General features: G+C 42.6%; 1 protein-coding gene across 3 annotated transcripts; it reads right to left on the bottom strand.

Moving 5' to 3' along the window:
- Positions 1–14084: 14084 nt before the first annotated feature.
- Positions 14085–56638, bottom strand: pdgfba (platelet-derived growth factor beta polypeptide a). Of its 3 annotated transcripts, XM_030054961.1 has the most exons (8): positions 56598–56638; positions 35050–35829; positions 24176–24278; positions 21273–21344; positions 20892–21088; positions 18438–19614; positions 16118–16253; positions 14085–15323 (listed from the first exon to the last, which is right to left on the bottom strand). In XM_030054961.1, the coding sequence occupies exons 2-7, from the start codon at positions 35119–35121 to the stop codon at positions 16126–16128; spliced, it is 1749 nt and encodes a 582-aa protein (XP_029910821.1). In that variant the 5' UTR covers positions 35122–35829; positions 56598–56638; the 3' UTR covers positions 14085–15323; positions 16118–16125. The 3 variants fall into 3 exon arrangements, with proteins under 3 accessions (XP_029910821.1, XP_029910812.1, XP_029910830.1); XM_030054952.1 differs by lacking the exon at positions 56598–56638 and having other exon boundaries at positions 35050–35998; XM_030054970.1 differs by lacking the exon at positions 56598–56638 and having other exon boundaries at positions 21273–21341; positions 35050–35998.
- Positions 56639–72089: the final 15451 nt, after the last annotated feature.

Genomic DNA, 72089 nt, shown 5'->3' with positions numbered 1-72089 from the left:
CTCACTCTTTCTCTCTCTCTCTTGGCCATGACAGCCTGTGACAGTACGGAGGAGGACAGACACACACACACACACACACACTCACGCACACATTCCTCGACTCTTAGTCACTTGCAGACAGAAAATGCCATTGTCAACGACGAGAGGAACAGACGTGGGGGGGGGGGGTTACGGGAGGAGGAGGGCGAGAGGGGGCAATGAAAGAAAGAAAGAGGAAAAAGAAAGAGAGGATGTTGAGTGTTGACTTGTGACTCTGTGAACAGCGTGTCCTCGTGTTTCTCAGCTGTCAGCGATGGAGAGACAGAGAGATAAAAACAGAGAGAGAGAGAGAGAGAGAGAGAGAGAGAGAGAGACAGGTAGTGATAAATCAGCGGTCAGTGATACTCAGCTGCTGCTCATCAGGTTGACACAGAACAAAGCTCTTCAAAAGTTCCTCTGGAAACGAATGACAGATGCACAAATTTAACCAGTTACCACAATATGTATTACACTGATGGCTCTTTGACTTGCTCTTTTCAGGGTGGGGATGTCGCGTGTATTTTTACTAATTTTTTTTATTTATTTTTTGATTTGCAAATATTGCATTCTGCTGCATTTTCAAATTGCAAATGACACTTTGTTTTTTTTTTAACCCTTTTTTTTTCTCTGCAAACTTGTCCTTTACCTGTGAGTCTGACCGCGCTATCCCGGCCATATTCTGGTAATACTCATCCCTACTCTGCCTCTGATTGGCTCGTTCTCATTGCCTCTCTTAGGTTTAGGTTGGTCAAGATTACGGTTAGGGTTAGGGTTAGCCAATCAGAAGCAGAGTAGGAGACTGGATGAGGGCAGGGCAGTGACATTTGGGCACAGCGATAAAAAGGACGGCTCTGTTCCCAGTGTTCGCCCCCAAAGAGACGTTTAAAAGAATCGGATTGTTCATGACTTTATTAATTTTTTTAGAATTTATTACCACCGTTTTTCCTGCATGATATCGCCATGACAACACAGCTCTGGCAAACATAGCCAACAAAACCATATACAGTGCATGTGTACCTTTGACTTTTTCTACAACAAACACGTTTGCAGTGAAGCTTTATAGAGATTGAAGCTGATTTGGATGTTTTTTTTAATTGGAGTTTTAATCAACCCTGCAGGCAGAAAGTAAATTTATTAAACAATTTGTTGAAATGCAACAGACTTACTGTTATGAAACATATAAAAAATATTCTGACTTTGTTATGCACTTATATCCTTTGTTGTAACTTTATATCCTTTATTTTTTTTTCGGTAAGTGAAAATATGAGCACCAATCCTCTGGAGTCAGCAGTTATTTTTGCATTTTTTTTTTCATGCATTGAATTTCATCTTTATTTACCACCTAAAAGGTGTTTTTACTCCACAGTTTATCATTCTGCCGGTGTGATTGGTTCCTCGGCACACAGCTCCACTTCTGATTGGTCTGGAGATTTCAAGGCAGCATCAACTGAAAGATTTTTTTTTTTTTTCTCATGTGTTTCTATGTGTGATAAGTTATTTATAAAAAAAATATGAGAACGGGCTGTTTGTTATTTCTGGAGAAAACCATGACTTCATAGTTTCAAAACATTCCTAGAAGTGTGTTTGCTGGGACTTGAAGTGGACCTATGCTTAGTATCACAGGAAGTGATTGTACTGCATGACGCTCTCTTAATAGGAACTTGCTATAAAAAAACAAAAACAAAAAAAACAGTCCATTTGTGGTTATTCCTTTACTGCCACTTTGGCACCACTGACATGTTATTTTTAACAACTTCTGTAATTTCAACACAGAAAAACACCTAAACCTCCACAGTGAGTATGGTGTAAATAGAAACTTAATAGAGAGCCTATTCTATCATAACTACGATTAAAAAATAGGATTGTCAAAGCACTTATGGCAGGTTTACAATACACAAAGGTGATTTTAAACTCTATAGAAAGATGTGTTTTAGTGAAAATAATGATTAGTAATAGAAGCAATTCACAAAAAAAACATTGGCAGTCAGATGTTTTTCAGCTTTTTGAATATTTCAGTAAAGATATATTTAGAGTCTGTGTGTATTTTTATTTGTCAGTGCGTCTTTCCCATATGTGTGGGATTGTGGGGAGGTATGCTTGTGTGTGTGTGTGTGTGTGTGTGTGTGCCTGCATGAATGTGTGCGGATATCTGTTTGTGGTTATATATGTGTACGTGGGCGTGTGTGTGTGTGTGTATGTGTGTGATGATTTTTTGTGTATGTGTAAGCACGGGAGCAGGTACACTGAGGTGTTTGTGTGCAGGTGTGTACCTGGTGTGTTTGTTCATGCGTGAGTTTGTGTGTGTGTGCATGTGTATGTGCATGCATGCTTTTTTTGTGTGAGCGGTAATGTTTGCGTATATTTGTATGCATGCGCACATGTGTGTGTGTGTGTGTGTGTGTGTGATAAACAGGTACACCTGGCTTCTTACATAAGCTAAAGCCTCCAAGGCTGCGGCACACCTCCGCTGTCAGAGTTTCCACAGCAGCGGTGACCTCACACATATGATATGCAGGCAAACGCATGTTAATGTGCTCGCCACACACACACACACACACACATTAAACAAACAAACATGTATGTAAACAGTACAGGTGCATGTGATACAAACACATGCACACACATACATAAGCACACATAGATACAAATTTGCACCAACAAAAACACAAGGTATCCACACACACACACACACACACACAATATATATATTGTATATGAACACACTGTCAGTCCGTATGAAGCCGATCTCTGATTTGAACTGCCTTGTTCAATTTGCTCGTTGGTGTCTGCACTGTCATGGTCAGGGACAGGATAGTTTATGGTCTAACCAGCTACATGTGCTGAATCAGCACTTAATCGAAAAGAAAACACACACACACACACACACACACACACACACACAGGAGGCTGTGGGAAAGTAGGACACACACACACTCACACCTCCAGCCTATAAGGAAAGGCTATGACAGGGCAACACAGCTACAGCATAATGCCCAGGGAGGACAACACCGGATTAGAGGGTGAGAGAGAGGGAGAGAGAGAGAGAGAGAGAGAGAGAGAGAGAGAGAGAGAGAGGGAAATCAGAGTCATAATGAGAGCGTCAGGAGGTGAAGAGAGTCGGAGTGAACTGAAGCTAGGTGTGAGGAGGTCAAGTGGAGCGAGAGTTAAGAAAAAAAGTGTTGCCAAAGAGAGCCAAGAGGGACAGAGAGAAGAAGATGAAGAGGAAGAGAGGGGAAATGAGGCGAGGGAGTAAAACTGAGGCTCTTAGAAAGGAAGAGTTGATTAAAAACGAGGAAAGGCGAGGGAGGGGGGAAAAAAAAGGATATTAAAGCCTTTTTTTGTGTGTTTGGGTGCAGCTGATGAAGATACACCATTTAAAGCTGCACTGCACTTTTATGTGAATATGCATCGGTCCTCTCGGCCTAAAGCAAATCTTATAGCTGGAAAACAACGTGCACGCTCACATTGGAGCTGTCACACCTCTGCACCGACGCTGACGTGATGCTGGATTCCTGCAGGGTGACAGCGTTTGAAAAAACACGCCCGCTATGATCAATCAGCCGGCGTGTGCAAACTTGCGTAACCCTGATGCAAAGCCGAGATTCGATTTCAGCCCCAAATATGCATCAAACAGAGTCAGTTTACGTGCAGAGATGCAGTTTCCTTTGAAGTGTGAAACGTCCTTAAATCAAAAGGTGCGGCTGCTGCAGAGAGGAACATGCCACCCCGTCTCCGGCCCACTGATTTGCCCTGTTCGCCCAAATAATTACTGTTATTTTTATGTCATGTTATGTATTTAGATAAAATACACGACTAATTACTCTTCGATCGGCATGCAGTTGAAATTCAGTATTTTCAAACAGCTACCTCTTGCTGCCTTTTGGAACGGTTAATGTGCAAAGACGCCCAAAGCAGCTTTAATCTGTTTCCTCGCTCTCATCTCCCGTTCCCCGTCACGACTAAATGGAATTAAATATGAGGTGAAAATCAACAGGGGGAGCGTCGCTTTGGCCTGCGTTCTCCTGGAAAGTGTAGCGACTGTGGATCCGTCGGGCAGGCCTGATATTTTCAAGACGTGGCGGCGAATCGAGCCGCTTCCTCGTCAGCAGATGCCAAGTGAAGCCTCTGAACTGCTCATCTGACTGTGCAGAATGTTGTGTGGAATGTGTGAAGTCCTATTTTGAACAGGAAACATGTTCTGGCACTTCAGTTTGTTTCAGTGAACCAAACATTTCAACCGGTCGGAACGCCCTCATTTCCCCAAAGGATCGTCTCAGCCAGATTATTAGGTGTGTGTGTTTTCTTGCGTGTTTTAGCATCGTTCTTTGCATTTTTCGGACCTCATGAAACGCGCCCGGCACACAAACATGTTCCACCTCTGATATCGACACGACGTTGGAGGTTATTTGCAGTTACATCCTCAAAGGCACTTGTCAATGGCGAGACTTTTGCACAACAGGGTTTCAGGAAAAGTGTATGCGTGTAAGTTTTGGGGATGTGAGCACATGCACAGTGTCGCAACACCGGTGCCACATTACACCACATCCCCCCAGAAACCAGAGACAAATATCCTTCTGGTTAGAAAGACGGTTCCTCTTTCTTGCGTTGCTTCCCTCCTGCATTCATGTGAAAGACGTGCGGAGAACAGCATGATGAAAAAGAGAGGGAATCAGGGAGGGAAAGAGCACGGGTGTAAGCACTTCTCCACAAACAGGAGGATGGGGACAAGAAACAGAGGAATATCTACTTCTCCTTTCATTTCTGTAAAGTTATCCGGAGAGCTAGAAATGATATAACACCTAGTTACAGTAACCAAGGGCCCCGGGACAAATAAAACACGTCTTGAAATCACTTTGAGCAGTCATGGGGATCTGCCAAAATGAAATTAGCATGACACCCTGCACCTTTGTGGCCATGATATTATGGGATGAAAGGGAAAGTACTACTAATAATAATAATGATTAAAGAAAAAAAAGAAAAAAAAAGAAAGAAAAAAGAAAGTTTTGGGGTAATTTTTGCAGGAGTTTGAAATGTTTTAATGAAAGGATTATGCTTGCATTTACATAATCCCATTTTGCTGCATATTCACATCTCCATATTGGAAAACAGCTTTTAAACTGCTTAATGTCCTAATGATGGCCCAAGAGGACAGACAGAAATAAAGTGAAACTCATCAAAGGAAAAGTCCTCCCAAAAACAATTTAACTTTGTTAGAAAAAAAATTACCTGTGGTGAATATTATATTTCTGGGTCAATGTTTTTGTTTGGTGGTGTTTTTTTTCTTTCTCCTGTGGATAACTGGCCAAACACCGTCATGTCACATCGAGGTACTTCCAGCACAATTTCAGTGGAGTTCAATGGAAGTTTCAAGGCATATTGAAACTGAAAACCATTATCCTGCAGTCAGCGGTTCACCAAGCTGTACCACTGAGGTGAACCGTATGTTTTTCTTTCTCACCACAGCTCTTACAAATGTTTTTTTTTTCTTTTGGAGCATGATGCTTATAGCAAATATATTCATTCAGCATCGCTGTTATTGATAATAATATTCGGCCTAATAGCTGATTTTTCTACCGACCACATTGTTGCACAGAGTTGCACAACCTTAACACCGGCAAAAGGCCCATTCAACTTTTGGTGTGTTTTAAAATGGTCAAACTTTAAACCCATTATCTAAAATATGTCACATTTTGGTGTCAGTCTCGCAAAATCTTGTTTGGTAATCCCGCACAGGGGCGCTGCCAGGAATTTTGGGCCCCATGAAAAAAAAAAAATGTATTTACTCGATGGTGGTTTATAATTTTATATTAGTTTTAACCTTTTTTTGGGGCCCCTGTCAGGCAAGGGCCCTTGGGATTGTCCTAACTTTTCCCCCATAAACGGCACCCCTGATCACGCAGACAGAAATCCATCGCAGAAGAGGCTGTGATACCAGCTTCTCTGGTGTAAAAATCCCTAACTGTGTTATCACTGTCATTTTTGCTCTGTCCACCTACAGCTGAATGCACCAAAGTCACATCCAGCCTCTGGAGGTTACTGAAGGTCACTGCAGAAGTAGAGGAGACAGTTTGAAAGTGGGCACACCAAAAAACTAGCAGTGCTCATCTCTGCAAAGGCATACCTGCCGCTCTCCGGTGCGAGGAAAACCAGGAGTTTGCACCATTTTCAAAGGTTTTGAATCACTGCAGCCATGAGAGGCCCTCCAGGCTGCCATCATCACAGCTCACCAGACGTCACAGATTGATGATAACACTGTAAGAATGTCTGAGATTGGAGTTTTCATTACATAAAATGCCATAACGGTCCTTTATCCTGCAGAGTTTTCCAAACATTTTCCATTGGGGGTGAACAGCAGACATGAAGCCAGAAAGTGCAACTTCTGTGTCCGAGGAATGTAAAAATAGCTGTTAGAGTGACAGACAGAAGAAAGAAAAAAAAAAAAAAGATTGTTCTGTGTATTGATTTTCTGCGTCTCACACTCATACAGAAATTATGACTTCAGTTCCCTGTAAGATAATAACAGGAAATAGTGCTGGGAGCCGAGAGGGACGACCGAGCACCGAGCTATTGTGTGTGGAAGTAAAACGCTGACAAATGTGGAGCTAAAGAGCGGCTTTGTGTGTGTGTGTGTGTGTGTGTGTGACTGTATGTGTGAGTATATGTCTGTAGATTTGAAATGAACGGCTTTGAAAGACTTGATACAGTCAAACACAGATTCTTGGTTTGTGACCAAATCCCCTAAAACTGCCAACAACTTCTTCTTCACCTCTTCCTCGTCCCCTCGAGACATTTAGGCTCATATTCTGTGTAAAAATCTTGTTTTTCCGAAAGCTGTGCTAAAGCAGTTTCTGTCCATTAGAGGGTGTTGAGAGCTCAAACTCATAAATGAAAAGAAGTCAGTCCTGCTTCACGGCAGCTTGGTTGTATAAAAGTTACCAAAGTTAAGGTGAAAATATGTTTTTGGGATGAAAACGAGGGATACATTAAACTCTCGCAAGGCTCATGTTGGATTATTTGGATTATTTTGTCTCTGACCCCAAATTTGAAAAAGGTAAGCTGCTTTGAATGAACTTTTTGTCACTGGCAAATAATCTGAAATATGAATAAATTTATCTGCATCATGTGTGGATTCAGAGACGCTCTGAATGAAGCTGGAGTCAAGAGGCTTCAGAGAGTCGCTGTAAACTGTGTGGTGGAAAGAAAACCTAGTGATGACGCTCACATTGCAAGGGGTCATTTTATGTAACGAAACCGAATAAACGAAGAAAATGCATGTAATATTGCTTAAGTGAAAAAACTTGGATGAGATAGTGGCACTTGTTTCCAGTGCTGTTTCCTGAATTTTCTCGGCTTAAATGTCATTTTCCCGATCCTGATGGGCTGATCTGCCTTATTCTGCCTTGATTCAACATATTTATACTTGTTCCCAGAGAAAAATCTTAAAACAGTTGGAACTAAATTGGAAACAAGTGGGATTATCTCATCCCACTGGCAGATTTTTTCTCTTGTTTTAAGGGAAAAAAAAGGTTTTAAGACAAAATGGAAGACTAATAGGAGATTGGAACATTTTTGCAGTAAAGGCCAAGTGTGTTTTGTCCCAGTGCTTCAGAAGCACAGTTGTGTGTGTTACAGTTATGTGCGTGTGGGCGTGCACGTGGGCATCCCGAGACAGAGGCTGGCATGAAGACAAAGAGCGGGGAGACGGAGACACACGAGGAGCCACAGCAAACAAGATGGAGACCAAACTAGCAGCCCAGCCCATACAAACACACTCTCACTACATGACAACACTATTGTGGCAGAAGGAGACTGTGTGTGTGTGTGTGTGTGTGTGTGTGTGTGTGTGTGTGCGTGTGTGTGTGTGTTCTCAGTGGGGTGGGGTGGTCGTTTGGTTTTCCTCCGGAGAGCGAAACAAACGGTGCAAGGAAGATTCACTTCCCTCTTGGGACAGACAGATAATATTGACACAGTCTGTCACAATGAGACTTAAAGGGCGAGAGGGAGAGAGAGAGAGAGAGAGAGAGAGAGAGAGAGAGGAGAGGAGAGGTATGAGACAGTGAATTTCAGAGTCAGGTATTGAAACCAACCCATTCACCGTTTTATATTTCTGCAATCCAACAAATACACTGAAATGTCAACATCCCTGAACCAAAAAACCTGTTGCATATCAGCATTTAGACTTAAAGCCAATGTGGTGGAGTTTGCATCAACATCATGTGACTGATAATAACTGCACATGCACAAATTCTAGCTAACATTAACTCTGTACCTATTTAAGCAACTTTTGTGTCTTTTGTTTGCTTCATTAGTCACCAAAACTACTTTAGTGAGAGAAGGTTTGTCATCGTGGTTACGGTTAGGAACAGGTCATGGTTAACGTGATGAAGTGGTAAATGCTAAATTTGTTACTAATAGAACAAACGCGTCTCTCACTTGAACCAGAACTTGAACACCGGTCTGCAGAAGCAGCGTCCACCGCTCCTGCCGCCTCACAAGGCATTTTTAGCTCGCTGCATACCGGGTCACAACACCTGAACATTAACATGAGTGAGTTTTAAGTTGTTTAGTTTGGTTTATTTGGCCACACTGCAAAAATGCAAAATCTTACCAAGATTATTTGTCTTATTTCAAGTCAAAATGTCTTATTTCTAGTCAAAGTATCTCATTACACTTAAAATAAGACATGATCACCTCAAAAGTAAATTGTTTTTAGACAGTTTTCACTTGTTTCAAGTGAAAATTCACTTGAAACAAGTGAAAATTTGCTTGTTTCATTGGCAAAATTTGCCAGTGGAAAAAGTGAAAATTCACATGAAATAAGTGAAAATTAGCTAGAAACAAGAAACAAATTTTGCCAATGAAACAAGCAAATTTTCACTTGGAACAAGAGACAGTTGTCTAAAAACAAGTTACGTCTGAGGTGATCATGTTTTATTTTAAGTGTAATGAGATATTTTGACTTGAAATAAGACAAATAATCTTGGTAAGATTTTGAGTTTTTGCAGTGCAGGTACAGGGACATTTTCGAAGAAGCAAGAATCCGGGTGGTGCCAATCCCTCTTTTGCCCCAGGGGTTGAGTGTCTGATGATGGCTCCTGCAAGGGACTGCTGAGATACTGACCCACAAGTTCTTGGGAACCACTGGAGTGGAGTTTTACTCTGAAAGTAAGCAACTGTACAAATAATTAGATTGTTCTACCAAGGGGTCAGTCATCAAAAATGCCATCTCCTCTTTCTTTTTTTTTTTTTTCTAGCAACTTCAGTCTCAGCCTGCATGCTTCTCTTCTCCAAATCCAGATGCACCATCACAGCAGCAAACAAGCATCAACAAAGTGTTGACTTCTACATCTTCCTCCTCCAAAAAATCTGGGGCTTTTTTGGTGGAAAAAAAAAGAAGCAAAAAACGTAATTCAAACTCAGGTGGCATCAAATAACCGCGCTAAGATTCCTGAAAATGTGAGCCGCAGTCATCTGAGAACTGTAAGAACATAATTTGAACCAATTACAGGAGCCAGCCTCGAAACACAGGGGCTCATGGGAGGTGTGTAACGAGACAGATGTTGACATCTGCCAGCCAACAATAGTTCATGCTCGGAAAGCCGAGCATAACAGAATGAACTGAGGGACTGACGCTCATATTCAGCTGGTTCTTCATGTGTCCTTAACTGGTATGGAGGCAAATTACGGCGAAGACTTCAGATGAGCCCGTCATGCTGACCCACATTTACAGGGGCTGGAATATGATTTGTTTAAACACCCCTATCACCAAAATATACCAACACATCCAATAATCAAACTACAACTTAAAGATTGGGGCTTTACAGCTAAAATTCCTAACTTTCCACACATTGTCCCGCCATGTAATCAAATAACAGCCGAGATGGGGGGGTATCTTGTGACTTGCAAAATGAAAATGTCATTGATCGACCAGGTAACAACAGAATACAGTGTGTGTGAGTGTCTGTGGTCAAATAATCTGACAGTGAGACTTTATTGGCACCATGAATCAGGATAAGCCAAATGATACTTTGATCATTTGTCAGCGGCAGAGAGTGGAGAAAGTCTTTGTTTATATCAGTCTGTATTGTGTGTGTGTGTGTGTGTGTGTGTGTGCAAGTTCAACTCTTGCAACCTCATCGTGACTCATCTTCAAGGGAATCACGTCTGGTCTTCCCTCAGGTCAGATTGATGGTATCAACCACACAAACACACACACACACACACACACACACACACACATGAGTCATGAAGGTGTGCATATGTCTGTGTATGTGTATGACTGTGTATTCTGTCTGTGTTTAAGTACAAGCAAGTACAAGTGTGTGTGTTGGTGTTATGGCTGCCATTACTGTGACCTCTCCTGTCAGAATGTATGTGTGTGTGTTTGTGTGTGTGTGTGTTTGTGTGTGTGTGTGTGTGTGTGTGTGTGTTTGTGTGTCCTGTCAGGTGTGTGTCAGATGTGGGTGGGCCAACCACAGTGTTTACACATGACGCGGGCGTGTGACCTCGGAGACTGCCGGTGACCCTGATTGGCTGCCAGCTGCCAGCTCATTAAGCCCCCTAGCATGTGGCCACCATGCCAAAAAACACACTCTCCATTTGTTTCACACACACACGCACACCCTCGCACACACTCGTCAGAGGGACACCGCAGGCATGGCAGACAGCCATGTGCGCAGGTGCACCCACACACAGGCAATGAAATGAAAATACACACACAGGCACAAGCTGGAGTGGCCCAAAAACACACATACAGTAGTGCACTCTCTTAGACTCAATACTGTACACACACACACACACACACACACACACACACCTGTATCTCAGTGCTGGGAGTCTGTCTGGCCCCAGTGACCCGGCTGAACTTTGGCTCACCCTCATTGGCTCATTACACCACACGACCTCACACCTAGATGCCTATTGGCTGGAGAACCACAGCCTCAGGTCATGACTTCCAGAGGAGAGCAGAAGAACCAGAGAGGAAAGAGGGACCAGTTCAGAAGAGAGGAGACTGACAGTCCGTGTCATTCACATGCCGTTTGGTAATCGATTTATTCCCCTCGTGCGACAATAAGCAGATTTCTGAAGCGCCGAGCAAACGAGAAACCAGGTTTCCAAAATACGGTGAAGAGAGTAAGAGAAACCTGGTTCACACAGGTACATTTCTGCTGAAACACAATTATCGTGATATGGAAATCTTCACTGGGGTTTTTGAACAACTTTTTAGGTGAGTGCATGTGCAGGAACAGAGAGCGGATAAGGAAACTGGCACAATGACCACAATACACACAATGTGACTTCCAGCTTCTCCCCTCCAGACGGACGTATTTGGTCCCTAAATGTAAGACGAAACTTTATACGGATCAGGCCCGAGCTACATCAGAGACTCCTTGACTCCTTATGCTCCCTCACGAACCCTCAGATCATCCTCTTCAGGACTGCTCGAGAGCCATACACACTCCCAAAAGATAACTGGACATGCAGCATTTTTCAATTACGCACCCAAACTCTGGAACACCTTACCCAAAGACATTAGAGAGGCAGTCTCTCTTGAAATCTTCAAACGACGCCTAAAAACGTATCTTTTTAACCATGCCTTTTTATAGTATGATTTTACTCAATATTTTAATCCATTTTAAGGCATTTCTATTCTTATTCATGTCTGATTTTTTTTTTTTTTTTACTTCAGATTTTTAGCTGCGTTTCCTATGTTTTAATGTAACACACTACCTCTTACTTTTCTCGTTTATCCCCTTTTATTCCTGCTGTTGAGGTTCTCAATTATTTATTTGTTTATTTGTTATTTGTTGTATTTATCTATCAGTGTGTATGTATATGTATATATATGTATACATATCTTATTTTTATTCTTTTTATGTGAAGCACTTTGAGCTGCATTCTGTATGAAAAGTGCTATATAAATAAAGTTTATTATTATTATTATTATCATTATTTATAGGAACAGTTTTGTTCCTGCTGCCATCATTGAGCCGGACAAGCTATAACTACATACCGTGCACAGGCCTTATTTATTCATTATTTATTTATTTATTCATGTATTTTTAATCTTTTTTATCTGATTGTATTTTAGTATCCGGGTTTTTGAACTATTGGTATTCTTGTTTTAAACTAATTTCCCCCTCGTCATTTTGTGTTTTAGGAAATCCGTGTGTTTATTGGTGGAGCCTTCACCTATGTAGCACTTTATAACCATGGTTTCTGGTTATTGTGTTTGTATGATGCAATGTTTGGTTGTGTATGTGTGTTTGGACGACTCACTGCAGGACAAATCTACCTACGGGTACGAATAAAGTAACCTGAACCTGAACCTGAATATATAGTTTTACTTCAAGGAGCGAAGCTTGGGAACGATAACAGGCCGGGGAACATCAGGTTGTGAGGGAAACCTGACGGCTGACCGAATGCACGAGAACTGAGGTTTCTGAGTACGCAGGGTCAGGCAACACGTTAATGCTGCATCCCACTTCCTGCCTTATAGGGGGGGTATTTTCATTCATATTTTTTGGTAAAATTAGATGACGAACTGTGGCATTTAAATTAAAGATAATTAGGAGGAAATCATTAGGGTAACTTATTTTTCAGGGCTGCTCTTGTACGAGGGCACGTTTTCATTCCAACCAAAATCTCCACCAGGTGATTTCACTCACCTGGTGAAGCAGACAGAAGGATCTCATCACCTGGTGGAGTTTTTGGTTGGAGTGAGAACCTGCAGCCACCAGTTTGACACCCCGGCTATAATCTAACACGCATCATCAGTGAGCCGGGGATGGTGCCACCCAACCTGATTGGCTGGTCATATTGGTGGCCCCGCCCTCCATCCTGGCATCAGCTGCACCCACAGGGCTGCTAATGCATGTGTGGGCCGATGCAAATTAAAGTTTCTAAATAAGTGCTTGATTTGTACTGAGTCCCAGACCCAGACGAGCAGGACTGAGCCAGTGCTGGTTTTGTGGTGACATCTTTTCCCACAGAGAGCCGTCTTTTAAATATCCCAGACTGCAAAATGCACGCCAAAACCAGGAGGGACCATTTCAGTAATGCCCACTTTTAACCTGGTTACACAAACAGCCTTGTTTATAGCCTGATGTGTCGGTGACGTTATCCAGGGTTTCTCAGTCCACAGAGGAGCGTGTCACACCACAACCTGCAGCTGTGAGGTGACAACAGCAGCTTGTCTGCATCCCGTCTTCATGGCAAATATCTACCATGCTGAGGCAGCCTGTAAATGTTTGTGTGTGTGTGTGTGTGTGTGTGTGTGTACCTCAGGGCTTGGTACAGTACATGCTGACTCATCATTCTCAAAGAAGAGAATCTGCTGACCCTTTTAGCCTCGCAGGGGAAGCCCCGTTGCACAAGAGAATGACATTTTTAACTCGCTCTCAAATTCCCTCTCTCACTCTCTGCTTCCCTCTTATAGTCATATTCTTTGAGGAAGGAGAACATGTTGCCATTCTTTCTCTGTTTTTTATTATTCTTTTTTTTTTAAATTTCCTGACTCCTCCTCCTTCTTCTTCTTCTTCTTCTTCTTCTTCTCACTTTGCTGTGATGTTTTGACTCAATCTGTCCCAAATGGGCCTCCCCTCTCTTTCTCCCTTTCTCTCTCTCTCTCTCTCTCATTCATCTTCTGTCCATTCCTGGACTGTCACCCCCGCCCTATCTCTCTTTCACCATTCGATACTTCTCTGTTGACGCGCCTGGCAGCCGGTTGCTATAGTAACCAGACATATCTGACCCCAGCGTTGCCCTGAGTGACAGACTCGCAGGACATGCAGTCATAGGCAAAGATTAGACGAAGGGTAATGAGTGTACTATCGGAGTGCAAATGTAAACACACACACACACACATTATACATGCACATACATCCACATGCATGCAAAGATGTATGCATGCACACACACAAACACTGTTAAGCACATGCACAAAAAATACACACAGTTGCATTGTCACACACACACTTGTGTATGGATGCACACTTGCAGACACACACACTCGAAATCTCATTGGAGAGGGAAGGAAAACACACAAATATAGACAAAGACATGTCTTATATTTCTTGAACATTTTTTTACTTTATATTAAAAATAACATTCATGACAATAACAGTGTACAACCAACCGAAACAACGTCGGCAACAATAATTACACTTGAGAATGGGAGGATCTCACATCCTCCTTTTTTAAATAAGTTAAGAAATAAAGTTGTTCTGTTTTGTTTTGTTTTGTATTGTTTTGTTTTGTTTTGTTTTTTTCCCCAGAAATCATTTTCTAAAAGCGTTTATACATACAGTGTTGGCTATAACTTGCTCACAGCGATTTCTAAAAGCCAGGTCCTTGGGACTTGGTTTACGTGGTTACTCATAGCTCATTATCTAGGCAGGCATTTGGTTGTTATTTCATTTGATCTGGCAGTAGTACAAAATGAGCACGTTATCGTTTCTATTTTCCAGTACATTAAGCTACAGTACACGGCAGAGTACGTCTCTAGGTCAATGTTGTATGATCAGTGTATGGCTACTCCAGTGTTAGGTTACGTTAGATTCAGACATTGTAGGATAACAGTAATGTTTGGCTTGGAGGCCTAGAGCTGCACTTTCCTTCGCTTCCACCGTCCACACATTACAGTACAGAGCCTGTTTCCAGTTACCAGTGTAGAAATCCCAGTATAAACCATTAAGTTTTCCACATCGCATTTCTCGCTCTCGAGTCATCTTCAGTCGACTTCAACTCCGAGTTTAGCCAAAACAGCCAGTTGCCGAGTCTCAACGAGGCGTTAAACACCAGTTGTTCTAGACCAATCAAGTCCCGTTTTCAATTTGCAAACCAATCAGGAAAAGTTAAACGCATTCGGGCGGCCAATCAATGGCTGTCCGCTGATGCAAGAGACCACACTCCACTCTCAGATGTCCAATAAGCTTCCAGTGATCAAAGCGGATGGGTTTTTTTTTTTTTTTTTTTTTTTTTTTAGTTCACACAGATGACATCCAGTGTTTAGTGTGACAAACGTCCTCCGGTCCCGAGAGGAAAATTGCACCGTTATCATGTAGAACCTCCTGCGAAGTTGGAGGCTCTTCGACAGGCAGACAATGTGCTGTCCTAATGAGTGGAGCAGAAATGGCACCGTCCTCTGAAACTGTCCTTTCACAACAGCAGCATCGGCCATCGGCTGCGCGTCCGTCCATCCACAACTTCAGTCCCAACGTCCGACATTCATGGAAAACATCCCCCCCATTTCCAGTTCGTCCTGTTCCTTGGGAGCAATGTCCGGCCAACAGCTTCACCAGTTCCTGTGAGGAGAAACAGGGATTTATAAGACACGTTCTCTTTGAATTAACCCTAAATGAACTCAGTCTCTGTTTAACTCCATGTTTATCTACACTGATGAATGAATCCCCTTGTTCTACATTGCAGAAAATCCCCATCTTAAAGTCATTTAGTCTCACACTCAGTCTTAAAATCTTGTTTTCTTAAAAAAAAAAAAATCTGCATGTGGGATGAGGTAATCCCAGTTGTATTCATTGTCAGATGTCATCTCTTCCCATGTCTCACTCATACAGAACGTCTCTGTCAGGATATTAACTTGTTTCTCCTTTTTGGGTAATGATGTCATGTCTTGTTACCAGGCCCGAATGGAATCCATCTGTTTAAATTTCATATTAAATGCACTTTTTTTTTTCCACTTTTTTTTTTTTTTTTGTCAAGCTGTGGTAATCCTGTGCCAAAACAATCAAACCAAACCAAAAGCATGGATTCACACATGATTTTAAGCCAAAAATACCACATAAAAATTAAATAAATACCCACAGATTCCCTTTGACCCTGGATATTACTCATCCTTGGTATTGAGAGTCATACATGTTGACAGTAGGAGGGAAGTCAACCCACCACAGCGGAGGGTGGATCCCAGAATTCACCGGCCAGATGATTACTTCCCCCAACAGATAGATAAAAATGTGCCTGAATTTGATGTTGGTATATATTTTTAACATTTTATTGACTCATCAGTTGGAACCAGGGAAGGATGTTTCCCCCACCCTGTCCCAGCTTCAGGTAACATCATGATCTCTCTCCGTCCTCTCACCTGCAGCTCTACATGATCATGGCTCTGATGGCTGCTTTGCTGATGCGGCTGCGGTGTTTCCTCCTGCGGCGAGGCAAGGCTGGTCTGAACGGGGCCCGACGTGCCGGGGGTGTGCTGGGGGCCACCGTGGGGAGAGCTGGGGCAGAAAGACACAAAGAGACCGAGTAAATACAAACATAAAGACAAAGCAAAGCATCGGTGAAGAGGTTATCTGCCATGAGTAATGCAGCCACCCTCCTGGCTTTTTTTTTTTTTTTTTTCTACCTTGAATTTATAATTGCTTATTCTCGTACTATCGCATTATCTTAATCTGTTACTGTTACTTTATTTACTGTTACTTTTTTATTGTATTGTAATAATATGGGCACATATTTGTTTGTCTATTTGTTTTTTGTTTGCTTGCTTTTTCTTTTTTTTTTCTTTTGCCTCTGCTTATGCTTTTTCTTGGAAAAGTAAAAATGCATCGTTTCCACACGTTTCACCAAAATCCAGTCAGTACAGATGGAGATATTTCACCTGACGAACAAACGAGCAGTGACGCCTCTCTCCAGCCATTTAGTCTAATTCTGAAAATCTTGCAGCACTTTAGTGAGATGAATCACTCCACCAAAAATACTCTTCCATCATCAAAATCCAATCGGTGGTGCCCAAGATAACATCTGTGATGGACGGGTGAACGAATGAACGGAGGAATAATTTCATCATCATGGGAAACAACAAACACTAAATAATAATAAATGCTAAATAAATGAACAAATGATTAAATAAAGCCACAATTTCATCACGGGGGCCGGCGGTAAGGACTAGATGACGGTGGATGGACGCCTGCAGTGGGGCTGCAGGACAGATGCAGGGCGGTGGGAACTGCACTCGGTACGCTGAAGGGCACCCGGCAGCCTTGGAGGCACCGTAACAATGTGGCTCCCCTCAGGTTTGTGATTCAGACGTGAGGCAGAGGGAAGTCCCTCTCCCTCGCTGCAGAGCCCCCGGGGGGCCGGGGAAGAATAGCAGGACACATGTGGTCATGTTGTTTAGTCATACATGTACAGTGGGCCGCTTCCTGTCAGGGAAACTCTCACACTGACTCTCCTACGTCACAGACCGCTGAGAAAAGAAGGCAAAAGTGACCATGATGTCCCCCCACAAGTCGCCGTGGGTGTAGCCGTTTTTATTTTTCTTTTTCTTTTTTTTTCATGTGGTGTCTGAGACATTACTGCTTGAGGCTTTTTGACCTGACGGTGGCGCTGTGGAAATCCAATCAGTTCCATACTGGGAATACTCGGTATCAATGTAAAAAACAAATCGTTCCCAGAAGGTTCATCGAATTTGACCGAACAGTGTTGCAGATATTGAGCGTGGAGTTGGCCTGGTGGTGGCGCTGTGGTGGTCCACTCAGGTTTATTTTCAAAACGCCCAAGACCCAAGTGTCAAAATCCATCATTCCTCCAAGTTTCATCCAAAACAGGCCAGCAGAGGATCACAAATCATACAGATGGAGAACAAAAAATAAATAAAATAATAATAATAATAATAATAAAGACAAAGTCAATGTATTTATCTGATTTTGTACTTGTTATTTATTTATTTATTTATTTCTCTGTCTGTTTGGTTTCCCTAGGGAGTAATGGGGAGGGTAGGAAATAATAAAGAATAATAATAAAGAAATTGTACAAATTACTGTTAATGATGTCGTATCAGAGCGGACATTTTTTTTGTTGCTGAATCATTGTGAAATAAAAAGATGAAGAAAAAAAAAAGAAATCACACAGATAGACAGATGGAGCCCGATCCATAGTTGCTTCCTCAATCCACAGTTTTGGGGCACAGTTAATAATTTAGGTGATCACACACACATAATAATGCAAAATACCACTGGATTTGCTGTAGTTGTGTCCGTAATAGTGTGTCACCCCCCGCCTGCTTCCATCCTGCATTAATACTAAACTCAGTGTAATGGGAGCAATTACATTACAAATCCTCCACAATGCATTTATCCTGTATTTATATCCTGTGCTGCATGACCAGAGCAACAGTGCAGTTTTTTACCGACATAAAAATATGTGGTATGTTCCTCTCTCTGCTGTCTCTGTCTCACACACACACACACACACACACACACACACTAACACACCAGTTTTGAGGGTGGTGCTTTATGTGTAATGCATTTGAATTCACGAGTATGTATTTTTTGTGGGTATATGTATTGTTTTGTTTTTGCTTGCACAAATAAAAAGGCAAAAAAGAAGTACAATGCTGTTCACACACACACACACACACACACACACACACACACACACACACACACACAGCTGTGCATTACCTGCATTGAGTGCGGTTGGCTTTGGTCTGTGCTGAGGATGATGATGATCTGCAGGGTGAGGATGATGAGGATGATGATGATGTGTCTGCTGATCCGCCTCTTTCTCTACGACGTCGAGGAGCTTCTGCCTCCTCTCCTCCTCCGTGAGAGGACGCTCCCCGTTGGTCAGCTCAGAGTCTTTGTCCTGTTGCTCCTGATTGGCTGGCTCGGCTCTGACCGAGTCCCCGCTATTGGCCGAGCCGCTCTCCTCCCTCTCGTTCCCTTCTTTATGATTGGCTCCTTCAGTCTCTGTCTGTTTGCGATTTGTCGCGTCTGTGTCTTTTTGGCTTTTGTCACCGCTCACCTCTTTGGCTAAGTCTTTCTGATTGGCAGTTACGGGAGGAGTGGGCTTCCGCTCTGATTTCTGATTGGGCAGCTGGGTCGGGGGGCCGCTGGGTGGGGAGGCGCTGTCTGATTGGGCGGTGTCGAGTCTGTATTGCGTCCGCAGGTCTTGCTCCTCGCCGTGGTTGTACTGGTGATACGGCTGCTGTGGGTAGTGTTGCTGCTGTTGGTGATACTGATATTGCTGCTGATACTGCAACAGCTGCTGCTGCCTCTGCGCGTGATCGGGATGATGCCCCTGTCCCGCGCCGTGTGAAGCGTGCGCGCCGCCCTCCTCCCTGCTCCCGTCATACCCGCTGCCATGCGCGCCCTCCCTCGGCGCCTGCTGGGCTCCCGGCTCCGCCCTCGCCTCGGACGGCCAGCCGCCGCCCGCCCCGTGCGCCCTGGACGGCGTCCAGTGCGCCAGCTGGGTGTACCGGCCCTGCTGCCACGGCCTGGCCACCGGCTCGCGCTCCTCCAGGTGGTAACGCTGCTGGTTGTGCTTCAGGTCGTCATGGCGATGGAGGTCGGCCTTGGAGGCGTGCGACTTGGGCGGGGCGGGGTGGACCGGCCGGGGAAGGCTTAGGGGCATATGGGAGGAGGGGGGCGGCTGCTGCGGGGGAGGCGGAGGAGGGTTGGGGTTGGCCTGGACGGGGGAACGAGGGATGGCAACGGATGAGGATGAAGAGGAGGAGGAGGAGGAGGAGGAGGAGGAGGTGGAGGTGGGACCTTGGCACCTGCAGCTGATGTGGTCTTCCACTGAGATGACGGCGTTGTCATAGTGAGCATTCCTGTTTATGTACTGGATCTTTATCACCTGGCAGAGACACACACACACACACACACACACACACACACACACAGACAATAACAACATGAGCTTCCCAGAGATGATGATGCAAAACCTTTACAGTGCTCTACAGTTTATTGTGAAGTGTATCATAGCAACAAGAAATATGCAACATATTTCATACATAAAAGCAAATCTGATTGTGCAGTTTTTATTGTTCATTCATATGTATATGGTGTTTGACTGTTATCTGTTTTATTGTTAATAAAGTATTGCTAATTTAAAACCTGCACTCACTGTTGAAACAGTTCATCAGTTTTGTAAGAGTTTTGTTGTAGTTTATATTGTAAGTTTTGTTGTAGTTTATATTGTAAGTTTATATTGTAAGTTTTGTTGTAGTTTATATTATGGGGTGGGTGTCACAATGTCTAATTAAGTATTTTTCTATGATGTTTTCTTATGCTGTGTTGTCTGTGATGTTTTTATGCTGTGTTTTTTTCTGTCGTTGCTGTATTCTGTATTTATTTTTACTGTAAGGCAACCTTGAGTGCCATGAAAGGCGCCATAACAAATAAAATGTATTATTATTATTATTATTATTATTAAGAAATAAAATTATACAGTGAATTAACTGGCTCAAAGTCAGATAGAGCAAAGACTGTGTATAGCAACATTCAAATGTTTAAAATGATTAAGAAGATACTGGCCAGTGTTGTTGGCTATTTCAGGCCATGTGTACAACTTTGAAGTAACCTTTTGAAATTTTATGAATGAAATGAAAACCACATTTCTGCACATGAACTGGTGATTGATCGACTGACTGATCACACTGATCATATCTATGAACGAAAATTCAGTGACATGTTTAAATTGTTCATATTACTATTTTTTTTCTATATTCCTTGTTTATAGTGTTTATGTTGCTTGTGACTATTTATTGTTTGGTTATACTGTAAATTATGCTTCATATTTTGCTATCCACTTTGCTGCTGTAATGCTGGAAATTTCCCCACTGTGGGACTAATAAAGGAATATCTTATCTTATCTTATCTTTTCTTATCTTATCTTATCTTATCTTATCTTATCTTATCTTATCTTATCTTATCTTATCTTATCTTATCTTATGAAAGCTTGTATGTGCCACATTCTTTACATTCATGTTACACTGAACTACAAAATCCACTTAAGGTGCTTGATTATGGGCGATGCTGGCGTGTCACATCATAATCACGGTGAGAAACGGCCTCTGATTACTGCGGCTGTACGAAGTCGTGCCTGTACGAAGTCGTGCGTGCTGCCGGTACCTTCAGGTATCTGGTGGCGGTGACGGTGGGGACGCACTGCAGCAGCCGCGTGTTGCAGCAGCCCGAGCAGCGCTGCACCTCCACGCACGGCGGCCACAGCAGGAAGTTGGCGTTGCGGCGGTCCAGCATGGCCCTGGTCACCTCCATGACCTCCGTCCGGACTTTACACACCGCCTGCTGGGCCGGCTGCGCCTCCACTGTGGGGGGGAGAGGGAGGAGAGGGAGAACGAGGGCGTGAGGTGATGAAAGACAGATAACAAAAACAAAAAGAGAGACAGAAACAGAAGAGGGCCGAGACAGAAAAAGACGACAGCACAGACAGGAAGCAGACGGAGACGAATAGAAAAGACTGTACGATTGTTTGAACGTATGTAAACTCACCAAGACTTCTTGCATATCGGCCATGGGTGTGGTTTGTAAGACTATCGTGCTCGTCTTCTTCTTCTTCTTCTTCTGCGAGAGAGAGAGAGAGAGAAAAAAAAAGGCGAGAGAGTGACAGAAAGAAAAGAACAGAGAGTTAATTAAGTCAACATAACATTTATTGTCCAAGTGCTGGCTGAAAACCAGGCCTCAGCGTTGAGCGAGCACTTTTCTCGGTGATGACAGCCATTTGTAAAGCGCCTAAAACCGTTAAGTCAGTTTTTAGCCGGGCTCATTGTTCACCGCACAAAGGAAGCCATTTTTTCTGCCTCCGCTAAAACAATTACGGCTATTTTCTGCTGCAATTTGTCTCAGGGCTGTCGAGAATACTGTTGAGGAGAGATATGAGCTGTTAAATATAGACGGTGCATGTGTGTGTGTGTGTGTGTGTGTGTGAGCGTGTGTGTGTGTGTGTGCGCGCTCTAACATATGTCGTCATTTCATAGCCCCTTAGCCCTAATTATAACCCTGGTGTAGATTGCTTTGGGTCACTGTGGATGTGAGACAGAGTGCGTGTGTGTGCATGTGTGTATCTATGCATGTGTGTGTGTGTGTGTGTGCATATACAGCATGCACACACACATGCCTTTATTTCGGTGCTCATTAGGCCTGATTAAAAACTTGAAGTAAATTGCTTTGTATCTGTGTGTATATATGTATGTCTGTTTTTATTGCTGTTTGATATGCAGGACAATAGTTTCCTATTTTATTGTTGAGCTTGTTTCTGATTGCATTGAATTGTCAGCTTTACAAAAATCCCCCAGCATGCTACTTTAACCCTATGAAGCCATTTGTATCATATATGATACACATTTTCAATTCTGTTTTTCGTTTTCAGTTTAATCAGTACTTGACCAAAATACTGTTGTATACCTTTGAACACTTCCCCTGTTCACCCTGGACCATACCATTGGCACTTCAAGTACATATCATATATCATACACCAGAAAGGTCGTGTAATAACATATGTTTTGAATTTTTTTTATGCATATATATTTTGTTATAGGACTAAATAAAGGGTTCAGTTAAAAAAAAAAAGAATTTTCTGCCAATTCTTTCATAGTTCAGGCCTTATAGGGTTAATAACCACAAAAAATGTTTTATCTCAGTCATTAGTTGTAGTTTACTTTAAATTTTCACAGTAATAAAACAAGTGATGAAAAAAGCAGAAAGAATGAAAGCATTATTAACCCTATAAAGCCTGAACTATGAAAGAATTGGCAGAAAATTCCTTTTTTTTTTTAAATCGAACCCTTTATTTAGTCCTATAACAAAATTAAAAAGAAAAAAATGTAAAAAATAAATAAAAAAATATGTTATTACACGACCTTTCTGGTGTATGATATATGATATGTACTTGAAGGTGAACAGGGGAAGTGTTTAAAGGTATACAACAGTATTTTGGTCAAGTATTGATTAAACTGAAAACAGAATGTGGTATTTGATAATGTGTATCATATATGAAACAAATGGCTCCATAGGGTTAAAGGCCTTATTAAAAACACCACTTTCCTCTGATCAAAGGGAAGAAAGACAAAAAAAATAAAACAGAAAACAAACAGAATTTTTAAGATAACAAGCAATAAAACCTGACTGAGCCGGGCAGCAAAATCTAACCTACATCTGAACTCAGTGCGTTGGAAAATGGTGCAACAACTAACAAAGGACGAGGAGAAGAGAAAGGAAGAAAGTCGGTGTGCCGGATCACTTCCACGTAACTCCGCGGCGCTCTCGAAACTTGCAAAAACCCCGACGCTCAGTTTCCAGGAGCTGCTGGCGTCAACGCGCTCAGAGCCTCATTCCTGAGAAGACGTGCAGATCACGCTTGAGTCAGTCCTGCTTGCCTCATTTCTGAGCATCCTCCCTGCTGCCGCTTCCTCATGGCGCTCCGCGGTACGTCACCGGGTTATTTATGCGTTAGGAAATGATCAAAGGACGACCTATGAATATATGTATGTGTGAGTTTGTGTTTCTCCGAGGAATAAGAGCAATGAATTTTTTAATAACCTGCCAGGCTGCCTACGCATGTGTCCAAACACTGTGATACCTTTGTTTGTACTGTGTGTGTGTGTGTGTGTGTGTGTGTGTGTGTGTGTGTGTGTGTGTGTGTGTGTGCGCTGGGGGGTGACGGGTGGTGGTCTCTTTCTGTCACACACACATTCATATTTCAAAACCTTGCGAGGAATCCAGTGCAGGAGAACAATGCAGTGACCTTGTGCTGTAAGTGACTCTCTCTCTCTCTCTCTCTCTCTGACACACACACACACACACTCACACTCACTATCACACACTAAAGCCAAGGCTGCTCTGTCTATCTGTGTATGTTTGTGTGTGTGTGTGTCTCTCTCTCTTTTCTCCTCATTATTCCTTCCCTTGTAAATATTGCCTTAACAAAGTGCTCGATATGCACACTCTCCCTTTCTTCCTCACACACACACACACACACACACACACACACACACACACACACACACACCAAGACACATGCACACAACTGCAAAAAGACATACACTCACACATACACACACACACACACACACCCTTCACTGCATTCCTATCTCTGCAGGCTTCCAGGGACACGCCCACACGCTCACCTCCTCCATGTCTTTTATTGCTGTCGCTGTAGAACTACAGTGCATGTGTGTGTGTGTGTGTGTGTGTGTGTGTATGTGTCTATCGGTGAACGTGTGCATGTGTTTCGGGCATGCAAGTGTGTAAGTGTCTGTGCACGTGTGCACCTCGTGCCTAGGTGCATGAGTACTCTTGATGCCGTGATACCGCTGTGTACAACTTTGTTTACTCTATTAAATGTGTGTGTGTGTGTGTGTGTGTGTGTGTGTGTGTGTGTGTGTGTGTGTGTATACCTATGGAGCCGGTCTCCTGCTGCAGCAGCAGTTTCAGGTCTTCCACAGAGGAGATGGGAGAGTTCCTCACCAAGTCGACCAGCGACAGAGGGAGAGGATCGCCCTGTGAGGAGCACAAACACAAAGAGTCGTGTCAAAAAACAAACAAACAAACAAAAAAACACACATTTGATTTTAACTGAATTATTATTTTATACCGTCCTGGAGGGAAAAAAAGATTTTGTGGTAACCAGCTATTACCTTGTGTGCAACATGCTGCTGTATGTACAAACCATATGAAATGTGCATTTATGCTGAGTTACATAACACCCTGCACACAGACACATAATGTTTGTGTTCATTCATCTGTGGAGCTGCAGCAGCCTCCCATCCCAGATCAAGTCCTGTCGTTTAAATCCAATCTCAAGACCCCCTTTTTTGGTTGCCCAGTGTGTTTTTTTCTTTTTTTTCTTTTTTTTCAATTCGATTGTTAATTTATATCTTCCGTCCTTTTGCTGAGTTTTAATCTGTTCATGCTTTTATTCCGGTTTTCTGGTTGTAATTTCCTATTTTAATACTTGATTCTGACTTTTTTTCAATGTGTTTTCCATTTTAGTCTTTGGGCTTGGATCTATTACTCCTTTAACCATGTATGCTTGTATTGTTAGTCTTTCTGCCATGATTATAAAGCACTTTGGGTCAGCTCCTCCTTGTCTTTACATGTTCTGTATAAATAAAAGTGACTTGATATTTCTCCACTCTGCATATTGACCAGTTTGTTTCTTCACAACAATAAAAGCCTCACATGAAAAGTGTCATCCCAGCTTGTTAACCTCAGGTAAAACTTGATTTGTGCATCTCTGTCCATTACTACCAAATACCTGAATCAACTAAGTATGTCTTTATTCAAAAAAAAAAAAAAAAATGAAAAAAAAATGGAAAATTTTTCAGTTGAATCGAAACAGAAGAAAGTGCGACAGAGAGAGAAAAGGAAACATACAGAGCGCACAAACAGACGGAGAAATTGAAACACATCATTTAGATGCATTCTGGCAAAAAGCCGAGTCCCCAAGTCGGCCATCGTCAGGAAATCAGGACAGAAAGGTCAGAAACACACGGAGAGAGAGGGGAGAGAGAGAGAGAAAGAGTTAGAGAGACATCCAGAAAAAGCGAGCAGGGCTAAGATCTAACATGTGGCTGCTCCACCTCCAGCCAGGACTCGCTCCGGTTTCACTTCCTGCTGCAGAGGAAGTGACGGCTGTGATTGCTGTTTGTTGCTGCGGTTGTCACTCTCTCCCCGAGTGTTTACCCCCAAACACGCCTGTTGTTCCCGGTCTAACACAGGAAACGACGCTCGCACTCTCTCTCTCTCTCGCAACTCAATTTCAGGGAAAACAAAAACAACAACGGCATCGAGAGAAGAAATCAACATTTGGCGTTGAGAGCCCCTTTCTCTGTTGTTTCAGTTTCTTTACATGAACACAACCTGAGATGTTTCAAAAGTTGGATCTTTATCCCGCCTCTCTCTCAGCGTTTCTTTCCTTTTCTGTGAATTGAGTCTATAGAGCTTTATCGGGAAGGTGGGGTTTTTCTTACATCACCAAACAGCTGCTAATATGAAAGCATCTACATTTACACAAATATTAACTTTCTCTAAAAATAGACACAAGTAATTGAATTCGCAACCAAGAAAAAAAAAAAAAAAAAAGGGTGTGCCGTTTAATGACTGCTAAATATGCTGGGATTTGTTTTGGATTTCATGTTTTGCTCTTTCTCACTTTCTTTCTCTCTCTCTTTCTCTGTAAAGAAGGAGGGATGAGGTTTCTTCAGACATCATGATGAAAGCTGAATTGCTCATCGTGACCTGTCATGGCTCGGCTTTGTTTGGCTGTAATCCGATCCTTTAAGTATTTCTGGACGGGCGCAGTCGCTCGGACTTGGATGTGACACCGTCGCGCGGCGAACAACCGGTGCCAAAACAGAGACGAGATGAGAAGATGAGAGGTAAATATATCAGATGGCTCTCCGGGGGCTGGGAATAGTCCGGGCATTCATCCCTCCATATTTCATTCCCACTGCTGTTGTCACAACACCCAGAATATGACTCGATTTCATATCTAACAAGTAAACATTTTGGCTTCCACAAATGATGTGGGCATCCCCCCCCCCCCGGGACAGCCAGTAACATGATTCATCATCACTCCGAGTTTTGGCACACTGGCGGCGAGGGAGATATCATGACCAGTAATTATAGCGCCCCCATGAGGTAATCCAAGGTACTTTTTAATACACTGGGATGAAACAACGCTATCCTTTCCACTTTCTTAAAAAAAATAAAATAAATAAAAATCAGACCAGTGATGTTTGTGACATTTCGGGCTAATCCCATTTCTTATTTTCACCCCTACCCCTCTTTTTCTAGTGCCACTTGCCCCTTGCAACAAAGTTACAAGGGGTAGGGGTTGAAATACTAACCCTATGAAATGGGACAACCCTTCATCCCCGGAAACGTCATCATTAGTCATCAGTGACGTTGTAAACAGACGCGACGATTTGTTTTTTTTGCCGGGAAATCTCAATCTCAAAATGACGTCTTCAGCTGTGGTAATCTCTCTTGCGTGGGCTGTTGGCATCTTTTTCTTTTTGCGGTTGTCAATAGCGAATCGGAAGAATGTAAGGAGATCAAACAATCGCTGACTTTATTGATTTTTGTGTTAATTGTGTGAGAAGTGTGGGAGATTTCTCGTAGCACTCCACCCTCCCCCTCCGCCTCAACAAGAACTGGGACATCCCTACCCCTATGCGTGAACGCGCAAAACGGAGGGGTAGGGGCAAGTGGTGGGGTTAAGGGGTGAATTGGGATTGGCCCTTCCTTGAGGTACACACAGCCTGATCCATTTATTATTCGATCGACAAGAATTCAATACGGATGCGATGATGTGAGCGCCCTCTACAGGCCAGCTTGCAGAACATTTCTTCACATTTATTGATTTCAACATGGAATTTAATCCCCTCTAGTAGTCGTCTCATCTGCCGTGAAGACGTGATTCAGAGTAAGGTCAGGGTGCTGTGGCTGCATGCCGGTGAGTGACGGTCTGATGTTCGCTGATAGGAATCCAGGCTGTTTATTGTTGAGCTTTCTTGCAGTTTCATGAACCTGATCTGCGATGATAACGCCAACAAAACCCCCTTTTCTATCCCTTCACGCCGGGTTTCTGCATGCACACGTTACATCCAGGCTGTCCTGCTCGGTAACCTCACCTAAACCCAAAGCAAACTTCAGGCTGATGAATCCTTTAAAAGGTAAAATCAAACAAGGGTTCTGTAACAAGCGTCAGACAGATACATCAGTTTACCGATTCATCAGGATGATCCTGGTCTTTTAGCAGGAATCAGCTGTGATGGAGGTGAGGATGTGATTTTAGTGGCTTCACTGTGCAGCACCTGTGGTGAACCCTGCCTCACCCCTCAGGAGAAGCTTATCAAGCGAAAGATTAGCTTACAATGAGTTTTAAGGCAGAATTTCTATGTCCCTTTATAATGTAAATGCTATTTCAGAGGTTCTTCCACCTTGCAAAGAATAAAATTCAGAATAAATTAAACTCAGCAGTTGCCCCTGTCAAACTGAGGTAAGCTGCATGAGGATATGGTCCTGAAAGAGGAAAAATCTGAAAGTAATATAGTTGATTTTTGTTCATATTTCAGATGCTTCCCTTGTTAGGATCACAAGATTTCTTCAACCTGATTGAAAACATTCTCATTAGAGATTCCAGCTTCACTGTTTCCATAAACGCTGAGTAAAGTGATCCGATAAGATGTGTGTTTACACGCCCCAAAGCATTTAATCAGAACATAACTTTTTTGACATGCACTAAGTGGTTCGACCTGCTGGGAAGCGTCTAATCTGCTGGAAATATAAATAAATTACAGGCTGAGTCATGGTGGCCGGTGGTGGCTCTCCCATCGGCTCATCCATAAGACGGGACAAATCCAAACGGGCTGGGTTGCTCTCTAACAGTCAGCCTTCAAACACTTCCAGCAGTTTTTGATTTGGTTGATGGTTTGATGGATTCGTTCACCTTTTCAAGCGTGTTTCTGTCCCTCCTGGTCTCTTGAGGCGCTTCCATGAGGCGTTTTTATTCTGATTTATTCTGATTCTTAGATTATTGTAACATTAGAGTTCACGTAAACGCAGCTGCTGCCACATATATCAGAGGATGTGTTGAATGTCTCTCTCTCTTTCTTTTATCCATTTCCCAGTTCATCCCTCTCTCTCTGTCTCTCTCTCTCTCTGTCTGCTGGGTGGGCGGAGGTGGCCGAGCCACAGGACACCTGGTTGACTTTCACAAGCCATTGGCTGACCTAGTTAAGCAAACACACACACGCACACGCACACACACACACACACACACGCACACGCACACTCACACTGGCACTCACACACGCGTGCACACACTCGCCCCCACTTTCCTACACACAAACACACACATGCTGAACCACTTAACTGTCCAACTTGTCCACTCAACATCACACACAGACACTTTTCATTCTGCAGCGAGCGATCATTACAATGACAGGGTTAACTCACACACTCTCTCACACACACACACACTCAGATTAGAGAGTGTTGCCCACAGACAGGAAACGGCTCTCGACATATTACAGACACGCAAAACAACAAACCGCCGGTTAAAAAAAGGCCAGGAGTCGGACAACAAGCTAAGAATAGCAGGTTCAGCAAAAGAGCTAAATCACTCAGAATGGATATGACACCAAGTTCCTTCTTTCCTATCTCATGCACACACACACACATGCATACACACACTCCAAAACACACACACAGGCCTCCCTCGCTGTTAGTGTCACTTCTAGAAAGCAGCTACAGACCTTTTATACTCTAAATGTGTGTGTGTGTGTGTGTGTGTGTGTGTGTGTGTGTGTGTGTGTGTGTGCGTGTGTGTATACAGCACTTAAAAGCCTGACATTTTTTTTGATATCTCACACTGTGACTGTAGGTGAGCTCATGGGTCAACCACACACACACACACACACACACACACACACACATGCACACACATATCTATGCAATCCCAGTCACACCCATGCACAATGCAGTCGCAGGGAGGCACAAACATACAAAAGTAAACATATCTGCATGTTCTACTCACACACACACACACACACACACACACTGCACGCAAGGGTGTGATGAGTGAGTCACCATCACACTGTGTGCTGTCACAACACGCGCTTTTCTTTTATCAGAACCATGGCTGATGTCCAAGATACTGTCGCAAAAACTCGATAGACTCACAGAGCTCAGTGGATATGCTGTCAATCACACGCACACACACACACACACACACACACACACACACACACACACACACACACACACACACACAGAGAGGCAGAGGCAGGAGAGATTCCTCCCGCTGCAGAGACGAAGGGAAAGATGATGGATGTTAAGATTGAAACTGACAAGAGAAGGGGAGCAGAAAGGAGATTCAAGGAGACGAGAGTGGAGGAGAGAGGAAGGAAGGAAGGAAGGAAGGAAGGACAGAAGGATGGAGGAGAGATGAGAGGAGATCATTTGGAGGGAGTGAGGGAACAGGACCAGTTTCAGATTGTGGAGGACGAGCTGAAACTGCAAGGTCAACGTGAACGTGAGACATGAGGTGTGTGTGTGTGTGTGTGTGTGTGTGTGTGTGTGTGTGTTCAGAGGGAAAAACACAGAGACACAAATTCCTAATTGCACACACACACACAAAAAAAAAACTCCACCTCAACCAGGCATTTAATCTCATATTCGATCTTAAAATGGCATTTTTCTTATAACAAGTGAAAGAAGAAGAGTGCCAGAAGTTTTAATGGGACCAAATATAAATATGCTTTTTTTTTTTTTTTTTACTTAAGAAAGAGAAAACAACATTTCAAGACTAAAAATGAGGCTAAATGAAAATAGAGCACAGATTTTATTACTGATTTTCACCTCCCTTTTCATTCTTCCATGACTGATTTTTTTAAATATATTTCTTAGCACTTTTGTTGCTGATTTTTTCTTTTATTATCCTGTTAAAGGCACTTTGTCTTTTAAGATTATTGTTTTTCAATCGTTTTTTTTTTTTTTTTTTTAGTCTGCCTGTGTACTCTGCACATGTCAGATTTTCCCCTACTGCTGCACACGACTGAGCTTACAAATACTCTTACATGCCACTGCGCTTTTTATCTAACACACACACATGCACACACACACACACATGCACACACACGCACGCACTCACACATACGAGCACATATGTCCACTGACACGTACGTGGCTACACCCGGCCATGTGCACAGATGTATGAGCTTGTGTACATATACCATTACACACACACACACACACACACACACACGAGGTCAGTGAAATCCCTGGCAGATTAGTTGTTCTTATGTAAAATGGATCAAGCCAGGCAGCAGCAAATCATCCCAGCCTGCCTACAGAGACAATAGTCAGACAACAACCATCGCTAAACTGTTCAACTGGTCACATCTGACACCAATCTGATGTGTGTGTGTGTGTGTGTGTGTGTGTGTGCGTGCATATCCCCTGTGATGTAAAAAGTACAACAGATGATTAAAGAACTGAGGTCTGACCCGGTGTGTGTATCAGTCTCTCGGCCTGTTTAAGTGGATTTTAAAAAACGAACTGATACTCTTGGTGTGTGTGTGTGTGTGTGTGTGTGTGTGTGTGTGTGTGTGTGTGTGTGTGTGTGTGTGTGTGTGTGCGTTTGTATCCAAAATCCTCGGTTTTACATGATTGGATTGGTCAGGGATGCAGCAGCTGCACCGTAATCAAAAAACGGCCTTTCACTCTAAATTCTGACAATATTTTATTCACTGTGTGCAATTACAGTCAGCTGGGCCTCAAAACTGCAAAAACTGCATTTCTCTAAATGTGGTCACTTTGCAGAAGAGTTAGTGTGTGTGTGTGTGTGTGTGTGTGTGTGTGTGTGCAAACAGAGCCTTTTCCACAAACAGATGTAGGGTAACTGTAGACGTCAAGGATGTCTTTGTTGTTCTTCTGTAGTTAGACTAAATATTGTAAAAAAAAAAAAAAAAAAAAAAAAAAGATAATGACTACAGTGAGAAACTCATTGGGAGATTTATCACACACACACACACACACACACACACACACACACACACATCAGCATGACTCCCTCCCATACCCTGTGTCACAAGGTAGGAACATTTTTCATTTAAATATAAATACCCTCCATCCTTCATCATATCTAACCGCAAAGACATCAGTGCCGTGCTAAGAATACCACCGAGCAAAGACACACAAGTTACCTCATCATCACCGTTAAGTGTGTGTGTGTGTGTGTGTGTGTGTGTACGTGTGTGTGTGTGCATGCCTGTCTAACTGCACAAACACAAACACAGAGGTCACACAAAGGACCTCTGCACTGGCCCGGAGGTTAGCAGAGGCCGCCCTGCAGGCCAAAAGGTCGCAGGTTGAATTCCCCACAGCAGCCAGCGTGCAGCTGCCGCCGTGTCCTTGAGCAAACCGCTTAGCCTCTGCCTTCTATACAGCTTGTACCGAGTGTTGTGTCTTGTTCCCGCTCTGCCTATTGAACTTTAGGCTTCTGAAAGTCAAGTGATGTCAAGGTTATTTATAGAGAGTTTTAAAACACAGCGCCTCATTCATTGGAATCCAACACTTTGAGACGGACGACAAGAGGCAAAATACTGTAGCACGCTGTTAAAATGGCAATGTGCATCTTGTTCTCAAAAACGAAATAAACAGCCTATATTCATGTACATTATCAGTCTGCGTCTGCCTGTAACCCTGTATGTCGTTTAATCCCCCTGCATCGTGAAATTCACCTTTTCAGTGTTTGCACGTTTGCTGGCTATCAAGGTGAGGCCACCAGGACGTCCCAGCAACTGCATCAAGAGCAGTAAGAAACTAAAGTGCAATGAAGTGCAAACCACGTTCAAAACAGGGATAACATTTGTGTTGCTCTTCCATCAACTGAGGGAAACAAGAAGCTGCAAAGTGAAACACAACCCGAGCTTGTATGTGGCCACAGATTTTATGAGAAAGGTCACCAAGGTGAGTGACAGATCAGGACTTCCCCGGGCAAGGGGGAAAAGGGCGGGACACACTTCACGACCTAAACAGGTAGAAATCTGTGTGTCGTAGCTTTACATATTGTATAGTAGATGTACACACATCAAGGTGAGGTGCTGCATTTGATTAAACGCTGGAACTTGAGCTTCTCTTAATTCCTAGTAGTAAAAAACAAAGAGAACAGCCTTGAAAGACTGAGTGTCTGGTTGTGAGGTATAAAGTTGCCAGCCTCTGCTCACAACTTGACATCATAATAAACATGGCTGCCCAGGTGATTAACAGTAAAATTAGCTGTGAAAAGAAAAATAACAATATCATTAACAATAATACCATGTGCCCATTTCCTTCCTCTCAAGGTCTTCTCTATGGGCCAAATATCTCAGTAGTATCTGGGTTCTCACTCTACATCAACAGCATAGATTACACTCAGGCATCTGGTATTTCCCACCTTGAGGTATACACACACACACACACACACACACACATCGGTAATGACGTGTTCCCGACTTCTGACATCGCACATCCACCCATAATCAAATGCAGCTCAAGTCCCAGTGGAGCAGAGGACAACCAAAGCAGAAGGTCCACCATTCATACACATTTTCTTTGGCGCTGTCGTCAGCAGTTTTAACTTGACCAAGTTCCACATTGAACTGAAAAGTTGTGCAAGAACGGAGCTCAAGCTGCACTGTAGTAGCCAAATATGCCTCATCAGTATTTTTTTTGTTTGTTTTTTTTGACATACATGACAGTCCACCCTTCCAAGAAAGTGTGCAGTATCTGACCCACCGAGCCCATTTCCATCTGAACCCGCCCATTACACACCTGCTACCTGAAGGGGAAAAAAAAGCCAGGCAGCCAGAAGTTTGTCGTTCGAGAATTGAAATGGTGCAGCACATGAACCTGCTGCCGGAGTAAGAAATTGATTATGTTAATTTCTTTGGAATTAGTGTTGACGCGCACTGCCTGACCCAATAATACTCTTATCCCTCCAAGTGAATCTGCAAATAAATCCAAGCTACATGCAGATTTTGACCTGCACATCACTCGTGTGCGGCGCTGTCCTCTTTCCTGCACGGGCTTACGTGGCCACGGCAAATCTTTTGAGGGCTACTACAAAGCACGCAGGGCTGGATAAGGCACTGAAGAAACTGGTCTGAGCAGCAGAGAGACAACAGGGTCTTGGTGTGGTTTATTTCCTGGTGTGGTGGTGTAAGAGAGCAGCTGGGCTGACAGATAGCTTTTGGCCTTGGCTTCATACTGCAGGTTAACTCCTGCTGCTGGGCCACCAGCCAAGGACCTCGCTCACCCTTACACTCTCTCTCTCCGCCTCTCTATATCATTTTCTCTCCCTCGCTCACTCTCTCTGCAACACATTTGGAAAATCGGCGTTGTGAAGCATGCAGGGGAAACCACAGCGAGACACAGACCCCATGGCATGAGCTTCAGAGGCACAGAGGGGCAGCGACACACACACACACACACATATATACACACACACAAGACAGCACTTTGTTTCCTGGGAGCCCTGCAGTTCAACAGCTACAGAAAACATTCAACCCATAGATTGTGGAAGCACTTCAGGGAATGATGATGGGTATGTCATCTGCTCCAGACTAGTGAAGGAAATTTCCATCAGTCCAGATCTCGTCCTGTCCCGTGATCACCACTAACGAGCATATCTGAGAGGGAGCGGGAACTTCACAGGACTCTGTTCTGTTATCTGCTCCAGTTCAGCCGAAGCCAAACTTGTCAGAGCTTCCTCAAAACCAGCCACTCACCGGTTAACTGGCCATTAGTGAAGGTGAAATAAAGGCAGAGAGAAATCAGCGCCCGCCTCATTATCATCATCACCATCCAAATTATCAAGAGCATCTGTATGGTAACCTAATGGCCCATATTAATTACACCCCCTCCCACACACATACTCTCTCTCTCTCTCTCTCTCTCTCTCTCTCTCTCAGCACTCTCTTCCATCTTAACCAGGGATAGAGGGTCAACACATCACACCCTCCTTTTTAAGCTGACAGAAATGTTTGCCAGGTAACTCCATCCCATGCATCACAGTGCGCAGGGTCAAACTGGTGCAGACTGGGGTCTTTTAGGAGGAAAAAAAAAAAAAAAAGCATGAAATTGATGGTGCTCTGAAAGTAGGCCTATAATCGCTTTTTAATCATATTGGTGGCTGTTAATCACACACTGGAGGTCACAGATTACCCACATTTTCATTTACCACAACATCACTAACGATGGTCGTAATCTGCTGTTCATGTGAGGGTTGATACAGTAGACTAATGCTGTTCTGAGAGTATGATCGATTTTTGATTATAGGCCTATTGGTCATTGGGTTATTAGGTTGATATAAATCATTATGACAAGAATTCATAGTATAAACCACATTAACGATAGTATTTGACGGGAGTATATGCAGATAGGGTCTTTTAAGAGGTAAAGCACAACGAGTTAAGGCTTTTCTGGTTGATTTTTATTCATCTTGTTGATTTTGGTGCCTTATACTGGTCACGACTAGAGGTCATGTAGTTCACCCACATTTCCATTTACCGCCACATCCATTTACCACTAATGATTTTTTATCCTACAGTTTAAATGCGGAGTGACACAGTGAAACAAACGCCTATCTGAGAGTTTAATCGATTTCCCCCCCCCCCCCCCCCCCCCCCTTTGCATTGCCGCTGGTTTGCCTTACGCTGATCACCAGCTGGAGGTCACGGTGTACCAGCCGGTGTGTTTACCAGCACATCACGGGTCTTACCTCAGCGCTGCCGAGCCGCAGACGGGCCGCTGAGAGCGCAGCCAGCAGCAGCAGCAGGACCCAGGACCTCATGTTGCCGCCCAGCCTGAGGAGCCGCAAGCGACCGGCTGGGCATTTAGCACCTCGGCGTCCAATCCCCCGGTTACACCGAGCCTCGTCCCGGTGTTACGAGCTGGTCGGTTGTGTCAGGCACTGTTAAATATCCTCAAATATGTCACTGCGTAAGAGCCGCTGTCCAAGTGTTTGCTCACGGTGACTCACTCCCAGGCTAGACGGCTGACTCTGTCCATTCCCTTGTATTGAAAAGTCACAAAGGAGACGTCAAGGGTACCATGGGGCAGGTGCGTAATGCAGAACTGGATTGGATTTTATGATATACGCGGACTACAGCAGCGCAGCTCAGTATGCAGTACAGGAGAGCGCGTCCCAGGTCCCGCAAAGAGTCCAGGAATGTCTCCAAAAACGTGATTTACAAAACGATCAGACAACATGTGCCAAAGTGCATGATGCGTCCCCGCTGACGGTTAAAATCCATTTAATAAAAACATCCAGATGTCGAGCTCGCATTCAAAACTCGCATTTATACTTTTATATTATGTTCGTGAGACGCTCAAGACAGCCTGCCCGTCGTGGCTGAGACCCCATATGTCCAAACATCCGTGCGTAAAAGTTGGTTTTCCTTCGGAATCGCTCTTGGTGCGTAATTCTCTGGACGCCCGGCTGCAAAACTCAGATTATTCTCATCCCAGCGCGAATCACTTGGCTGCAGTTTAAATCTCTCTCATAGACTGCGCCTCTCTCTCTCTCTCTTTTTCTCAGCGTCTCTCCTTTCCCTCTGCGTGTCTCTCCGTTTACCGGCACTGCAGGATCAGGTTGTTCTCGCCCCGGCGCCTCTCCTCTCTGGTTGCGTCTTGGACGGTGGGCAGCTTTTCCAAATAGAAACGGGGCCTCCCTCAAGTTTGCAGCGTCAAGTCAGCCAGAGATGACACGCATGATACCGGAAATATAGCGATTTCAGCTTCAAAATAAAAGTGGTTTTAGTTTCGCATGAAACTTTAACGACGCCTGTGTTGAAATTAGGTCGTCGCATCAGCACAAACAATGATATGCAGTTGATGACAATGAGGCAAATAAAAACTACAGGCATTAATACAAAGACAAATCTCATTAACTGGACATGTTTGAAAGTATATTTAGAAAATTAAATACTGGGGTGACTAGCCAAAAAAAAAAAAAAAAAAAAAAAAATCAAAACTTGGAAACTGTATCAAGCACTTGTGCCAAAGCAATGGATTACAATGGACTTTGTCAAAACTGTAGACACCCTTCCTAGTTAATTGTTAAATGTATCTATTGTGTCTGTGGGTGTTTTGGCAGTGCTGTCATGTCAGGCATGTGTGGTTATAAATTCACACTATCAAGAGGATATTTTAAGAGGAAAGCAATGACTTATTTAGACGCACGATACGTTCTTCTTATTTTATACTATTTATTTTTCTTTTGCTGTTAAGCTTTAATTTAAAAAAAAAAAAAAAGTAAGGATTTTATTTTGAAATCTTGACCGGAAACTACTGTTTTCTTTCTGGCTGCCTTGACACTGGTCCTTAAGTTTGCGCCAGGGGCCCCGTTCCCCTCCTCTTGAAGGCAGGGCTTACCACCTCCTTATTAGGAGCAAGGAGACCGGAGCGCCCATGGGTGCTCTTAAAGAGCAAGTTTGGAGCCGTGGGCTGAATTAATAATCACTGTATTATAATAAAGCCACATCCCATGCAGTCACATGCAACCCTAAAGAGTCATGTTTTAATCATTTTGTAAAGGATCAAAGATGTGCAGATACTGAAAACACACTCTGAGTCCCTATAGAAATATTATGGGAATAAAATAGCGGTACCACTGGGGATGCAAAAGTATAGCAGATATTAACCTCTGCCCTATCTCTCTCTCTCTCTCTCTCTCTCTCTCTCTCTCTCTCCCTCTCTCTCTCTCTCTCTCTCTCTCTCTCTCTGGCCCTCGCTTTATCTCTTGCTCTCTCTCAAAAAAACAGGAAAAATTTGGTTCAAATGTTTCTCCGAAATACTGTAATACTTTTCTTTTAATCTGCCTGGATTACCAGCAAGGTGGAGTTCACCGTGTGGGGCAAAACAATGCCAGAGAAGTTTAGACAATCACAAGAATACATCTGAAAAACAATTTGCTACTCTTTCCTGTGACTGGAAACACAACGGCTTCCTCCACCCGTCCCAGAAGATTAAAGTTAAAAAAAAAAAAAAAAAAAAGTCAGCTGTCTGTTTTTTGGGTTGTGCCAACATCATAACCTTGTATACAAAACCAATATCCACAGCAGGGGTATAAATGTTATGAGATTGTAGTTTTGTTTTTCTTTGACATGGATTAATATTGGGCAGAGAGTAGACAAGTAGGGCACTAAATCTAAAAAAATAAAAAATAAATAAAAAATGTCTTTTGTCCCTCTCTGTAACAAGCCTGTTGAAGTTCTTGGTAAATAAATGTGACCAGAGCCTAAACCTGCCCTCGTCTCCAAAGCGGATTGCGACTGTATTCCAGGAAGCTCAATATTTCATCTCGGGGTCACGGCTGGATGGGTCGCCATGGCAGCCGGAGGTCACGGCAGATTCTTCCTCCCAATGGAGGGATGCCACAGGAAGTGACACTGGGAAACCAGGCATCCCTGGGTAGCTATTTCTGGACCATCACACACACACACACACACACACACACACAGTTGCACACACATTGACCTTTTACATTCACGTACAGAGAACAGAGTGACTGACACAGAGACACTGCTGTCATTCACAGTGCTATAATTCATCTTAATAATGACCTGTGTGTTTGTGTGTGTGTGTGTGTGTGTGTGTGTGTCAACTTGAAAGGGGATATCAAGTTTACCGCATTGCTTGCTCTCATTCCGCTATCTCTTCTGCAATGGAATTCCCAGTATGCTTGAGAGTGGCAGGAGATGTACAATGTGTGTGTGTGTGTGTGTGTGTTTTAGCACATGAAATAATAGCAAGCAAAATATCCACAGCATGCACAGCGCTGCTCCCTGCTCCCCCAAGTCCTCCAGTCCATACGACCCCATGCATCGTTTGTTCCAACCCTCTGAAGGCTCATTTTGTTCGTATTTGTTCATATTTTCAGAAAGTTTACGCGCGAAAATTCGGGCGATACAGATCAGCAGCACCGGAAATCACGGGGGCGGTGCAGCCAGTAGCTGAAGCGAGAACGAACAGTCTATGACCGAGACACGAGGAGGAAATTTCTCTCATTTGCACTATTACCAAATAGAGTTCTCTGTTTGTTGTTGTCAGAAACTTTGGGCTCTGAGCTGCCCTCTTGTGGATTTACTGTTTGAGATCCATGCCAACGTAAAGGACGCATGGAGGTATGTGGGTAGTTACGTTGTTTGAAACGGACGTATTTCTTCTGGAACGTAAAGGGAACATAAATACAACCCGAAGGAACATGCACAATATGACCCAGAGGACTGTTTCCTGGGTGAACTAGCTCAACGTTAGCTTGTTAACTATTAAAATGCATGGTTAAGGTTAGGAAAACGTTTGTCATAACGGTTAAGGCTAAGCAAATATGGGACAATATGGAATTTTTTTTTTCCTTAAGTGAAAATTTAAAGGAGTTTGGGGGTTAACCTGAATAATTTCAACCACATGTGTAACATTAAACGTTCACTTAAAGGGGAATGGCACCGATTTACAAAACCGTCTTTCTCTACCCATCAGGGATTATTCCGATCATACGCTGAAAGTTCATCTCAAATCCAGGTCCAGATGTGTCAGGTCGCATGAGCTGTTTCTGTCGTTTGGATGCAAATTTGTCACACTTTTTATTCGGTACAGTGCAACATCAGTGGGAGTTTGGACCTCTGACAAACTGGAAGCATATTGGAGTGTCTGCATCTGAATGAGCCAAATAAGACTGTTTTCTACTAAAAAAAAAAAAAAAAAACTATTTGTTTCTCAATTGTTGCTCTGTTTTTGCCTTATGCTGGATTTCTTTCTCCATTGTTCTGTTTTTGCAAGTATTTCACTGCTACGCTGTGTATTTAGGGATGGAAATGAGTGCACATCTTCTGGATCAAACATGATGACAACAGTAAACCAACAAGGAGGGGTCGAGGAAGAACAAGTTGGTGCTCTGTACCAAAAAACTGAGTATCAAAAGTCTACGGCAGAGGGGAGTTTGGTTCAGTTTTTCAGCTTCATTAAAAAATGCAAAAAGTGGTTGCTTCTCATTCAAGGATAAATAGGTCGTAAACTCTCCTTTGCAAAGCTTGGACTCGCTGCAAACATTCCCTAACTGCTGCACAAAGAGGGCATTGCTGTCACTCGTTATTCTTATTTAATTTCTACACCTCTTTATTAGATAACAAGATGGATAAGTGTGGAGGAAGTGTAAAGAAATACATGAATAAACATTACCTCGGTGACAGCGAGAGGTGCACAGCTGTCCATGCTGCACATACCGTGAAAACCTCGGGAAACAATATCGGTGGATGTTTGTGAGGCACGGCTGGTTTTTCTTACACGAAACAAAAAAGCACTTCAGAATGCCCTTTTGCATGGAGACGCTCAGATTGTCTCTCGGTTGGCTTTCGGGTTCACGTTTCAGTCGCGTTCAGGTGCTCGTCTGACCTGACCCGGCTGTGTGCCTGGCAAACCGACGCCCTGGAACCGATTCAACATGATTATGATCGGCGTAATCTCTCAAAGGGTACACAACAAAGTGTGTTTCGATTTTTAAAATAGGCGGAATTCACCTTTAACCTAAAACTAGACCTTGACCTGATTCTGATTCTAATCCAAGAGCAGCCTCAACTTTAACTGTTTCTCACAAGTGGAAAAAGTGTGTCTCTGCATGTGTGTGTGTGTGTGTGTGTGTGTGTGTCATTACCTCACTTTGCATGTGTGTGTCTGGACTTACCGTCTGACTTAAGATGTGACAATAGACAAGGTTCTTCTGTGATCCTGACTCATCTAATTTCACTATATCTAACATGTTTAGCCCGACAAAAAGAGACCAGACAACCAATATAGAAGCAATCAAAGGGAATTTGGGACAATCTTATTTGCAGAGAAGAGGAGCGGGTCGTCATGGGTTACGTCTGGGTCCATGTGAGGTTCAGCTGTATGTGTCTGTTCCAGTGCCTTTGAACTACCTTATCTCTCTCCATCTTTTCCATTCCACTTATTTATTTTAAAACGTCTTTACTCCTCCCCTTTCCTTTCATTTCCTCGCTCCTCTCGCTCTTTTCTTCCCCTCTGCCCTCATTTCGTTTCCTCTTTCCTTTCCTTCCCCTGCTAAAACCTTGATCTGTATTTGTGTGTGTGAGTGTTAATTAGTTTTCTCCCCAATATCCTGATCTAATTGAGTGAATTTCGCCCCCCCTCCGCCCCTCGCGCCAGCTTCCTGTGTCACTCCATCCAGCGGCAGGATGAGGCGAACAGCCGCTACACTCCCACTAGGGTTCAACCCTCGGTCACGGGCCTCCACACAGGACCACCGCTGCCCGCTTTCACATCACGTAGCTGCAGTGTGTTTAAATCAGGACATATGAGATTTGTACTCAGTCCTCAGGCGAAGATTATCCCAGATCAAGCCCCACAGGATCAATAGCAGGAAGGGGAAAGGTGGTAAGTCTTTGGGTTTGGCTGCTGAGTTTGTTTACACTGCACCAGCCGCGCTGGCAGGCAACTTGTCATCATTTCTAAATTCTATTATGTGGATGCCAACCGCTGGGATAACAGATGGGGCCTTTGATGCAAAAGTGGTGAAAGTATCACCTCTAGTCACTGATCACAATGAAAACCAGTACAACCAGCACTAAATTACATTTTCAGACAGGCTTTAGTTTTCTTTAAAGGCCATGGCTTGAAAAATGCAATTTTCGTTGTTGCTGCATGATAGTGAAGGTCTTGGGGCCACATAAATACTGTCCCATGCATTTCACCTGTGATAAATGGAGAAGTGCACACAGCCCGTTTTTTGAAACTGTCCCTGTAAAATGAGCGGATTGCACTTCCGTTAATCCTTGACGTCAAGGACGGTGACTCCGCCCACAGCGCCTGCGTCCCCAGGCAACGAGCTACCAAGCCAGTGAACTTAGCCAGTACCCCTCCGCTCCCCGGGCAACAAGCTCACAACATATTTACCACATATTTAACAAACATAACTTACCATTCTGAAACATCTTGTAATAAACGGATTTGAAGTGGCTCAAACACGTACGGTTGTTTAACATCACACTCGGCGGTAGCCATGACAATCTTACATAAGATGATAATTCGCTTTCGACAAGTTTTCAAATAGTTACGTATCTCGTTGGCTCTGTTTTTCTCTCGCTCAATATGACCTCATAATATGGCAGTGCGCTATTGTTTACGTCCCAGAATGCATTGCGCAGTGGCGTCAGTTGATTGGCCCGACCATATGTCACTCAGAAAACAGTCAGCTAATCAGTGGAGAGGGGCTGATTCTCTCTTCTGATTGGCTACACGAACTGTGCAGCCAGAGCTCCGGGAGAAAGGCAACAGAGAGAAGCTGTGAAACTATATTTATCAGACCACAGGTACTCAAAACCACAAATACATCATGCTAGGGATATCAGCAGTTAAAATAAAACCCTGGAAAAGTGTACACCATGGGGCCTTTAAAAGCAGCTATTCTTAAATGCCTTGCATCAGTCACATAATAAGTAAAAGAATACTCCAACCTTTTGGGCAAAATTCCTTTTTTCTTATTTCTTCAGACTGAGACAAGATGTTTGATAGCATTTTCACCTCTGTACGTCCAGTGGTTCAATTCCAAAGGGTAGCATTTCATGTTAGCTTAGCATAAAGACTTGAAGTCTATGGGGGTCGTTAGCCTTGCTCTGTCAGAGTGAAAAAATAAACCTTACAGCAACTCCAAAGCTGTCTTATTTACACAGTGTATCATGTGGATTTGATATACATGTCTTGGAATTCACCAAATACTAAACAAAAAATAAGAGTTGTTTTAGGAAAAGTTAATTTGTGCTGGATGACGGCACAAATTAAGGATTAATGTGTTCAGCGGTTGCAGCTCCACCATCTAACTTCTCCTAACATCACTCTTTTTTTTTTTTTTTAAATTCCCAGACATGTATATCAAATACACACGATAGACTGTGTAAAATAAAACTGCTTCGGAGTTGCTGTAAGGTTTATCTTTTTCACTCATATAGAGCTAGGCTAATGACTCCCATAGACTTCAAGTCTTTATGCTAAGCTAACACAAAATGCTACCCATAGGAACCGAACCAATGGGTGTACAGAGGTGAAAATGGTATCAAATATTTAATCTCAGTCTCGGTAAGTCGGAAAAGGGTATTCTGCCAAAATCATTACCATTATTATTACTTTACAGTAGTATTCCTTCAATATTATGTATACTAGGGTTTGACTGATGTTGGTTTTTAGGGCTCATATGGATACACTATTTCTCTGAAGTTACTGGTAGATGATTTTAGCTTTAAATTTGACCCATTTCATGCAAACATGTAAGTATTTCCGTCCTTGTCGGGATGCAAAAGCCAAAGCATTTAGATCACATGGGACGCTAAAACTATCCACTGAAACTGAGACTAATTAAATTACTTTCAGGCTAGCAGTTCATTAAGGCAGAGACCCATCTCTACTATAAATACACACAACTGAAGAATCCCACTGAACAGTTTTGCTTTGATTAAACATTTAAAATGATTAAATCGACATCTACGCTAAAACTGAGCAACATATGGTTGAAAAGTGAAAGTTTACCACATGTCTATGTCTCATACTACACTGAGCATTACCTTGCACATGCAGTATGAATCTATGTGGTGTATATTCTTGATATTAAGAGTTTTTGCATAAATATGTTTATTGCTTCTCATAAACTGGGCTGCACATAGCCATAATAATAATAATAATAATAATACATTTTATTTAAAGGCGCCTTTCAGGACACTCAAGGTCACCGTACAAAAGGACAATAAAAACAATCAATAAAACATAATAATCAATGAAAAACAAAGTGCAATACATAAAACAACAGTAAGGTGCAACAGTAATGTCATTCCAGTCCCAAGAAAGAACTGGGCTAAAGAATAGAGGCAACATCTAGTGCTCAGGGGAATTAAAAGTAAACACATAAAAAGTGCAAATAATATAAATTTCTAGCAGAATGTACATTGCAGCTCATAGCAACTGGCAACACTGACCAATAATGGGCCTGTGCTGTATATCGGCCAACTGATATATTGGCCTACTGCTAATGTATACAATAAATTTGTGCCAAAGATTTATGTCAGCCTAAAAAGGTGCATTAACTTTGGTCTGCATTGTGGGTAAATTGAGTTTAGGTGGGTTGACCCTCCATTACATCGCTGGCTGGGGCTCGATCGATCCCGCATAGGATGCCTGGAGGAAGGTATGTGATGCTGAAAGACCCAGAAAACACAGTGACCGAGGTTACATCAATGATGCCCTGTGCAAATGCATCAGAGGAAGTGTGTATAAAACCATTTCTAAAATAAAGTGTTGCTCGGCTGGTTAAATGAACATTTGGAATCCACGATAAACAAATGAGTCATACCTTTAAAAAAAACAATGGGATAAGTAGGGGACAACCTAGAATAGTAAAGTAGTAGCATGCAAGTAACACTTCCAGCTTTTGGGGCATGAGTAGCACCTTGGAGCATTTCCCTCCTGGTCTTGATTTAGACTGGGACATTTTACAGCTCATATTCCATATTGGGCCTTGATATCGTATCCGGACGGGTGTTCAATCAAATTTTACGCCGCGATCCCGGAAAAACATGGCAGCCCCTGGCATTGTTGTGGCTCTGTGAATCACCTCGCAGTTTCTTTCTCAAAGACCTCTTTGATGAAACGGAGAATGAGCGAGGGAACACTTCACAGGGCTGAGTCAAAGGAAGGCGTGAGGGAGGAAAAGGGGGGGGAGGAGGAGGAGGAGGTGGAGGAGGGAGAGGAGCGCAGAGGGCAGGATCATGGCTGTATTGTTGTGAGTTTTCCCCAAATCAACAGGGGAGGAAGTGGAGTGGAGCAGCTAAATATACAAACAGCACAAAGAGCCAGCGAGCGTGGAGCAGCTGGGCTGTGGAACATGGCAGTCATCTGGAGCGGGGAGTGTGAAACACGCAGGACCGCCTCTCATTTATCCAGGAAAAGCTGAGTGAGCGTGCATGCTGCTTTTTAACAACACCCTCATATTCAGACACTTACACACATTCACACCTGGGAGCTGCCCCAAACAACCTGAGGCCACAACTACTGGAGAAATTAGATTGAAATTTGGCGTGTTTACCAGCTGAACTAGTCCACTTTTGTTCTTACTTACACTATGATCTATAATCAATCATCAGTGTCACACGATTGGTTGGGTTTTTTTATTGTTATTTGGGCTGCGTGTTCTTTTTATTTCCACTGTTTACTTCATGTTCATTCCTCGTTTGAGGCTCAAGTTGCGGAGGTTGTGACAGGAAATGTGCATTTACACTGCAAAAACGCAAAATCTTACCAAGATTATTTGTCTTATTTCAAGTCAAAATGTCTTATTTCAAGTCAAAATATCTCATTACACTTAAAATAAGACATGATCACCTCAGAAGTAAATTGTTTTTAGACAATTTTCACTTGTTTCAAGTGAAAATTCATTTGAAACAAGTGAAAATTTGCTTGTTTCATTGGCAAAATTGCCAGTGGAAAAAGTGAAAATTCACATGAAATAAGTGAATATTCGCTAGAAACAAGAAACAAATTTTGCCAATGAAACAAGCAAATTTTCACTTGTTTCAAGCAAATTTTCACTTGGAACAAGAGACAATTGTCTAAAAACAAGTTACTTCTGAGGTGATCAAGTTTTATTTTAAGTATAATGAGATATTTTGACTAGTAATAAGACATTTTTGACTTGAAATAAAACAAATAATCTTGGTAAGAGTTTGAGTTTTTGCAGTGTATTGTATATGATCATGTAAGTGGGAGCTATAGAAAGACCCCGAGCTGTTAGCAGCCTCCTAAAGAGAAATATCAAACAAACTGAACTTCAACAATGACAATTTGTGTACTGCAAGGGTATCTGGTTCTGCTCCTGTGATCTGCAGATTCTTCCATCTGGTGTCATTAAACAAAAAGACTTTAAGTTGCACTGAGTTTGCACACATTTGCATATCCTACAGCAGTTCAAGAGCACTGCATGTTCGGATTTGTTTCTTCCATGCTGCTGTCTTTAGTCGTCCGCTGCTGGCCACAAAGTGTCTTTCATCTGGATGTTTTCAAAGGCACTTTAGCAGAAGCTGCGGAGGAGCCTCTCATTTACTTCCCATCCAGTTCTGGCAACATAAACAAGAGAACATGAACTACTTGTTGTTGGCGATGGATTAATTCATGTATCCCTCGTTCGTCACTTCAAAATGAACAGGTCGCATCTGTTTTCCAATTGACCTGAACTGAAATTTCAAATCTCTCAGTGCCGCTCAGTGGTTGGATTTGGCTCAATTAGCGATCTGACAATTTTCGAAACACAAAGCGAGGACTAAGACGACTGTTAACCGCCCGCCTCGGCAGTCACTTCAGTGCCGGGTGGCAAACGACCATTTGATACATTCACTGTCATCATTACATGTCACGCAAACAGCACACTAATTCATGGAGCGACCATGATATTATATGACTAACGTGTTCAGCAGATCATTTTCTAGTGTATGTGTGAGTAGCTTAGTTGCTGAATCCGCATCTTTTGTTATGACTAAACAAACTGTTCGGCGATTCATCAGCGGCAGCTTTTAAACTTTGGGCTTTTGACTGAAAGCCATGGTACACAAATATGAGTGACTTGTTCCTTCACTGGGCTCCCAGTTCATTTAAAAGGAGCACCTCTGTGTAGCAGTGAGTCGGTTTAACAGTTGGTACTGCTGTATGTCGGTCCAAATTCATGGTGGTAATGACAGCTGATCGTTTATTTGAGACAGAGGGGAGACGCAAAATGCTGTTCAGAATCAGAAAGAAAAAATCCCACATGATGAGAGAAAACGCAGGCTTCCCAGTTTGTACTTTTCCTACAGTGGCACTTATTTATTATGCATATACATGAATATTTCATGGACAGAGGACGGTGTTACATCTGTTGTTTGGGTGCTGTGGCCCTGACCCTTGACCTCCTTACAACTGGTTGCTTATTGTCTCGGCAACAGAGGAAGTAAAGCTTGTCCTGTAGCTGAACTGGGTGTAAAGCCCCAGCAACACATGTTGATGTCAGGAAGCCTTTCACCCTCAGACAGGTGAAGATGTCTAGACATTATATACCCACACGAGGCTGTGTGAGACTGTGTGTGTGTGTGTGACTACAGTAGGTAGCACTGTCACATTCTGTGTGTGTGTGTGTATGTGTGTGTCTGTCCGGTTTCCCCCTGTGCAGTCCGTGTGGGAATTGGACCTCTTGGCCGAGGTTAAAAACAGGAAGGAACGTGCTGGAGGTTTTTTCCTTGTTACCGCGGCAACAACGGATGCATGTCGTTATGACTTTATATGGTTCTGTTGCATGACTTGATTACTGACAAACACATGACAGCATGACTGGACAGCGTCGTCTTCATCAAATGACCGTCCATATGACCGATTTGATGGACGCTTTTATCCAAAGCGCTTGATGAGCGCGGGCATTTTCCAGCAGGCCTCCGCTGGAAAATGCTGCACCATCATCCTCATCATCATCCTCATCATCCTCATCCTCATTAACATCGTCTTCCTTTAGCTCTGCCTCACCATCGGTACTTCTCCAACTCATCTTTCTCCATCATTTTCAAGGCTCCATCTCTTCCTCTACTCCTCCTCCTCCTCCTTCTCTTCCTTCCGATCCAAATCTGTGTCCCCCTCTCTCCCCTCTTCCTCCTCCTCTGCTCCATCATGCTGATCCATCCTCATGGAAGACTGTTGAGCAGGAAGAGAACAGGACAGGATGACAGCAACAATACACCTCCTACTGACTCACAATAACAAGGATGAGCTACTATAATGAGAGACGTATTCACGTGATCACTCACCGGCAGCGGCTGCACGTTGTGGCTCTTACATTAACACTGACATAATGTTTCCACTATTTCATGCCGTCATTACTGTCATTATTATACATTTTATTTTCAGATTTATAACACTTTATAACACGTTTGTGTGCTGTCATAGCCTGGTCTGGTGGCACAAAATGAGACTACAGCTGAAACAGTGCACACACACACACACACACACACACACACACACTACACAGGAGTCGTCACAATGCACATACCGTAATTTCCGGACTATTGAGCGCACCTGAATATAAGCCGCACCAACTAAATTTAAAAAGAAAAAAGAATTTGTACATATATAGGCCGCACCTCTTTATAAGCCGCAGGTGTCCACGTTGTAACATGAGATGTTTACACAGAAAGATGGTACACAGAAAGATTTTTTTTTTTTTAATTTTTACTTAAATAAATGCTTTTTTCCGAGCAGCGCCTGTAACACGGCAGTACAGCGATAGTAAAACGGCAGTAACACGGCTGGTTAAAAAAATAACCAGCCTACCAGCCGTAGGCTTTTTGCCTACCAGAAAAGTCATTGATCGCTATCTTCATCTTCCTCCTGCGCACTAAAACCACTGACGTCGTCTTCTTCAGTGTCGGAATTGAACAGCCTCCGAATGACTTTGTCACACACTTTCTCAGTCTCTCTTTTGTTGTCGCTCTCAAGGTCACTTTCGTCTCGAGGTGAATTTGTGCTTGTGCTGTCCTCTTCATCACGCAACTTAAAAGCTGCAACATACGCATTTCTTCGTGTGTTTTCCATGATGAGGGTGTGTGCATCTATGGTGTGCATGATGCGCAAAATGACTGTTCAAAACACAATCAAACTAGCGTCTTCCTCGGCGCATCATCTCTTCCACCTGTCTGTCTTGCTCTTGCGCTTCCTGCTAGAGCGCCTCCTGGAGGCCGTTAGCCCGTAAAAATCTATAGATTAGCCGCATCGTTGTTTAAGCCGCAGGGTTCAAAGCGTGTGAAAAAAGTAGCGGCTTATAGTCCGGAAATTACGGTACATATAGTTCTGCATATAGCAAATGTGTTGTTCATGTGCATATAGTTAAATATATTAATACATGCTTATGTTCCTAAGTACTTATAAGTACAATTCACATCATTCATCTTGTTAAAAAAATTTGCCAGTTGGGTGTGTAATGAACTTGAGGCTTGAAAGTACACCCATACCACTACTTACACCTATATGGATATACCAAATATGGCATGAATAACTGTAAGTGTACTGCAAAAGTCTCTGTCCAAACCAGCCATGTAGTCTCATATCAGTGTTAAAATCTTGTTTTTCCGCAAACGTGTGAAAAAACTCACAGCGGGATGAGATAATCCCATGTGTTTTCAGTGCTAATCAATGTCTTCCCAGAATATTCTTGGATTAAGAGTCACACCGGTGCACTGATCTGCCCTATTCTGTCTTGTTTCAAAAGATTTGCACTTGTTCCTGGGAGAATTCCTTAAAACAAGCGAGCCTGCATTGGAAAACAGTTTGATTATTTCATCTCACTGGCAGATTTATTCCACTGATTTAAGAAAAACGAGATTTTTAGAAGGAATATGAGACTCAATGGACGGCGATTTTTGCAGCGTAAATCTGTAAACGTTAGGAATCCATTTCTTCCCCACCACTTCTACAGTCTATTTAAGGTGTTGAAATTGTCTGCAGCATATGTGTACATAAGCCTCCAGCTGTTTATGTTTTATTGCTTCTACTATTGTGCTCACTTATACATTCTAGCAGCACGCTGTACTTCCTCTCCCCACTCAGTCCTGTTATCTTTACTGCTGCAACAACCTGATTTCCCTGTTCAGCTCAGTGTGGGTTTATCTCAGTGGTTTCACTCCTGCAGGGGTTATCCATAAGACAAATGAATGCAGTCATACTGTGGGGTCAGCTGGATCAAAGCACCCACCAAATGACAGGCTTTAACCGCAGTGATGCCTTAATTATCAGCCGGCCATGGCTTTTATCCAGCCTGCTGTCCTTTCCTCCCTCCCTGCTCCTTATCACAGCCCAAACAAGCTCACTGTTTCTCCAACAGCGCGGCACAACCCGCCCACTAACCAAACTGCTCTCGGTAGGATCATTGGATGTCAATGGTCACTTAATTTGCTCTCTGCTGATATTTCCACTCGGCTGAGCAAATGAGCCCATGAGCTAATGGTGGACATGCCCGCCCATCCTTCCACACCAGTCATGCCAGGGTTTCCACCATCAAATATTTGCTTTGTCTCCTGTAAATATGATTTTCTCTTTCAGGCGACTGACCGTCTTTCCTTTACTGGACAGAAAACAGCTGGATTTTTAAACCCTCACCTGCGTGGATCATCTTATGGCAAAGACGGGGACATTTCAGCCTCACTTCAAAACAGAAAGGCGTTTGATCTCCGTTATTCTCTATGCTTGGTGTTTGCTGAATGTCCCAAGTATTCCTCAGCAGTAAGTGACAATGCCTTCACACTGTTTACTGGCTGTGGATTTTATTTGAATACAACTTCAATTTGAGGCACTCAGTTGGATGTTATAGTCCTGTTCTGTAGTATATGTCTGTTATAGTGACACAACAATAATCATAATAAACTTTATTTATATGGCACTTTTCTCAACAGTGTTACAAAGTGCTTTACAGAAAGCAGCTACTTGAAATAAACATGAAAATACTTTCTGTGTATTCATTAATTAATCCACTAAGTGTGATACAGTGGATGTGTTAGTAACATTTCACTTTGCAGGGTGGACTGTGAAGTGAACGGCTTGTTTGTTTGGTTCAGTTTTACACCTCTAGTCATAGGACATGTCCCGTTTAACCGATCAGAGTAGAGAGGCGGTCGGTACTGCCTTGACCCATGACGACCTCCCCACCAGGTTTCATGATGTTGCATGGATGTGTTTGGAAATTGAGGCTCTGTTTGAGCTGAACCCCGCCCACTGTCATGCCCTCTTGAGGCTGATTGGCCTGATAAGTTAATGACTTCCTCCCTGGCTCACAAAATGTGAGCAAATAGAAAGACATTGTCTTGCCTAAGTGTTGGTGATCACATTATCAGCCACCTGAAAAATAGGAAGCACCTCTTGATCTCCTCGGCCACTGAGCTGCACCTCCTGCCGCACGGTGAAATGTAAAAACTAATTATCTTTCCATTGCACGGCTGTGTGTGTGTGTGTGTGTGTGTGTGAAATAGTTGACTAATGACGAATGCACTTGAAGGAACGTGTACATCTCGTAAACAGGATGATGACAGAAAACTGGACTCAGAGTGAAGGAGTTTCCCTCTTCCTTCCTTCAGCAGCTGCTGTTGCAGTGCCTTTGAGCCAGGCACTTTGTCCTCATGCGAGAGGTTGTGATGGGACACAGCGGCTCCCGAGGGTGAATGTGTGTAATCGTGTCAGCGTGGAGCAGGGCGGTGCTGAAAAAGGAAAGAAGGAAAACCTTCCATTTCTAAAAACAGGTGGAACAAATAGCAGGCAGGTCCAAATCCTCACTCACAAATGAAATATGGATGATGCGACCGTGGAGAAAAAGACCAAAAAAGAAGGAAAAAAAGAGAGTGTGTGTTTGGAAAACTGAAGAGAATGAGAGAGAGGCTTTTGACTTTTCACTCATTTCCTCAGCAGAGTGGAAACTTGGGATTTGGGATTTGTAGTGGATGATGCTTTTATTTATTCACATTCTCTCTAAAAGCACTTTCGATAACAAATAAAACACAACAACATCAAAAATGAGGGCACTTCATACAGTCAAATGCAATGCAATGTGCTTTACAATTAACAAAGAGAGAAAGTAAAATAAAACACAAAAACAACCTCAACACTCCTCAATTGATATTTCAGCACATAAATGACCCACATGAATTGTAAGGTAGCACGTTAAAGTCTTTACTTTAATATTCCTAAGCGTCAAATTATAGCCGAGTGTGTGAAAGTGTGTGTGTCTTAACTGTGAAAACCAAAGTGTGCAGGTCTGTTTGGAAATGTTGCAACATGACAGTGTCATATTTTGTTTTTCACGCCTGCATTCCTCCTCTGCTTTAAGCTCTTCTTCTTAAGGTGCGGGTGGCTCTGCTCACAGGTGCAGCACTGGCTCTACACACACACACACACACACACACACACACACACACACACATGCACTTTGATCTGAGGGGTGGTTTCTTCGATTGGTGGGAAATTCCCCCGTCTTATTGCTATAGGAGGGTCCCCTTCCTTTAACCCCCAGAACTCCTCCATTTCTTCTTCCTCCAAGTCCTCTGAAGTTTTGTCGGGGTTGCCCTCTGGGGTTGGAAGCCTCGCACACCCCGCTTCTTCACGACTCCCTTTTTCTCTTCATCTCCTCTTCCTCCACCTCCTCTTCCTCTCCTCCTCCAGCCGCACTCAATCCTCCAGTTGTTCGTCTCCCTGTGATCCTCTCTCCCCCCCCCTCCCCCGGAGTGTTTTCCATAGGTCTTCTATAAGGTCTCGGTGTCATACATCAAAAAGGCCCATGCATGCAATTTCGTAACATATTGGCTCTGTGCTGCTGATGAGAGCTTACAGCAAAAAAGGAGCGTTGCCAAGTGTGAATGAGCGCGCCTGTCTTCCTCCATCTTTCAAGTGGTCGACAGAAAGGAAGAGGGAGAGAAGAAGAGAAAAATGAGAGAATGAATAATTGAGGCCTTGGCCAAAAATCAGAGAGGAAGAGGGGTGGAGTGCAGTCTAGGCCTACCTTGTCTGCAAATTAGTGCGGTGAAGTTTTTACAGGATTTTCCGTTGTTAAAACAAATGATGGCCTTGAGACGGGGAAGCACCAAGGCCCTCCACCTCTCTCCTCCCCTCAGGGGAAACTTTCAATTTTCTACTCTTGTTTGACATTTTCCTCATTCCAATATGGAGAATCTGAGGACGCACAAATCAACAGTAAGCTAGATTTGCAGGTTCAGAGAATCCTTGCTTTGTGTTTCTCCACAGTCTGGTTACAAAAAAAAAAAAAAAAAGGAGTTGAGGATAAAAGCTGAAAATGTGGAAAAAGGAGGCCAATGCTCTTTTGTGTGCAAAGTTAAAAATGGCAGCTGTAATGATCCTTTTTCTTAAATTTTATACACAAAAGAAGAATTCTTTGGCTTCATCTTTTCAAGTAAATTAGATGTTAAATGAACTACCATAACTCAGTTTTCCACAGTAGCTTTGCAATAAATAGCAAAATAACCTGCATTTCTCTACTGCTGTTCTCATCGAATGACCACTTGACTTTCACAACTTCCCTGTTTGGTCCGTTTTATTTGAACCAACGTGTGTTTCTTCCATGAGTTCAGTTACTTTGGGAAAAGTGGGATCACACATTCAAGCCCTGGTACAAGCGAACTGTGACCTGCCTGAAAAGTTGGGACTCGGTCCACTTCCAAGTGAACCGTGGTATCTCACCTAACCGTGGGAAGCAAACCAAAATGCAGTGCATTGTGGGTTGAAAGTGGATACTGGCAGGTGGAGCTCCCATTGTAGCTACCTGAGCTGCTGGTGCTGCCAAAATGAGCCGGGAACAAACGCGGAGTAACGATGAGGTGCGGCTCTTCTATCAGTAGGAGCTGACCACAAGGTCTTTTCAGGAGAGGTTTGCAGATTTCGTGGGAACACAGAGCAGATCTTATGAAAAAACACAACAAAGTGCCAACATTACACCTAAATGAAATAAGGAAAGCAGCTGCGAGAATATGCATGTGGGAAATTGAGCCTTGACCTCTGCATCAAAGATTCATTCACATTCTGTTGAACCTCTAAGCAAACCTTCAGTAAATGTCACTGAGGGCAGTGAAGGTGAGGTTAAATAGCAGGACTGTGGGTAGAAAAATCAATCTGTGACTGTCCAAGATGCTCCGTCACAGCGAGCTGGTGTGCATCAGAGCCTCAGACTAAAAACCAATTTCCAAAATGTCTCTGCAGCTGCACAGCCGGCTAACCGCCTGTGCTTTACTTTCTTCTTTTTAATTCTCCAGAAATAATCGAATCTAGCAGGTGAGAGAGGAAAAGACTGCAGGCTCAGAGATCTCACTCAGAACTTTCCTGCACCTGTGTCTCCCAACTTTCCGACTCCAGCCGTTAACCTTTCAAGCGAAACGACTTTTGGCGAGCCACAACCACAGCTCTTTCCTGCCGGGGTTATTTTCCCAACACGAGGGCAAACAGAAAAACGAAACGGGCTTGAGGTCTTAATTTTGGAACAAAGCGCCATAAGTGTCACAGAAAAAGACTAAAGCTGGGGGTGAGTGATCAGCACACTCACACACACACACACACACACACTGGCACGCAAGCAACGTACACTAGATGCAAATACACACATCGCACTTACTTGAAGGAAACCCACTTCCCTAAACTTGCCATGGGGGAAGTATTGGTGGTTTTTCTGAGTAAATTTGCAGAGTTGTGGTTTTTCCAGAGGTGCTAAGAAAAGTCTGCACAGAGATGTGGAGCAGAGGAAATGCGTCAAATGAGCGAGAATGCAAACTCATTCCGCACAAACACACCCATTCACACACAGGCTATGTTTAATGTGTCGATGTGTGTGCGTGTGTGAGTGTGTATTCAGGCAAGAGGGCATGGGACGTCATCCATAGGCAAGTATGCATCTGTCTGAGTGTGTATGAGTGTCTGTGTGCCTGTTTGACTGTATTATGTGTCTGTGTGTGCAAACTTGCATGTGTCCCAGTGTATGTGTGTGTGTGTGTGTGTGTGTCTGTCTCTCTGCTTACACTACTGTATAATAAACTTCAGTGTCTTGCTGCTGAGTGTATTTCAGCACTGAAACACCACAGACCATGGAAAAAGGCATTTATACTGTCTTGCTGCTGAGCTGGGTCGTCTTTTTGACATTTACCAGAGGTGGAAAGTAACTAAGTACATCTACTCAACTGCACTTCAGTACAAATTTGCAGTACATGCACGTAACCTGAGTATTTTCTTTTTATGACACTACTCCTGCTCCACATTTCAGAGGGATATCATTAACATTTTCCTCTTCCTCTCATGTACCTCCTAGTTACTTTGCAGAGGAAGCTTTTCTCTGCAAAACATCAAATCTGATGCACTTTGAAAACAAGCCAACAGGATACAGTCAGAACTACAGTATTAAAACGCTTCTTACAAGTTAATGCAGCAATTATTTAACGATCTGACTACTTTTTCTTTTCATATTTCAGCACCTTTTTTCCCTTAATATGTCTGTATGTTTGCTCAAAGGACAGTACCACCTTAAAAATGGTGGTACTGTCCACCATTTTGGATTAATGGATTAATGACTTAAATTTGAATTTCCGGTGCCATTTTGTTGTTTGAGGGTGACTTTTTTCACCCAAAGAGCTTAAACCAAGAAATAGAAGAAAGTGAGCTCTCCCTCTGCTGTGCTGGATTTCCCCCTGTATTTATGTCTGTTTGCTGAACACTGCTGCAAACCGCTGAATCAAATCCCTTATTTTTAGGGACTGAAACTTGAGAGCTCACATTTCTGTGTCTCATTGCACCTTATTAAAGTCCACTGTAACTGGGCTGAGAATATCTCGCAGTTCTGTAACTGGATTCAGTTTTCGGTGATTAGCTGCAGAAAAATAATAATTTAAAAAAATTATAATACTAATAAAAAAAAAAATCCAACTTCAAAACAACAAAAGTGCACCAGAAACAGAAAGCAAACTGCGATTCCAAGGTTTTAAATAATGTTAATGTGTTTTATGCATGAAGTTCCCTTTCTGAATGCAGGATCGTTTCCTCTGCTTATCAACTCGAGAACTTTTTCCGATCCATTTGAGAATTTTTCCCACCATTGCACAGTTTAGAGAGAGAGAGAGTAATATAAAAAAAAACTGAAGGGTGCATGGCCACGGTAAGACACTGGTATTCTGGTATTAATGCATGTCAATGATGGGTGCTTTCATAAATCTTTTTTTTTTTTTGTAGGAAAGAGATGGAAGAAAGAATGGGGTCAGAATTGGAGACAGGGCGAAGGAGGTGGAGGTTCATAAAAGATGGAAGAGAGAGAGAGAGAGAGAGAGAGGAGAGGAGAGAATATGACTGGGAGGTAAAACTATTTCTGGAATGCACCTTCGCTTAAAGTCTAACTAGACGACACACACACACACCCACACACACACACACACACACACACACACACAGTGACAGCCTACCCAGGTTGTACAGTGTGATAAGGTAACAGGGGCATTGGGTTTCCAGTCTTTCTCCACAGAGACTGATCTGCTTCAGGGGACTTCCTCCTCTCCCTCCTCCTCCTCCTCCTCCTCCCTTCAGTCTTTGATATTAATACTTCACCATGCATGCTGCTTCATGTGCGTGTGTTCTTGTGCCAGAAATCATACACAGCTTATAAATATCAATCCTGCAGCAAGGTGTGCGTGCATGCGCGTGTGCGTGTTTGTCTAATGTATATATTTGTATGTGTATGTGTATATACCGCCGAAAGGGAGAAAAGACAGGTGATAGAGAAACAGCACTGCAAAAAAAAAAAAAAAAAAAAAGTCATTTAATCTCATACTTTGTTGTACGGTATGCAGTCTTAAAGTCTGTTTTTTTTTTTTTTTTTTTTTTTTTTTCCTTATGACAAATAAAAAAAATCCACCTGTGGGAAAGATAATCCCACTTGTTTCCAAAGCAGTTTTTTTTTTTTTTTTTTTTTTTTTTTCTGGGAACAAACATAATTATGTTCATCAGATCAACTAGGATCAGGTAGGATCAAGAAAATGAAACTTGATTCAAGAAAATTCTGAGTTTATTCGCTCTGGAAGCAAGTGGAGCTGCCGCATCCCACTGACAAATGTCTTTTACCTGTTGGAAGAAAAATGAGATTTTAACTTAGTGTATGTGCAGATTAATATGAAACCGGGTTATTTCTTAAAATGGATTTTTTTGTAGTAAGAGTGTTTTCTGTCAGTGTCAAAAACTAGATTTTAGGTCTTACTCTGCTTTGTTAGATCCAGTGGTGTCGTGGTAGTTGATGAGGTTAAATAGGTCACTAAAGAGGAAGTGGGTATTCTCTTCGACTCTATATCTTCAAATGGCTTTTGGCTGATAGGTGGGTATACTGTAAACTGCGTTACCTGTATACCTGCATATACCCTCCACTGCACCAGTGGTTTCACCGAATTTACACTTATTCCAAGAAAAATTCCTGAAACATGTGAAACTGCATTGGGCACAATTGGGATTATCTAATCTCAAGGCAGATTTTTTTTTCCACCTTGTTTGAAGAAAAACAAGACCTTAAGACCGAGTGTGCGTGTGTGTTTGATGTCGGTCTTGAATGACCCCAACAGCCCCTTCCACCACCCCCCCATGCTGTCTCATCCACTGTCCTCACTGCTTCCTGTTTACATGAGACGACTTCCTGTGAACGCTGTGTGGGACTTCGCACCAGACCGGCCATAGAGCTGTCTACACCTCTCTCTCTCTCTCTCTCTCTCTCTCTCTCTCTCTCTCTCTCTCTCTCTCTCTCTCTCAAATACATTCATAAACAATACTAGATCAGACGGATAAAGTAACAGTGACCTCCTGTGCTCTTTTGTCCTTCTGAAGAATTCGCCGTAGTAACTGAACACATTCATCAGTGCTGCAGTAATAGCAGGAAGCGGAGAGCTGAAGTCGCTCAAATGGCCAAATTTTCTTTCATCTTTCTTCCCTCTAAGGTGGTTTAGCTCACGGATACAGCCATGATAAACAGACACACACACACACACACACACACACACACACACACACACATACAAACACACTATCCTCAAAACTCTCTAATGTCCTGCCATGCAGGTGTGTGCTAATCTTCTAAATCCAATAATAATGGCAATTCCGATCTTCATAGGATCCCATGTAGATCAATGGAACAGCTGTACAGTGTGTGCACAGAGGAACAGGCCGCCTTACACACACATAAACGCACACACACACACACACACAATAACTAGTACACATGTATAGAACTTGTCCTTGATGCGCTTGTTTCATAACACACACATGCTGCAAATAAAGAAACTGACCTTTTAGCCACTTAGAGGGCATTTTTTTTAACATTTGATCTGATTTTTCGAGGCCATGTGGTCGATTTTATTGAGCTATGAAGCAGAGGATGTTAACTCCACTTTAAAATGAGACTAGGCTTCATGAATAGTTTATAATTAAGTTATGAATTAAGGTTGTAAACACTTTATATGTCATTATTCAGCAATTATAAACAAACTCTGTTTCCATACATTGATGCAGATAACAAGGACGGCTGACTGATGAAGGGACAAAATAAAGCAAAGCAACTAACAAAATCTGAGACTCAACAGAATAGCAGCAGTAACTTGATCTTGCCAAATAGTGAGCCTGCATGGAAAACAGTGTTATAACTTGCTTATAATTGTTTCTTAATGCTTTACAAAGTGTTAACATCCTCATTAATAACCCGATTGTGAGCCGTTCATAAATCCTTTACACGGGTAGTTTTATTTTGAAGCAGCGGTTTGTGTTGGGGAGCGTTTGGCTGAATCGTGGCAACATTCCCCTCTGTGTCCGTCTGTGTCCTCGCTAAATCTGAAAAACTGTGCTCGTAGCTTCAGTTTTCTGTTCAGACTGTTTTCAAAAAGTTTCCCTTCCACACTGATTTGCTCCACAAGACATAACAGCAGTGACATCTGTTGTACTGGGCGTATGCATTTTAGTTTCTCAACTGTAAAGCACTTTGAACTGCATTCTCTGACTTGAAAGGTGTGGCTGCCTTCTAACACATTGTCAATCAATCAGTGGTATCAATCTTTGTCAAACAATATTTCCATGGAGCTTTCCATAGCAAGGTTGAATCGAGTGGGGCACAAAAGTCTTGAGGCCTGGAAGGAAGTATTAGTTCTAGTGAGAAATAAATCATAATAACTTTTTGTTTTGTTTTTTATTCCATGCAAAACGGTATCTAATTTTTGGTCAATTATAGTCAATTGACAGCTAAGACCGTTGCGGATATCAGGGGTGGGAGGTATTGGGGATGTAGGCATGTAGATGTTGTGTGAGAGTGTATGTGTGGTTGGGCTGAGTGGACTGGTGTGTGTGTGAGTGTGTGGTTGTGTGTGTGTAGCTCTGCATCAATGATCTACAGTAAATGAACCACATGAGTCAAGACTCAATACTTGATTTATGTGATAGATGTATGTGAAAGTTTGTATGGGGGGTGGATGTGGGTATGCGTAAATACATGCTATTTCGAATAATGTATATTTTTATTTATACTCACATTGCTTTTGGTTGTTTGTTTTTATGTTTTTTCTCCTTTTTTTTTTTTTTTTGTTACTGTTTGTATATCTGTTTTTGTATTATGTCTAATGCTGCATCCCATACACTGGGTGTTATAAAAGCAAACCAAATAAAAAAAAAAAAAAATTTGATCAATACTAATGGAAATGAAAATAAAAACTAGACTTTAGAGAAAAACTTGTGCACATACAAAACTTACTGGAATAAAATAAAAATCTACAGGAAAAAAAGAAAGAAAGGTGTGATATCAATAAATGAATATCATTATCATCATGATTATTGTTATTAGTATTATTCAGAATTTTTTCTTCATCAGAACGAACTGGAAACCAAGACAGCGACTCCCGTGAACCACCTGCAGTGCGGTGGGCACACGCTGCTTCACACTCTACACTGAAACAATGAAAAAAAAAAAAAAAAAAAAAAACAGGTCGAAGAAGGTGAAAAGCAAAAAGTTATGCAAGTCCTAATTATCAGGGCCGATCTGTGCCTCTCGTTTATAATTTCATGGGTATTATTTTGAAGTTTCAAAGGCATTTTCCCCCCGAGCCCCAATTAATTTCTGACCTTAACATATACACAGAAGGCATTTTTTCTTTCTCTCTCCTGTTCTCTCTCTTTCTCTTGCACACACACACACACACACACACCTTAAACTGACCTATTTTCAGTAAGAGGACAACCTAAAATGTCCTCTCTCTCCCAAAATGTTCTCACCTATTCTGCACAATGGCATGTCCTCACATGCACACACACACACACACACACACACACACACACACATCAAGGTTTTTATGGCCCATTGTTGCTTATGGAAAAAAGTATTTCTACCTTGTGCTAACATAACAGATGAGGGGATTTTACACCAAGACAATGGAAGAGAAACAGAGATTCAAACACCCTGACATCACGAACTCGGCTCCTGAGAAGTGACGCATGTGTGAAAGAGAGATGAAGAAGATGAAAAGGGGGAGGAGGAGGACAGGAGTGATGGGAAAGAGGAGGCGAAAAGAATGACATCATCAGCATAACAGGGTAATTTGATAATTCCTTTAATTGGATTATGGTGTCTGAGGTTTTTAGACAAAACATTACCAGTTTGTGAATTATGGAGGAGAGAGGAGGAGAGAGGCAGAAAAAGAAGAAGAGGAGGTTAAGGAGAAGGTGAGGAAGGACTGGGATTGATAAAGGAAGGAAGGAAGGAAGGAAGGGGGCGGGAGGAAGTAAGGAAAGGATGGAGGAGGAAAGAAAGGAGGGAAGGAGAGAGCGTGAGGGAGAGACGAGGGGAAAATCCACGTTCCCACTCCAACCACAACTGAGAAAGTAATGCCGCGGGTCTTTCACCTATGGTTTGTGTGTGTGTGTGTGTGTGTGTGTGTGTGTGTGTGTGTGTTTCATCTACCCGTAGACAGATAGAGTGTGTATGTTGTGCAGTGCTGTGCCCGCATGCCTGATGTGACGTGTGTGTGTGTGTTTTGTAGCAGCCCCAGGGCATGACTGAGTGAGTGACTAATTGTCCCGTCTGCTCACCATAACACACACACGCACACACACACACACACACACACACACACACACACACACACACACACACACACACACACACACACACTCACACTAACACACACCGAGATTACGCAATTGCAGCAAAGATAATCTCCTTGGCCCAGTACTTTTTTTTTCTCCCAGAGGATGAATAGTGACACGTCTAGATTACTCTACAGTCTGAAAATCCTCCTCTCTGCTTACCTAATCCCTGACCTCCACTCGCATCCATCCATCCCTCCATCCATCCCTCCATCCCTCCATCCATCCACTGCCCCATCCCTCCATCCACTTTCATACTTATCCAACAGACACCAGCTAATCCTCCACTTCTTGGAAAATTCCCACTTTGTTACAGCATTTTTTGGCCAAATTACATTAAAAAAAAAAAAAAAGGCTTTAGTCCTTTTTTAACATTTGAAACCCGTCTTTTCTCGTGGCTTTTCTGAGTCCCAGAATTTATGTAAGGCCCAGGCCGCTTTTAGACCCTCAGATGTGTTTACATGTTGGTGTGGAAAACTGTGTTATAATGGAATTAAATAGGTTAGTAAGCTGCCTTTCCCCCACCTTCAACCCACTGACCGAGCAAAATAATAATTACTACCAACCTGACGTTCCTCAATCCTGCTTAAACGATAGAGAAAATCAATCTATCAGTTCACATGCACAGGTAAATAGCTCTGTAATCGATCATCGGTCAGATTTTAAATTATATTAGGCCATTAGATAACAATTTTCACCAACAATAAGTGGAGGATGCCTTACAAGCTGGAGATGAACGAATGTAAAATTTCAACCCGCTGTCGCAGAAATATGTGGAATGATCGCAGCTTTGTTACTTGGTGGTGTCACAGAATGGGTTACAATTACGATCTGTCACCTCGGAAACAATTAAAAAAAGAAGTCAGTTAAGAAAATTACACACCACCACCACGGCAAAGCGCACACTTTGTCAGCTTTACACGGGAGTTTGTTAGATTTATCCACCAAAAGGACTTGGTTAAGGCTGGGGAAAGGTCGTGGTTGACATTAACTTTACAGGGAAACAAAATAATAAAACGAGGTAAAGTAAACAAGAAGCGAACACCGGTCTCGCCTCGAACCGGATTCAAACTGAGAACTGAGTGAAAGTCCTATCGACTGACCAGTTCACTCCCCCAGCTTTGTGCCGGCACATAATATTAACCTGTTCCATGACACAAACCACACAAGTCGCCGTCATTTCACGTATTTCTGTGAGAGTAGGCGGGTACTTTCACATGCAGAGTATTTCCAAAGGGTTTTCAGCCTCTGTAATAAAAGTACAAATGCGTTCTTTGGTTAAACTACATATGATGACATTTATTTGGTCTGTGAGGTGTTGACATACGGTTCTGCATTCAGTGCCAGAATGTACAACATGCCATTAATCTTCTTCTTTGTCATATGAATACTTTCAGATATTAAATTATATGGAAACCATTACTTTATGAAATGTATGTTTTCAGAAAAAGTGATATCGTTTTTTGGGGTTTTTTTTTAATGAAAGATCACTTGTTTGGGCTACAATGTTATCATCTTTTGGATACTACGTAATGCATTTTTATGAAATGTTCTGGTTCAAGGCCTCCAGGACAGATGGGATCTGAAGGTATTCACGATGTTTCAGTACATCACCTTCAACTTTGTCCTGAAAAGAAAGTTGGGAAAAAACGAACTCTTGAAGCAATGTTCTCGTTGACCAGGTGGTTTGCGGCTCTTGTTGCTGGTTATCTTTTTAGTTACCTTTTTGAAAAACATGAAACATCTGCTTTGCCTCCCACCTTTTACCGTCAACATGTAAATGCAAAACCTTAGTCGTCTTTTCAGCAGTTTGCTCACAGTGTCCTTATGACTGTGCTGTATACCCCTGCTACTGCTGTACTTCCTCCTAATACCACCTATGTTCCTTTGAGTATCTGTTGTATGGATTTTTGTGAATGTTTTCTGCCTCCGTAGTCGGTCTGTAGAGGAGAGAGAGAGGAGTCGCCGTGTGACATAAGTCATAAGTTGGATGCAAATCCTGTGACGTTTGAGTACATAACATGAACTCTGGCCTGCAGAGCCACCCAGATGCTCCGGTTACACAACCGGCGCTCCTACACAGCTCTGAGGGCTGAACCGTATGGAAAAACAGTTTGGGAATTTTTGGTAATAATATGGAGTCGATTCAGAATTTCACAAAAAAAGGACTCACAAGGTATGAAAAAAAAACAAACATTATTTTATTGGGATGGTATAAACACAGATTTAATCTGTTTTTGACCCCAAGTAATCTTATATTATTGTCTGTACAAGAATAGTGATATATATTATTTATGTATTCTATATCAGTATTTATATACACTATATTACCAAAAGTATTCGCTCACCCATTCAAATGATCAGAATCAGGTGTCCTAATCACTTGGCCTGGCCACAGGTGTATAAAATCAAGCACTCAGGCATGCAGACTGTGAAACAAGACATTTGTGAAAGAATGGGCCGCTCTCAGGAGCTCAGTGAATTCCAGCGTGGAACTGTCATAGGATGCCACCTGTGCAACAAATCCAGTCGTGAAATTTCCTCGCTCCTAAATATTCCTTCAGATTAGCCCAAGTACAGTACGCAGAGAGCTTCATGGAATGGGTTTCCATGGCCGAGCAGCTGCAGCCAAGCCACACATCACCAAGTGCAATGCAAAGCGTCGGATGCAATGGTGTAAAGCACGCCGCCACTGGCCTCTAGAGCAGTGGAGACGCGTTCTCTGGAGTGATGAATCACGCTTTTCCATCTGGCAATCTGATGGACGAGTCTGGGTTTGGAGGTTGCCAGGAGAACGGTACATTTCAGACTGCATTGTGCCGACTGTGAAATTTGGTGGAGGAGGAATTATGGTGTGGGGTTGTTTTTCAGGAGCTGGGCTTGGCCCCTTAGTTCCAGTGAAAGGAACTTTGAATGCTTCAGGATACCAAAACATTTTGGACAATTCCATGCTCCCAACCTTGTGGGAACAGTTTGGAGCGGGCCCCTTCCTCTTCCAACATGACTGTGCACCAGTGCACAAAGCAAGGTCCATAAAGACATGGATGACAGAGTCTGGTGTGGATGAACTTGACTGGCCTGCACAGAGTCCTGACCTGAACCCGATAGAACACCTTTGGGATGAATTAGAGCGGAGACTGAGAGCCAGGCCTTCTCGACCAACATCAGTGTGTGACCTCACCAATGTGCTTTTGGAAGAATGGTCAAAAATTCCTATAAACACTCTCCTCAACCTTGTGGACAGTCTTCCCAGAAGAGTTGAAGCTGTAATAGCTGCAAAAGGTGGACCGACATCATATTGAACTCTATGGGTTAGGAATGGGATGGCACTTCAGTTCATAGTATGAGTAAAGGCAGGTGAGCGAATACTTTTGGTAATATAGTGTATATGATACTACAGCAGAGGTGGTAGGTGCGACAAGCTGCTTTAATCACACTGAGCAAATCAAAGCAAAAAAAAAGTCTGGAAAAAATATCAGAGTTTGATATTGAAACTATGTAGAAAGCAAATGGAACTTTAATTCACTGAAAAATATCACATTTAAAATATTGTCTTTTGTCTCAATGTGTGCAAACCGCACTCACAACAAAACCAAAGTGCAGCCACTGTGTAACTAGTGAAACAGAGAAAAAAATTTACTCTCCTGCCAAATATATTGAGGAGAGCATTTTTTTTTGTAGTACAAATATTATATTATAAGTATAAATTCTAAATAATATAATATGTTGAAATATTTTTCTCCTGGGCATGACCTTTGGCTTTTCGGACACACTGTAAATAGTTACTGCATTGTTATGGATGACAGCATAGTTTCTTCCACCAAGTCAAAATGCCTGACATTTTTCTGAAGCGTCTCTCTGCGGTAAACACCCGGGGTCTGGTACAGTCTTCCTTCCAAAAGATCTCTGATGCAAAGGAAGCGATGTGTTTTATGTTTCCTTTGGCGATTCTGCTTCCGTCCGTTGTTGAAATGACCCTCCTTTACTACGTTCTTTACACGCTGTATAAAATATGCTACTTTTCTTTGATGTGTCCTCTTAACTATTTGTTGCTGCCAGTGCCTAATTTCCCCACAGGGATCATTAAAGTTTTATCTCTCTTGGCATAAATAAAGGATTAAAAAAAAAAAAGTTCATGTAGTTGCCGTTGTGGCCGACATCTCCTCTGGGCCGGTTTGATCTGCAGAAAAAAAAAAAAAAAACTGTTTTCATTCTTCACACGATCCCAGATAGGCACAGAGTAATATCCGCTTTGGGGGGGGGGGGGGCAAGGAACAGTGTGATCTCACAAACACACACACACACACACACACACACACACACACGGCATCTCTCATATAAATGGTTAACCCCTTCCTCCCCACCTGCTTCCTCCCTCACCCCTGGCTGTTTGTCCTGCCCAAACCAGGTGCTTTCCTCTTCCGCCTCTCTCTCTCTCTCTCTCTCTCTCTCTCTCTCTCTCTCTCCATTTACTTCCATTTCAATTTAATGAGCTTTATTGGCATGAAGGTTCAGGGAAAAAAAACTGTCAAAGTGCTAAGGCACAAGCAGTTGGGATAATAAAACTTGTGTGTGAAACAGACAGACAAACAAAAATAAGCAGAAAAACAGCTTATCAATAATGCAGAGCAATTACAGTTACATAAAAATGACGATCCACGATAGAATTAACGGGCAATGACAGAGGACAGTTCTCCGTTGTTAGTGTTGTAGACTAAGATGTAAACTTTTATCATTTGTAGTCCTAAAACCCAGAGGTGAATCTCTCTCTCTCTCTCTGTCTCTCACTGGAGAAGCTTCATTTTTTACAGTTGGGGCCAAAGGGTTAACAACAACAAAGGATAAACTCTATTATAAACTCTTTTATAAGACACACACACACACACACACACACACACACACAGGAGCAATCACACACTTCAAAATGAGCACAATGAGTCTCAGATGACATGCAGTATATCACAATATCTTCACTTTTATGTGGCATGTCACTGATGTTTATGATTGCTGGCAGTGTTCACCTCCATCTCTCTGCAGGCCCACAGGCTGTGTGTGTCTGGGTGTATGTGTGTGTGCGAGTGTGTGCGTGTGCATGTGTATGTGTGTGTGTGTGTGTGTGTGTCAGGGCAGGTCGGATAGAAAAGGAGAGTCAATCACAGTTCAAGTAGCACTGTAACGAAGAGAACAAAGCGCAACAAGTGAAAATCAAAACAACGACAGCTGGTCCCACACACACGCCGGCGAGCTCACTGTGGAATCGTTACCGCGGGCGAGTAACGCCGAAAAGGGAGAGAGATGAGAGCGATATGGGGAGGTGAGAGACGGGGCACAGAGAGAAAGGGGAGGAAGGGGAGAGAGAGAGAGACGGAGAGTTCACGGCTACCTCTGACACATTTTTGTCACGGATTCCCAAAGGAGAAATTCAAGTTCATTCAAAGCCCCAAATCACTGTTTAGTCTCAAAGGCCTGGCTCATAACGTAAATCTGCAATGGTTTATTAACTTTTTCTTGTGATTAAAGCCTTCCTTTGCTTCTTCTGTCTGGGCTTGTTGCCCACCCTAAATATGTAGTAAATATGATAAATCATAAACTGTTTATGGCACTATGATATATGATGGTGTAACTACTATTTATCTACAGGATTGGCCTACTATAATATCTTTACCATGTTTTTACTGCAACAAAAGTCATAGTTTCATAGAATTTCTGTTACAGGACTAATATAGGAGGGACTATATTATGTATGTTCAAGTTCAAGATTTATTCGTCACATGCATGAATGTACAGGTACAGCAGCAGTTAAATGTAATTGCAACAACTCTGGCACTGTGTAAGTAAAAATAGATAGAATAAAATAGTTAAAAAAAATAAATAAATAAATATAATAAAATAAAAATAAAAATAAAATAAAGATAAAATAGAAAATATATATTACATTCCTATATACAATCTACAACCTATATACAATATACAACAATATACAATAAGTACATAATCGCTGCTAACATTAGCGCTAATTTTATCACATTTATATACTGTATTAAAGGTTTGGCTTGATGGAACGGTGATGGGGTTACCGTGATCGATACGTTTCATCCTGCAGGAGTCATCATCGGTGTGCACGGCAGACTGATGAGGTCTTGTCTGAGTCCTGGAGATCGGAGCACAGTTACACCACACACAGTTACACACACTTACACCACACACACACCACCTCAACTCCCCACACATCTGCAAGTCTTTGGCCAATGCAAACAACCGAGGGGTGAGGTCACTGCAGAATCTGACTGTGTCGGCAGGATTTTAACACCATAAACTCCATATTGCTACCACAATAATAGTTTAGTAGCCGATATTAGTGGGAAATAGGGAAATGAATAGTTGAGCAACCCAGATGTTGTTCTTCCATTTGCATTTACTTGCGTGCTACTTTAATCTCATTTTATTACTAACCTACATGCATCTTTCTACAGTGCTTTTGATATTGCCAAAAAATGTGAATTTTGATCTTTGGGTGACCTAAAAACTCAACAAAATTGTATTAGTTACCTGTTACCTGTTACAAATTACCCGTCCCTGCATGGAGTTTCATCCACATCTCTCCACTGTTTTTTTCTTGCTAAAAGACAGACAAAAACAAAAACAAACAACAACAACAAAAAAAAAAGGTGAAAACAACCTCCATCCACCTGATTATTCCCAAATCATGTCTGTTCTTCATTAAGGATAGACAAGATTTGAGAATAATCAGGTGGATGGAGGTTGTTTTCACCTTTTTTTTATTTGCCTGCTGAAACTGTCAGCTGGGATGGAGTTCAGCTGTGACAATAAGATGCTGTGTTAAAAAATGTTTTTAAAAACTACCTCCACATGCAAAACACACAAACTGCAACAACAGAGCTATACCATGAATGAAAAAAACAAAGAGCAAAAGATTAAAGTGAGGTTGAGGGGGGGTGGATTGAAAGACCACAAAATGATTCGGGCAGCGGGAAAAATGTCTGTAATGTTTCCAAGTCGTGGAAAAATCGAATGGTCTGCGCTCGGGGGTCGTGACCCCAGGCAAACATGACTCTCTGAACCTCGCCTCGCACTCTACATCTGTCGGATTTGTTCTCGTAAATCTCCTCCACTCGCACACTCATGCTCACACACACACACACACACACATACAGACTCACTCCCAGCCACTCAGCCGCTCACTCACACACTCCCTCCGTCCATTGCGGCCTTTCATGTATCAATGGATCCATTGATAGGCTTGCGTGAGTCTCTCTGGGTGGGTCCTGCTTTCTGGGTTCAAACCCTCCATTAGACACACTGACCCTGAGTTTCCACACACACTCACACACATATACAGTCACACACATACATAAATCAGTCGTTATCTGTGACAAAATCGACTGTGTGTCTTAAATGTGCGTAGTGTCCTTTGGTTTGTGTTTTAGAGCAGCTCAGCTCGTTTCAGATGATTTTCTCATTAACATTTTGCTGCGGTTACATTCTGACTGGAGTGTCCTGCCTCACTGTTTACATAAACGCTGAATAAAGCGATCCGATAAGATGTGCGTTTACATGCCCCAAAGCAGTTAATCAGAATATAACTTATATAATATGACAAAGTGGTTCCACCTGCTGGGAAGCGTCTAATCTGCTGGAAATGTAAATATAATACAGGCTGAGTCACGTTGGCCAGTGGTGGCTCTCCCGTCAGCTCGTAAACAAGACGGGAAAAATGAAACCTGGCCACTTTTGCCAATTTGACTTTTAGCCTTGTAACAGGCAGCCTTCTCACTTTTCTTTCATGCTTTTCATGTCATTTATTTATTATTCGTCTGTCCTGTTTCCTCTTTATGTTATGCTGCTGTGATAAATGAATTTTGCCCTCGGGGGTGAATAAAGTCTACCTTACCTTACCTTTCCCAGTGGTTTTGGCCGATGGTTCGGTGGATTCTGGCTTCATTCATCCTCTCAAGCAACTTGTTTGAACAATCTGTGGTTTCGAGCCTTTCAAGGAATTGTTGAGCCGCGTTCAACAATTCTTTAAAGATGTAATCTTTACAACAACAAAAATAAATTATCAGTTTTGCTGCACCCACATTTCTGTCCCTCCTGGAAATTCGTCATGACATCTAGCGTTCTCCCCACATCAACAGGAAGAATATATTTATTCCAACCAGAAGGAAATGATCAGATTGAGCATTTACATGATTAACAGGTGCTAATATTTTCTGATTGAACAAATTATTAAAGGTTTACACCTCAACCTGATTGAAAATTCCCTCTGATCGGGTCAGACTTTTCTAATTGAGGTGATTACATGAGACATTTTTATTCTGATTGGGCTGTTATTCTGATTATTAGTGGAACACAAGAGTTTGTGTAAATGCAGCTACTGACATAAAATGAATGAGACTGGAGGTGTGCTTTGCTCAAGGACACTTCAACAGGATATATGTCTATCGATGGGCTCAAATTTGTGATCTTTATTAGGGGACTGTAAGGACAAGGCCACCCTGACAGCCCATGTAGGACTGACAGTTTGTTCCTGGTTGTCTAAAGTGAGAGACACACACACGTAGTGTATGTCAGCAGAGGTCAGAGGTCAGATACAGACTGACACATGTATACAGCACACACACAGACACACACACACGTCCAGTGTTAATATATGTTGTGTTTTCACTGACGATTATGTGAGGCTGACAAGTGTTAACTGGAGTGTTGTTTACCCACTAACAGAGCTGATGTGGTTAATGTTAAATTAATTCTGATGGGTGTGGGCTTACATAAACACAGCATGTTTATTTTTGCACTCTTAGTTGAATTAAATTATTACCGCTCGAGGGCTTTTCAACAGGAATGGACACTTCGGCTGTGACACGGATTGAACTCGCATGCCTCTGTTTACGGGACAGTGTCTCTAACCTGCAGGCCTGTGTAGCAGCTTTTTTATATCTACTTTAAACATTATCTATCTATCTATCTATCTATCTATCTATCTATCTATCTGTTTTTTCTTTTGTGCATTTGCAAATTGTCAGGTAGTTATCAGTTAGGTACATGTTTCATTTGTGTCTCTTTAGCATAAAGAAGAATCTAAAAGACATAAGAGCTTTGGACTGACAATTAACTTTGCATTTCTAGCTTTTTTTAAATTTTTTTTTTAGATTTTTTTTTTTATCTAGTGTTCTTGTTCCTCCACTGCTTGCCAGCCAAAAGTGAACACAGAGAGATTCTCAGTACGCAGCTATAATGGTGTTCAAAATTCAAAACAGAAGCAATCCTGCAGCTGTCAAGTTTTAGAATCAGCCTCTGGAAAAAAAAAAAAAAGAAAAAGGAAAAAAAAGAGCAAGCGCTTCCTTGTAGATTTGTCCAAACATCCATGGAAAAGTGCAGCATAGAACAGGAGAGCTCACCTCGTCTTCCACTTTGAGCTCCATTGTAACTGCAGCTATTCTCTGTTTATCTGTTAGTTGTTCTCAGGATAACAATGGAAAACAATAAAATGGCACCAGAAATGCAAAGTCACCGATCCCTGTTTTTGTGCAGCATAGATGTGCTTATGTTGGGGTGGCAAGTCCTTAGCTGGAATCAGGCTCATATTATAAATATTAATGAGCAGGTAAAAACACTGATATATGAAACAGAGCCCTGCATGATGAGAATAGTCTGTAGCCCCCAATGTGCATGTAGACACAGACAGCATGACTAAAATAGAAAAACATATCCTAAACCTCATATTTAAGCATCCAAAAATGTACCCAAGCCTAACATCTTTTTGAGAAAATGCCCAACTTTCCCAACAGGATCGAGTCCCTTCATGCTCAGGTTGAAACCTCTAGGTATTCAGGATTTTTTTTTTTTTTTTTTACACCTACAATCAAGATGCTCTGCCTCTTGCACTCCTTGCTGTTTTTTTTTTTTTTTTTTTTTTTTTTTTGCTTCTAAAATTGGCTGTTAGGAATTTAAGCTGCTTTTGCCGTTGCACGTTGAGCACGTAAATGTGGAGGTAAGTCGCTGTTTCAGACAGAACGTGGGCAGAGCTCCAGACATGAGCTCACGGGGAGACTCCCTTTGCTGTGGGAGGGGGTGGGGGGTGAGGGGTGGGGGGTGATTTTGTGGTGTCTGCAGCACCCAGATGAGGATACACATGCATGCATTGTGGAGTGGATGCGTGCACACGTTACACCTGTGCACAGAAACACACATAGACATGCTCGGAAACACACCCACCCACCCACATCTATGCATGCACACACTTGCACATTTTCCCTCATACACAATGACTTACAAATATGCAAGAAGTGTGAGCGGCAGATTTATTCCTGGAAGTTTGTTGGTTCAAATTCCCTGACAGGTAAATCTAAGCTGGGGGGATAAAATGGAGAACAAAGGGATGAACTCTAGTGGGGAAGACTGTGGCTGCAGCGGGCAGCTTCCAGGTAGGAATGTGTGTGTGTTTGCCTCTTCCCACTTTAACTGCTCCCTCAGGTCATTGCGTGATGAATGCGAATCTTAGTCAGCCTGTCTGGTTAAATGAGGCGCACACACATTCTTACACACACAAACACGAACAAAACATCAAGCGTATCATGCCACATTTTCCCCCACGTATTGTCTAAACTCATTTACGACCCACCGCTCCCCTCAGCCTCTCCAACTCACTGTCTGTCTGTGTGTACGTCTACTGATGTGGCTGTATCCATCGTTACACGCCATACAGCCCTGTTACTATAAATAGGCCGACACTAACGGGCTTATTATGCTGTACCTCCTTATCACAGCCTGTCATTACCTGTTGTGATTCAGAATCACACCCATAAATGCGTTAAGATGCTATCTTTCATCTTTACTGCTTATGATTTCTGTGGGATTGAAACTGACAGGTCTCACTCACAGGTTCCAAAACTGAAATTCAGAGTTTTTTTGAGAACAGCTTTCACAGCTTTAGACATTTACTGCAGGTGAGGTATTTCTGCACTAAATGACATCTCACAACCAATATCCTGTGAGGTAAAGCATCTTCTCTAATAGGGGATCATGAGACGACGTGTGTCTATAAGAATCCCGACTGAGAGATTGAGGTTGCTTGAATTGGGGACCGCCGATCGGTCCAACAGCCCGTTATTCTGAAATGCCAATAGTCCAAAAAATGTCCCATTAGAAAGACCGTTAGAGCAATGGCTAGTTACCCTCCCACCACCAAAAAAAAAAAAAAAAAAAAAAAATCCATTATGATAAACACCAATTGTCCGAAAAATGTCTACTCCATAAATTTGGTTAAGTTTAAGCAGGAAATCCAACTCATGAATGTGTGTTTTCATTGGACACTGGTTCATCGCACTAATAGGCCTCCAGTCCAATGGGACATTTTAGGGACTATCTGAGTTTCAGAATAATGGGTTCTCGGACGAATGGCATGGCACCCATAAAACAACGTGCCTGAAACAGAAACATAGTGCTGAATACAAATTTCCATGCACTCGTTGGATCTTTGGACTGTTAATTTATTTTCTCTTTGGTGGCAGAAGTGCATGAGGTTCCAGGATCTAACCCTGTCCTAGAGAAACTGAATATGCAGAGAAAGCTGATGATGAGGGTGCAGATGTCCAATGACATTTTTAACAAGCCACTTAATTCTGCCAAGGAGCGTGGAGGTCTAAACAAACAGAGATGCTTTTCTACAAGGCAACATGGGCGATCACAACCCTTTGGACCACAGCCAGATTCACTCTCTCGGGAATTTATTTTCAACCTTGACCGCACGCTTGAACTTGAAATTTTACTTTGAACCATTAAATATTAACTCGGCAAAGATGACTTAACATGAGCTACAAGAATGTGAAGCGATGGCTTGTGCTGCTGCAGAAGCCAAATGTGTTTTTTTTATTCCCGAATTCCTGTTTACACACTACGCTGCCCATAATCCGGAAATTACCGGGACACTCCTGTTACCATGGAGATCTTAACTGCACCAAAGTTTTGAACTATAAAACTGTCAAAGTAGAGCAACAGTTTGGACAATATTGTATGAAACACTATGAACTTTAAATCAAAAAT

This window comes from Myripristis murdjan, chromosome 1 (genome assembly GCF_902150065.1).
Source record: "Myripristis murdjan chromosome 1, fMyrMur1.1, whole genome shotgun sequence".
NCBI classification, from domain to species: Eukaryota; Metazoa; Chordata; class Actinopteri; order Holocentriformes; family Holocentridae; genus Myripristis; species Myripristis murdjan.
The sequence above is the reverse complement of the archived record's forward strand: the minus strand, read 5'-3'. Positions and strand labels throughout refer to the sequence as shown.

What these genes read in the sequence shown, in the direction of transcription:
- pdgfba (XM_030054961.1), bottom strand. Translation starts at nt 35,121, where the DNA reads ATGAGGTCCTGGGTCCTGCTGCTGCTGCTGGCTGCGCTCTCAGCGGCC. An exon ending in GCAGGAGACCGGCTCCATAG is followed by an intron (nt 21,345 to 24,175) that starts GTATACACACAC and finishes TCTCTCTCGCAG; the next exon opens with AAGAAGAAGAAGAAGAAGAC. An exon ending in GCCAACCGCACTCAATGCAG is followed by an intron (nt 16,254 to 18,437) that starts GTAATGCACAGC and finishes TTTCTGCCCCAG; the next exon opens with CTCTCCCCACGGTGGCCCCC.